This window comes from Fistularia commersonii, chromosome 1, assembly GCF_037954325.1.
Source record: "Fistularia commersonii isolate RoL2024-O1a breed Wild chromosome 1, RoL_Fcom_v1.0, whole genome shotgun sequence".
In the NCBI taxonomy this organism is placed as follows: Eukaryota; Metazoa; Chordata; class Actinopteri; order Syngnathiformes; family Fistulariidae; genus Fistularia; species Fistularia commersonii.
This window is the reverse complement of record NC_141284.1, coordinates 12,947,047-13,005,449: the sequence shown is the minus strand read 5'-3', so window position 1 is coordinate 13,005,449 and position 58,403 is coordinate 12,947,047. Positions and strand designations below refer to the sequence as shown.

The 58,403-nt window shown below is 41.3% G+C and overlaps 1 protein-coding gene and 1 long non-coding RNA gene across 2 annotated transcripts; one reads left to right on the top strand and one right to left on the bottom strand.

Annotated features, from left to right (window-relative positions):
* Positions 1-26,546: 26,546 nt before the first annotated feature.
* On the top strand, positions 26,547-35,625 carry LOC147237416 (uncharacterized). Its single transcript, XR_015106384.1, has 3 exons — positions 26,547-26,684; positions 35,381-35,425; positions 35,527-35,625. It is a non-coding gene; the product is annotated as an uncharacterized LOC147237416 (long non-coding RNA).
* A 5,343-nt stretch (positions 35,626-40,968) lies between these two features.
* Positions 40,969-52,393, bottom strand: bmf1 (BCL2 modifying factor 1). The gene is made up of 4 exons (XM_086148822.1): positions 52,109-52,393; positions 50,126-50,329; positions 49,353-49,543; positions 40,969-45,468 (listed from the first exon to the last, which is right to left on the bottom strand). Exons 2-4 carry the CDS (start codon positions 50,295-50,297, stop codon positions 45,352-45,354), a joined length of 480 nt encoding a protein of 159 aa, XP_086004948.1. The 5' UTR covers positions 50,298-50,329; positions 52,109-52,393; the 3' UTR covers positions 40,969-45,351.
* Positions 52,394-58,403: the final 6,010 nt, after the last annotated feature.

Below are 58,403 nucleotides of genomic sequence, written 5' to 3'. Positions count from 1 at the left end.
ATTTGTGAAATATATGTTCTATTCATCGAGAGAACGAAGTTAAATTGCCAAATCTCCAAAATTCTAGATAAAATCTCTTTCAAGGAAAAATTAGGACAGAGACAAAAGCTTTAAATAGATGGTGGTGATTATTGCTGGATCTGTTCAGAGGTCAAAAAAGTCTCAAAAACACACAAAACATTAGCTATGCAGACTCATGAATTAATCTGGATGTCCTGCATGGATGTTTTTTTCTAACTAATAAGCCCCATGAGGTATTTTAACAAAACATAAATTTCAATCACACACAAATTCCAGCAACTGGTGGAACAAATTTATATAACATACTAAACAATAACATAACGTGCCAAAAGCAAAAAAGTTCCAGGTTCAAATTTTGTGTCCAACTGAGGCCTTTCTGTGCAGAGTTATATGTACTGTGTACCAGCATTAGTATTCTTCAGCTTCTTTCTACGGTCAAGAAAATATGCAATAACTTAATTGAAGACTGAGTTGTTTGGTGATGAAAAGTGATTTGTTGTATGTCTAGATATGTCACTCTGCGATTAACAAGCCACTAGTCTGGTGTGAACCCTCAGTGTCAGCCCCAATTCTTGCCCCAGTGTCAGCCTGGACTGGCTCCAGCCCCCAATGAAACCTGTTTCCAGGACAAGCGGTCTAGATAATGAATGGATTTTGGTTTTAAAGTGTTGACGCAACATGCCAGTCGGTCGGGGTCAGGATTCTGTTCTTATTTGGGTTTTGCTTAGCAAACCATATACATCTCTTATTGGCTCCAGCAAAGATATGAACATAACATATGAAAAAATGAATCAACATTAAGAAAATCTTAGTCTTGCTATTTCTTTATGAATAAAATAATGATATTTGATTCTCTCTGTGTAGGGAATTTTGTCTGTAACTTTGTTGGCCCTGTAATATTATCCCAAACTATTGAGATATTGAAATTAAAATGAATAACAGTCCTAACCGTTGAGTTTGTGTGCTGTTATTACACTCTGTATGAATTGGATGGATGGTCCCCATGAAAGCTGCTTGAGGTTTCACTGAGTTTGACTAGGCCGTAGCAGCCTCTTCTGCTGTGTAGTGGTAAAATACAAGAATACAATTTCATGTTATATTTCTGGATCGGAAAGAGATGGAAACAGGAGGTGAGAAGACTTTATGGTCCACTGTCTATTTTTTCTTAGGCTGATCAATAGGAACCATAAGAAATTGTGCATATAGAAAATTAAAGTTAAAATTATATCTAGAGAAATTAGAAATCCTAGTATTACTTAACCAGGGATCTGTACCTTAATGTGGGGGTGTAGTAATTCATTTTGAGGAGCAAATTTAATACCTTGAAAAATGAGGAAGGACACTGAACGTACAGCATGAAAGGACAATGGATTGTACCAGCGCGTTTCCAAATATTGTCCACAACATGGCACAGAACACTTGGCAAAGGTCTAACAGACACTCTTTGAAGCTGTAGTTGAATTAAAACAATCCATTGAATGCCGCTTACCGTGTTGAATGCTACATTAAACATGCTAGGCACTGCTTACCATGACTATATCTCTTGACTTTATCTCTTGAAATAGGCATATTTATAGATGTGTCTGTGTGGACACTTGGCACAGTAATGCTATAGGCCACAATTCAGAACATCCCCTGGCCAACCTAAAAATAAACAGCTGTCTCATCATTAATGAACCAGTGTTCCACATTGCCCCTTCAAAGCAGTGGTACAGATTTTTTTTTTTTGACTTTTGCATTCCACTTTGATTTACAGTGGTTGGTATTCCAGACACGCAGTTGTATAATGCCGTCGGATTTTTGGTCTCGTTTAGTGAAATTCCTTACCCAACAACTTGTCTGACCACTGTCACATGACAGGGTAAACCTTATCCATATGGCCTGGTGAAAGTCCTCCCTACTATCAGTAGTCCCTGTTGAACTTTCTAATGACTGGCTGCATGTGAGTTACAGCAGAGGCCTCACTACTGGTGCCAGCTGTGAACAGTAGTTCCACATTACCAGTATTTTCATGTGACCAAGCTACACCGCAAGGGGGACACACACACACAACACACAACTCAAAAAGTTGCATACAAAATCACACGTGCAGCAGACACACCACATGACCATCTGAAGAGGAACCATTGTTCAGCATCACAGGACCTCTTAACACAGACGCACACAATTCTCCTTCTGCTTTGCCCTTCGTGTAACCAGAGCAGTTGTGTTAATATTCTGTGGGCTACATACTTCCACTTACTATAAGCACACAATCTCTCTGTGTTTATTTCAGTAAATCGTTCCTCTGTGTTCATTAGTGTTTGAAACATTGCAGGAATCAGTGTTATGTCATATTCATGAATATAGGGACCTGAAGAACACAAACACCCTTAGCCAGTCCCAGCATTGAGTGTGTTGAAGCTTCATAGAATTGTCAGACTGTGGCAGGCAGTGACAGTGGCAAGCCATTAGCCAGCAGAGCTAAAGAGGGTTAGGTCAAACCCCTGACCCTCCGGTCTGAAGTTTGAGGAGGACTTGGGGATCAGAGTTCAAAAGGTTGGGGAGTGGGGGTGAAGACGTTTGACCAGTTCTAACCTCTGGTCTCTGTTCTGTGGAGACCAGTCACAAGACAAACATGTTCAACTATGATTTATGAGCTGATGGACTTCTGACTTTTAGTCTGCACACGATGTGATATGTTTATCCTTGGATGATTCTTTTTATCTGGCTTGAAATTTATGACTTTAACCTTTTATCCTTATCCTTATACTAAAACCTCAGCATTCAAAGCTACACTGAAGAAGAGAACGATTTTAAAACTGACTGACAGCTCTGGGTGATTTACATCAGATTGCTTTTTGAAATGATGAAGCAAGGACTGGACAATAACTGGCCAGGGAAGGTAAAAGTGCATTTACAGTGCAAAATTCTGAAACTATTAAAGTATTTATCTATTTTACTTCCCCCCTTATGGTTTGTTAGGAAAACATTTCAGTACTAAAATTGTTCCAGAATCTGCCTTTTGTAAAACATTTTGGTTTGTAATTATTTACAAAAAACAACCCCCCACAAAAATCCATTACATTATTAAACTCCTTTTTTTTTCCACATCATTTAATGTTTTGTAACTCATCTTACAATCATTCCAAACAAATTCCAATGTCTTTTTGAATTAGGCAACTCTACTAGATCCCTCTCCGCTGCATGTGCATAAAAAATGCTCATAAATAAGTCAGCATAATTTATAAAAGGGACATTTATAATAAATTGACTGCAATGGCCCTGTATTTTTATTGATTATTATACACGTTGGTTTATGTTCCACTTATTACTGATAAGTCTGCAAAATTTCATAAATTCTTGTGAGCATACAGAAAAAAGTAAAATGTAATGTTTCACCTTTTGACTAAAAAAGACTTCAGAAAATGTTCTAGCATTGAAAATAGCTTCACTTCACTTTGCTGGTCACTTAATTACACAACATTCATACTTCAAATAGTAAAACTACAAAAGAAAATAAAAGAAAGAGTGAGAGATAGTACAGAAAGTCAAAGACAGCCAAACCTCTGTCTATGCCATACCCCTATGAAATAAATGTCAATTTGGTCAATATTATGACTTTTTTTGACAGAACATAATGTGGTTGTTGCAGAAAAACACAAACAGGCACAGCTGCATGACTCCTGTGTAAACCCACAGACGCTCAAGGGATATGCACCTGTGACAAAGTGACATTATAATCTCTCTTTCTTAGCCTGACCCGAGAACCACATCCCCTCCCCCTCACATGTACCAAAAAACCAATCCTTGACACTCTATCAGCACCATTGTCCCTCACTTTATTTTGATAGGGGTGTCATATACATCTGTGCACCCATAATGAGGGCAGACATTCAGTATGATACATGATGCATCCTGAACAAAAAGCAATACATTTCGGTATGTTTACTTGAAAATGTATACAATCATGCCTCTTGCAGTTAGCAATCTTTGAGGACATCACAACTGTTCCTGTTTTCACTGAGGTGCACAGCCATGTGTCACAATACAGCCTTGTTCCCTATGAAAACAAGCAAGTGCCACACTGTCACTTCCCTTCTTGCTCTATGAACCCCTGCTGGCATCCTGTATCAATGATAAGCAACCCCCTGATACCTCCCAGTCCCTCTCAGAACAAAAGAACCACAGGAAGAGGTCAGGCACTTGCCACATAAGCCTGCCAAGAAATTGTAGTGCTCCATATGTTTCAGGTTGATGCTAACTCAAAACAAATTCCCATGCCGCATGATCCTCTCTTTGACAATTAGAAGTTCAACTCAACTCAGACTGGATTTGTTTAGTTTGGTCTTTATAATGATGGTATATCTACACACTCTTAAATAATATAAGCCAAATATCACTATATTCTAGCTGATATCCAGAACATGCTTATCTTATTGCTTGCTGCGACCACAATACCTTTCCTGAACAACTGTGGTACCTAAAGTCAAAGGCAAATGTGAAGCACCAGAGAGGGCAATTGTTCACTGCTGCTATTAAGAGGAATATGTTGTGATAAATTTGTTGCGTTTATGATGAGGCTAACCTCAAGGGTGAGAGAGGACAATCTTGATGCTTGCCATGTGCCAGCCAAGCCCTAAGTATCCACTGAGGTCCAGAAAAATGGCATGTCTCAAAGAAGAAACTTGTCCACAGTGGCATTGCTGCTGTGGTCATGCAATTAATTATTTAATTCTCTCCAAAACAATCAGATGATCATTGATCTCATTTATTGAAATTTGCTGCCATGAGATTCCCCTCATTCATACTAGAAGCGATAAAATGAACCAGAGAAAAAGTTTAAGCACTGAACACTGTTGCGTTTAATCTCCTGGCTCCCCCATCCAACGTCCTGCCGATAGAATGGGGTTGGGGTGGTACCATATTTTAAAAACCATCTTCTGGCACAACAACATGCTGTGTGAACACTGACTTCAGAGAACAACACTGACAACTGGGTCTGCAGTCTATATGAATTCAACTTGAGCCCAAAATGGGGACGTATCAAAAATCTCCAGTGTGAACCAAGGCCTGCTTAATAGGACGCAGTGCAAACAAGGTGTTTGTTGCTTTATGAACCTATCAGCAAGATTCAAGATTCAAAGTTTCAAAACGTATTGTCACAGGCACAGCATAGAGATGTGTTTCCCTGTACATTAAAATTCCTGCTTCGCTGTCCGCAGTGAACGTAGATATGTATTGACAAGAAATAATGATAGTGTAAACATTATTTTAAATATGAACAGTGTTGGTAGTGCAGATGAGATATTTAAGCGCACCTTGGTGTGCAACTCACAAAGTGTAAATGCAATGATGAGTGCACTTTAAACGGGCAGTAATTACTTCTGAAGATGAGTGCAGCACTGACTGTGCTGCATGTAAAGTGCAGTCAGCTCTCCTGTGGACTCTGCAGTGGTAGATGCAGTGGGGTTCTGGTAATCCTCTCTGCAGTCATTACTGCTCACTGTAGGCATTTGCGGTTCAGAGCAGTGCTGCCCAACCACACAGTGATGCAGCTGTTCAGGATGCTCTCAACAATGCAGTTGCTGAGGATCTTAGGCAACATGCCAAACATCCTCAGCCTCCTCAAGAAGCACACCCACTATTGAGCCCTCTTAATCTGAATCCTTGCTTATGTGGACACCCAGGTATTTGAAGCTGGTCAGCCTCAAGACCTAAGAGGAGCAGTGGCTGATGAGGTCTCCTGTTCTTCCTCTTGTCCACCATCATCTCCTTGGTTTTGTCCGTGTTGAGGGTGAGGGTGTTGTCCTCACACCACGACAGCAGACTGGCCACTGGCCACCTCCATCCTGTAGGCCATTCCGTCTGCCAGTGATGCGTCCTATCACTGCATTGCTGCTGCGTACTTCAGAATTATCAAGATATTAGATCAAGAAGCTGGAGGATTTCAGGTACTTAGGGTCAACAGTCCAGAGCAACGGAGAGTGTGGAGAAGAGGTGAAGAGACGGGTCCAAGCAGGTTGGAATGGGTGGAGAAAAGTGTCAGGGGTACTATGTGATAGAAGACTATCAGCCAGAATAAAAGGAAAGGTGTACAAGACAGTGGTGAGACCAGCGATGATGTATGGACTAGAAACTGTTACAATGACCAAAAGACAGCAGGCAGAACTAGAGGTTGCAGAGATGAAGATGTTGAGGTTCTCTTTGGGAGTGACCAGGATGGATAGGATCAGGAATGAGTCCATCAGAGGGACAGCACATGTTCGATGTTTTGGAGAGAACGTCAGAGAAGCCAGACTGAGATGGTTTGGTCATGTACAGAGGAGGAATGGAGAATATATTGGTAGACGGATGCTGGAATTGGAGCTGCCAGGCAAGAGGTCTCGAGCAAGACCGAAGAGAAGATTTATGGATGAAGTGAGAGAGGATATGAAGGTAGTTGGTGTGAGATAGGAGGATACAGAGAACAGGGTTAGATGGAGAAAGTTGACTCGCTGTGGCGACCCCTGAAGGGAAAAGCCGAAAGAAGAAGAAGAAGAAGACTTCAGAATTATGTTGTCCTTGTGGGAAGCGTGTTCTTGTAGCAGGTGGGGACGGTGTTCTGGCTGAGGCAGAGCTGGAATATGGCAGTGAGAAGATAAGGCAGCTCATTGGCACAAGCTCTGATGGTCTGCCACTGTATATTGTCCAGTTCAGCTACCTTGTAGGGGTTGATCCTTTTCAGCATTCGCTGTACCTGGTCTGATGATACTGTTGGGAGAGAGGAGGAATGAGAAGGCGGGGCGGTGGTCCCATTGTGTGTGTGGCTCACCTCTGTGTGAGTGTCTCTCGAAGCGGGTGTAGAAAATGTTGAGGTCGTCTGGCAGGCTGTCTGTGGAGATATTGATGCTGGTGGTGGACTTGTAGTCCATGATGTGCTGCAGGCCGTGCCACATCCGTCCAGGATCAGCAGTGGAATAGAAACCACACAGCTTCTATCTGTCCCGCCTCTTGACTGTTCTGATGACTTTTTTCAGTCTGCACTCAGCAGCTTTGTACTTCATCTCATTGCCAGCGGGCACGCAGCACGTGGTGTACCTGACTGACTCATATGGTGGGCACGATGTTGTCAGTGCTGATATTGATGCACCCAGCCACATACTCAGTGTACTATTGTACGCTGACAAAAGAGTCCTCCTGTGTGGCTGCGATCTTGAACACATCCCAGCTGATGGAAGCAAAACAGTCCTGCAGGATGCCCTCTGAGTCCAGGGTCCAGAGTTGGATTTTTCTGGTTACAACGTTGGTCTGAAGCCTAAGGAGAATTTGCTTCTCTTCAGTCCATGCTCTGAAACAGAATGTGTTCCAAAATGTACAAGTACCGAGTACTTTCTAAAGTAAGAGTAAGACACATGCTGGATCTGAAATCTGTGGTGTCCGATCAGCAGAGAAATGGCTCAGTGGAGGAGGAGAGGGTATTACATTTTGTCATCTTTGCAACTTCAAGGTTGACGTTTGGAAAAAAAAGCAGTCTATGATGCACATGTGTGACACTCAAAATTACACCTTGACAGTTGCTAAGATAGTCGGATCTTCTTAGTTGCCAGTACACAAAGGTTTAACAGCAAGTGTATCAGAGTGACACTTGTATCTATCTAGCCAATTCGTCTGTGCTTAGATAAGTAAATCCAGGATCATTGAGTCAAAATGGGTCTCCATTGGGTCAAAATGTTATTTCATCCAAGGGTTTAACCTAAAAGGCTCCAGAAGCATCTATGCATGCTTGCTCCCACCACCTTGTGGTCAGCCTCGGGGGAAGGAAAGATGGTGGTACGTGTGCTGTGCCCTCGCGATATTGGACATCACAACGAGTGAACTAGGCTGGCTACAATGAGGGTGAGGAGCAAGAAGCAGCCAATCAGGCACTCCCTGTTCTCACACTGGGCACTCCCTGTGTCCCTACCAGTGTTTGGTTCCCATCACATTGCTTTTGACAGCCAAGCTCCATTAACAAGCCTGTCATTGCCAACGCACTTGTTTATTAAGCATTAAATATGGCATTTAGGGGAGACTGCCATCCAGAACCAGCACCTAGCCTGGGCACATAGAATCTATGTGTACCCCTGGTTGAATTGCTCGCTGAGCCCTGGTAGACACAGGGTGAATAATTTTGCTTGTCCGCCCAGTGTGAGTGGACATTTGCCTCAAAGGAAGGGCTCAATAAAGTGCTGCATCAGCACAATCACTGTTGAGCACGTGCAAATACTAGGGCTGAGGGCCCAACAAGTTACTGTCTCTAACTGACTGTCGAAACATCAATTTTGGCTTGCCAACATCATGTATCATTGGACTTGTCTGACTAAACAAGTGGGAGATGAAGTGGACATGTTCATGGCCATCCTCCACGTGGAGGTATGAAGCTATGTCTATTGGCTCTTCAAGTGTAGCTGTAAAAACTAGGATGTGGAGCAGCGGGTTCAGCGACTGTTGATGTCTTTATTGCCGGGGATGGGAACTGTACCCAAACAGACATGGTCCTCCATGAGATTCACAGAGGTCGGGGGGCCCATTCGCGTGTTGTGGCCTACATCTGGTCAAACGACTGGCTGCTCAGCAAAAGGTCAAGGAATTGCAATGGGCCAGAGTCATTGAACCCTCACAGATTCCATGGGCTGCCTCTGCATTTCTGATCTGCAAGAAGGACAACACCTGGTGGGTTTGATGGGGCCTTGGACTATGTTACAGGCTATATTGTTCACTTCCCTCAATCTCTACAGTGGCCACTGGCAGGTCCAACTGTCACCAGAGGTTTGCCCCAAGATGCCTTTCTCAAAGGTAATTCCATTTGGACTGCGCAAAACATCTGCCACTTTTGAACACTTTGTGGACAGGGTTCTCACCAGCATCCATGCTGCAGACTTCAAAGGTGCCACCCAAGAACAAGAATGCCCCCAGGCCATTCTTGGAGCAGGGCTATATCTCAACCAAAGATAATTCAATTTCTGCACCAGAGGATCTTCGTTCTGGGTCATGTGAACAGTACATATGGAGTGTCCACCAACCCGGAAAAGGCAAGGATAAGGCAAGGTTGTACTTTTACTGGTCCAGCATTGTCAGCCAGATCAGCATCCTGATCTAGATGATGATGATGAAAATCATCAGACGGCCAACAAGAGATCCTACCGCTGCAGGTCCCTCCCCAGTTGTGGGACCATGTGCTGAATCTGATCCATGACTTAGTAGAGGCTGGGCACTTCAGTGTAACCTAATAATCATTTAGGGTAGCTTCACAGTCCTGGATGTCACCAAGAAGTGGAGATTTCCATCCAGTGCTGGAATGCTCCCCCCTCATTAGTACCAGGTGGAGGCAGTGATGGAGTAGGGATGGACATCCTGGGCCAATTCCCTGTCAGAAGTCCAGAGAACCCTAATATCTTTGTGGCAAATGCCTACCTCATAACATGGCCCAAGGTGTATGTGGTCCCTTACCAGAGTGTGCCAAGGGCTGCAGGGAAGCTGTGGGAGGAGATATTTTGCCTTTTCGCAGTCTCAGAAGTGTCCCACTGTGACCAGGGGTGGAACTGTAAGTCCAATGTCTTCCTGGGGTTCAAAAAGACCAGAACTACTCCACTGCACCCTCAAAGCAATGTTCTGTTAGAGCAGTCCAATATCCTCAGACAACTGTCAACAAGTCTGGGAATGCCACCTTCCCCTGGTCCTGTGCAACCTATGATGCAGGAGTCTAAAAAGTGTAAACCTACTTCACAGATGTTTGGGGATGACCTGTGCAACCCCATGGAAGTTGGTGGCCCAATTGGAACCAGAGGAAAAAGAGAACTAAGTATCACAGCCCCTGTGAGCAACTTAGGGAGGCCCATGAACTGGCCAGGTGGTCTCTGGTTGAGCTTGGGATGTGGCATAAACTAGTTAATGACACCCTGTGTCGGGGGGAGAACTTTGCCCCAGGTGACTAAGGAGTGGGTCTATAATACGTTTAGACAAAAATGCCCTCCAAAGCTCCTTAGACAGCGGATGGCTGGATGGGACCTTGTATGGTGTTGAGAAATGTGAGGTAGTCTATATGATGATATGATAATATGTGCCAAAGGAACCAGTTTGGCCACTGCTTGGCACTCTACCAACCATAAGCCTCACCTTCCGAGCAGAGAGTGATGTGCCACTGGTACCATCACCACAGTTCCCGTCAGCGAGTTGGGCCCTAAGGTACAGAGCATGAAGAAGATACCCTATCCCCTTGGTACAGCTAATCCTATTTGGTGGGGTCCCAGATGGCCTCAAGGATGACCTCTGATTGGCTAAATCATAGTTCAAAGTCAAAGTCAAAGTAAGCTTTATTGTCAATTTCTCCACATGTAGTGGACATGCAGAGGAATCGATATGATGTTTCCCGCAATCCCACGGGAAGTATAAAATGCACGCAGTGCATGCAGAGGTATAAAGTGCAAGCAGATCAAGTAAAGTTGTCCTGTGTTTGGTGTGCTCAAAGAGATATAGAGAAAAGAGTTACATGGTAGTAATATTAGATGGTTAGATTGTGAAGCCTCAAGCTGGCACAGGCCAGTGCCTCCCTGAGCCGGTCCAACACCTGGATAAATGCAGAGGGTTGCATACGCAAGGGCGTAAAACTTGTGCCAAAACCAAACCAACCAATGACCATCTTTGGTGCCAAAATTGAAAATTGGGCACATGTGGGTCGAAGAAGGAGAGGAGGAAGGGGTGTTCTGAAGCAGAGAGAGAAGACGGAAGATAGGAGTCTGGTAGTAGGGGCTTTGAATATTGGGACGATGACAGGAAATGGCAGAGAGGTGGTCGACATGATGCAGAGAAGGAGGGTGGAATATACTGCGCGTCCAGGAGACAAGGTGGAAAGGTGATAAGGCTAGAAGCTTAGGAGCAGGTTGTAAGTTGAACTATCATGGTACTGACAAGAAGAGAAATGGAGTAGGAGTAACCTTGAAGGAGGAGTTTGTGAGGTATGTTCTGGAGGTGAAAAGAATGCCAGATAGACTTATGAGCCTGAAACTGGAAATTGAAGCTGTGATGCTCAATGTTGTTTGTGGCTATGCCGCACAGGTGGGATGTGAGTTTGAGGTGAAGGAGAAGTTCTGGAATGAGCTAGATGAAGTGATGCAGAATATCTCCAGAGATGAGAGTGGCAATTGCTGCAGACTTCAATGGGCATGTTAGTGAAGGCAGTAGAGGGGATGAAGAAGTGATGGGCCGATTTGGTATACAGGATATGAATACAGAGGGACAGATGGTGGTAGATTTTGCAAAAAGGATGGAAATGGCTGTAGTGAATATTTTTTTCCAGAAAAGGCAGAAACATAGGATACCTTATAAGAGCGGAGGTAGGCGCATGCAGGTAGACTACATCTTGTAAAGATGAGGTACTCTGAAAGAGATCAGTGACTGCAAAGTAGTTGCTGGTGAGAGCATAGCCAGACAGCATAGGATGGTGGTTTGTAGGATGACAAGGTGACAAGGAAGATCAAGAGGACAAAGGCAGAGCAGAGGACAAAGTGGTGGAAGCTGAAAAGGGAGGAGCATTGTGTGGTTTTCAGGGAGGAGTTGAGGAAGGCTCTGGGAGGTCAGGGAGGGCTTTCAAATGATTGGACAACTACAGCTATCAGGGAATATCAGTATTTGGTGTGTCATCTGGAAGGACAGTAGCTAAGGAGACTTGGTGGTGGAATGAGGAAGTGCAGGAGTATATGTAGAGAAAGCGGTTTGCAAAGAAGAATTAGGACACTGAGCAGAGCAACGGAGAATGTGGAAAAGAGGTGAAGAGAAGCCATACTAGATGGTTTGGTCATGTACAAAGGAGGGATAGTGAATAAATTGGTAGATGGAAGCTGGAATTTGAGAGTTGCCAGGCAAGAGGTCTCGACCAAGACCAAAGACAATATTTGTGTACATAGTGAGAAAAGATGTGAAGTTAGTTGGAGTGAGAGAGAGAATACAGAGAATAGGGTTAGATGGAGAAGGTTGATTCGCTGTGGCGAATATATATATATATATATATATATATATATATGTATATATGTATATATATTTATGCTTTTTCCTCTGACTTTAGTGAATCTTGATTAGTCTTGGAAGAGTCTTGCTGAGTCACATAGAAGACAGTGAAAAAGAGATGAAAGGGAAACTTTGCATTAGAGTTCCTGCTTTAGAACATCAAACAGAAAGTGTTTTTCCCAGCAGTCAGTGGGGCTCTGGGGGGACAGAGTGGTAATTTCCTGGCAGAGAAGGGCTGGACATGTGGTAACGGCCTTGCAAGCATCAAAACCCGATGACCAGACCTCAACATCTCTGACTCTACACATACTTCTGTCTGCAATGTTTTTCTTGTTTTATCAGTGCCAATTCCATTTCTCTTTTTTTTTTTCACTTCTTGCTGATAAATATGGATTTATCTTTTAGATTACATTAGATTTTACATTATTTAAAGTATTTTCCAAGGCAAATTTTTGCACAATCAGTACGGAATAGGTTTGAATACATAATATATTTACTGTGTCTAATGGGCTAATTCATGGCTAATTGGAGAGGAAGATGAGTTGATTTCAAGAGAAAAGAGATTTGTACTGTTAACAAAATACTTTCTGCAGTTGGCTAACAGGCATATTGGAAACAAATATAGGTCTCTGTCTTTCTCATTGTTGATGAGTTAGTTCAAGGATGATGGCTGAATTGAGACTTTATCAGGATACTGCTTGATATGATTCTTAAACATGGATTGATAAATCAGCTAGCTTTTGTTTTGGGTTTCTTGAATTGTCATGTTAGATGGAAAAGGTTGAGTTAGATGGAGACGGTTGATTTGCTGTGGTGACCCCTGAAAGGAAAAGCCAAAAGAAGAAGAAGAATTGTCATATTTTGTATATTTCAAATTAGAGTTTTGAAGTGTAATTGCAGTTTCTGTATAGGCCAATTTAAAAACAAGTACTAACCACGATGATTGTATTTAAAATACAAACTACTGATGGTGCCAAAATTTGGCAATTTGATCTGTCAAGTGTGACAGCCGAATGACAAGCCTCAAAGCAACCATAAATAGACATCCCAAAACCTTCACTGTTCCACAAAATGCACTGTGAAATTACATGAAAAGTCAGTTTTTACTTACCCAAGGGTAGATTTGACAGAAATGTTCAAAAGAATGATAAACCATTTAGAGAACAATATTATTGCTACATTGCTCTGTTATTTCTTCAAAAAATAGAATATTGTCATTGCTTTGTGCAAGTGTAAGATAAGAAAAATACATATTTGTCATATTATTTGCATTTTGATTTACAGCATTCAGTCACAAGGAAATCTAATAAAATGATACACGGTGTGCAAAAAATATAGGGAACACTTAAGCAACACAATCTAATTCAAAGTGTTACATATACTGTATGGTGAATGATACTTAAGGTATAGCTGTACATACAATTACCCATAGTACTTCCTAATTTACTTCTTTGTTGTGACATTTTGTCACTGTCAAAAAATAATGAGGGGAAGTGACAAGTTGGGTTGCTGACTCTTGGCCTATTTCCTGAATTTCTCTCCATATTAGTCCTCTGAAGAAAAACTGATAATGACAAATGTCCAGTAATATTTCTTATTTAACCAAACCAGTCTGTGCCTTTTTCTCTTTGGTAGATTGAGATAGAGAGAGATTATCATAACAGTGATAATAGGAACTAATATAACTGTAAATAACATTATTTTTACATACTAAGTACAGTCACACAATGACGCACTACCAACTGCACTTTCATTTTGTTAATTGTTGTTGATAGGTGTTAAAACACCAATAACCTTGAGGCTTTGGTTTATGTTTGCAACCATACTCACCTGTGCATTAGCCACTTACAACCAATTGTGTTTATGGACTTGCATTTTCCTTAAGATTAAATACAATTTTTGAACAGGAGATTGAACACACTGGCATATTACTCTGACCAGATTGAGTATTGAGCAGTGTTTACAAATTGCAGTCATATTATAGGATGATGACAGTAGACAGCTTTGTTCAGCTGTCAGAACAATTGAAGGCCACTGGAACTGCTAATCTGGAACACTCTGTTCAAAGATAAGTGGAAAAGAAGAGGCTCCTGTGTCCCTTTCAGTGATTTTTCTATGCTGGCACTTCCACTGGTGTTTATGTGTAAAGCAGGAGTTGGCATGTGCACACCAAGTAGCTGCTGACATCATGACCAGACCAAGGATATAATTTGGAAATCGGGCTTGGAGGATGGCAGCTTTTGGTTTGACTTGCCTCAAGAAACAGCTAGTCCTGTTCTTTGGAGAAATGGGGTTTGACTGGTGGGGGCGCTCAATTTACTCTGAGCTTGGACTCTGCAGACTCTGCAAATGCTGTAGCTGTGGGAGCAGCTGGGTTTGTCAACAGATTAATGCATCAACCTAGGTGACAGGTCGACACCCACCTCCTGTCAGCTTTCCCAATGTTGAGGAAAGTCTAGCATATCTTTCTCCCTTCTCTTTGCCTACTGTGTCATTTCTCCAGGATAGCTCTTCAACAGCCACCCCCCACCCCCACCCCAGCCTAAACCACCAAATTCGGCCAGGTGGCAATATTGTTGTGGTCTGGCTTTGGTGCCGACTGTTTTAGGTTGTGGGAAGAATTTTCCACTGGTACATTTAAAGTGTACTTTTGCTGCTGTTCCCAGATCAGAGCCATGCGTGTCAGCTGCCCTGCTAATGCTGTCCAGATGGGGTGAAGAGAGGAGGGAGGAAGGGAAGAGGTAAGCATAGGGCTAAAGCAACAACCACAGTGAGACATTTTCATTTTGAAATAAAAACAGTCTTTGTATACATGAGAGTTTCAAAGCAATTTCAGAAAATCCATCTATTCTAAAGGGGTTGTCATTTAATTTCTCTGGAACAGTAACTCTATTGATGAAATGATCCAATCAGGCAGCACGTCTCCCAGTCTTTATCTAAAATCAGAACCTATTTATGTTTGATGCTGCCACTGGACATGGCAATTCTCTGCTTGGCTGATAGTTGTCTCCTTTACATATATGCAATAATTGCATTTCATGTGGAATGTACCTTCACAGGTGCAGATAGAAGAAAATACATGATTGTCAATGTGGATTATCACCCATGTTGAATGAACTGCTGGCAATCAAGGGTAATGGGATGTAATTTGTTTTTGTGTCAAAATGATGGGAGTTGATGGGAAAACATTATATGACTTCTAAGACACAATTAGGATACTAGCTTTGGTTTTCACAAGTTTCTATTAGCTCCGATCCAGTACTGTCAAAGGTGGATTCCAAGTTAGGTAAAGTTGCTAGATTTTTCACACCAAACATACAGTAGTTTTTTTACACCAAACATAATTTGCTGTCTGAAAAGGTCTTGTACACCACTGTGAGACGTTTGTCTGATAGATTTGATGTTGATGGGTCTTGATCATACCGAATTTCTGAAATTGGCTGGAATTAATAAATTTTGTTTTTTTTATAAAGATATACCTCCAGATCATAGCTAATATATAGTTTGCTTGCTGTTAAGAAGAAATGGCAGCTGATATCCACACTGGCGTCATTTGTTTTCAAAGTTTGGATTTGGATGAAAAGTCGTATCATCAATGGGAATAATTTGCCTGACTTTAAAACCAGAACAGAGAAGTTAGCATTTTATATCACCTGGTAGCATAATGTTCCTTTCTGTGTGGAACCCTCATCTTTCCCCAGTGCCTGCCCTGTTGTCTCAGGTGCTCTCCAACTTCCTACAATTGACCAAAACGTGCAGTGGGTAAAAAGAAGAATCTAAGTCGTTCATTGTTGTGAATGCGAGAGCGTATGTTTAGTGTCTTTATTGTGGTGTAAAGATCACCTGCTGACTACTTGAGGTTAAATCCCACCTACTGCACAATGCCGACTGGGAATGTCTTCAGACCCATTTGCAACCCTTTGAGCAGCATAAACATCATACACATGAAATATTTGAATGAATAGGCTACATGTCTAAAGAGATAAAAGAAGGATTTTTACAAAATACAAAAAAACATGGGATGTGTAAGAAAATTGTGCAATACACGGCCTCCATCTCCTGGTTGTGGTGATCCACCTGACCGACAGAATCATGATTTGCAGCCCTGCTGATTTGAAGAATCTGGCTTCCAGTTAAAGCAGTCAGGCGAGGTCACCATAGTCAGTTCAATGTCTTTGACATCAGCACAACTTTAAAATGAAACATATTGGCAGTCAGAACAGATGTGTGGAGGGCTGCAGATCATGGGTCAATTATTCCCCTTGAAGATGTGTTTGCATCCCAGCCAAGGACAACATAAAAGAATGACAGCTACAATACAGCTAGATACAGTTTGGTTAGGTGCGCTACATTCATCTTGATCCTTTGACTTTCAAGCCTTGCCATCAGCAATTAAAATTCCTCTAAGTATTCACAGCCTCCTTTCATAGTCCATTCAAGCAATGTACAGACAGTCTCTATGGTGCAAAGGGCATTTACAAAAAAAAAAAAGATGTTAAGTTACATGATACGCATATACTCTGAGTGTTTTTAACACTGTCTCAAAGTCTAACAATCACCTCATTATGAATAGACAATGATCTCATAAAATCAAGAACAAATTAACGTTTTTTTCTTGACAAAATATTTAGGTTGCTTTTTATTCAAGACAGAATTTCTTAATGAAATTGTATAATTAGTTCAATGACAAATGCAACATCTCAGAGTTGCAGACCTGTGCAGGTTTGTTTGTTTGATGTTGGAAATATTATGCATTCATGCAATACTGCAAGCTTCCACTTAATGTCAAATGCATGTCATATCAAATGCGGTCTCAAGACAGCTTTGATTGACACATCGTGTATAAAGTCAGCAATGATACAGAATCAAATATCACTGCCAGTCAAATTAGAGGCCAGAGATGCATAACAACAACACTGTAATCTCTCCATGTCTTTCGCACACATACACACACTGCAGCCTCATGAGCCTTATGGCTGCCGTGCGGATGGTGTTCTTTGTTCTGAGTATTCTGACAGTGAGTGGAGGTCTCAGGAGGGACATGCTGAAGTTGAAAGCTCAACAAGCTCTCTGAAGTGGCTGGCTTTTATGTTTCACATTGTGCTGTAGCTGCTGGAGAGGCAGCACAAGTCCAAAAGACAAAACTCTTTTTTTTTTTTTCAAAAATACTGTTTGCCAGTGACCACATGCTTGCTGCATCTATTCCTAACTTAATTAAAGGTAGATGTTGAAAAATGTTGAAATTTGATTTCTTTTTCACACTGATATGCATGCCTACGGCAGCAGCTGTTATCCCATGCTGCCTGTCAGAGTAACAACTTATTAAAGTGTGGATTCATGCCTCAGGCTGCCTCTTCCTGCTCAGGTTGGAGTACATGTCAGGACACGAGTCTAGAAAGCCAGGGCTCACTATGCTGGAATAAAATTTAATTACTCGTATGTGTATGTGTATGTGTATGTGTATGTGTATGTGTATGTGTATGTGTATGTGTATGTGTATGTGTATGTGTATGTGTATGTGTATGTGTGTTTGTGGCCATTACGGAGCCTATTCATTTGCCCCTCGGAATGACTTTAGATATTTAATGATATTAATACATATTTTGATACATCTGCTCAGAATGTTAATTGTGATCAGACTGTTATCTGCTTTATTTAGACAAACAAAACTTTATTTATTATTACATTTATTTTCAAAGTTCCGTAGAAAATCATACACTAAATCCCTAGAAAAAAGCCCTTTGTTCGTGAGGGTTAAGTGGAATATTATATTATTAGGAATGCGGTTACATGATCAATTGCTGCCCCTTTGTCCTACGATTGTATTATTGTCATGGGCATGTTTGTAATCTGCAATCACATCTCTGTCTTGTGCCAAGAGCACTTACCCTTTCCGAAACAACATGCTCCTGACACCCCATTACTTTATACTTCATTCCCTGTTCCCTTGAAGCTCTTGGTCCTGGGGAAGGCAAAGCACGTTAACTTTATGAGATTCTCTTGATATTTCCCTAATACTGTCTGGTGGAATTGGTTTCGAGCTCTCCGTAGGCTTGTAAAAATGTGGAGCGGAAAGCCAGGAAATACTGCTTTTACAAATAGCTCATTAAGTTTAAAAACAATTGGCTGGACTATACTGAGATTTGCCTGGATGACAGCGTCATCTCCTAGGACTATTCAAATGGCTGGAGGGCACTGGAGGGATGCCAGCAGAGGAGAAAGCAGACCAGACAGGGGAAGACTTATGCATTGTATATGAGGCAGCAGTGGCCTGGAGGCTACATAAACAGAAGATCAGGTGTCACAGCTTTACTTCATAGCCATTGCCACGAAAGGCACATTGTCACTTTGGTGTCGAAGGTTTGAGTCGCACATTTGGGAAGATTAACAAAGTGCAAATTCAAAATCAGGAGTTTCAGTGTCTGAACGCAACCATAGTCTTTACAGTCTAGGCTATAAAAGAGACTTGAAAAAATCTGTTGGAAGGCGTTGTCTTGCACATCTGTGGTTTCTCAACACTGCTGAAACTGATGAGCAACGCTCATGGCATACATCTGTACTATGTCTGGTTACTTTTCCTTTTTTTTTCTAGATTGCTTTTATTTTTACAATACAACATTTCAATTTTCACTTTACTTGCTTTATTCAACAGCCTCTCCCTTCATATTTTGCCTCTTTTTTTTCTTAACTTTATCTTCGTTGACTGTTTAATACTTGACTTGTGTTTTAAATTATTATCATATTTTTTTCCCTTTCTTATCTTGTTTTCTGTTTTTAAATTCATCCTGCGGTTTCCTCAGCTCCTTTTTGAGGAGTGGAGTCTCAGCTCCAGAATCATGGCTTTCTGTACATGGTTTGGGGCATAAATGAAAAATTATATACAAGCTAATTATATCAGCGTTTGTCATCCAAGTCTTGAACTGTCACTACACTTTTAGGGGGCAAAATGGTAAGATATTTAAATGCATTTTAAACTTCTTATTAAATGTCATCTGCCATCTTTGAATTTAGCAAAGATAGACATCACCACTGCTAATTAAAAAATACTCAGTGTGATCAATGGTATAAAAAAAATTACAATTTACATTTCAAAATATCAGGGTTTGCAATTTCAGTGTTCCTTTAACTCTACCAATGACTTACTAAGCGCCCTCCCCTTCATAACACAAGTTCCCAGTGTTCAAATGTAAATAAAAATCTGATGATGAGACGGTCAGTCATGTTTTCAAGCTTTACAGACATAAAGTAGGTGCCACTATTAGATGATGCCTTCTTGTGAGATTCACTAATATTTCAAAATGGTACTTTTAAAATGAAGCTGTATAAATCACCCTTTGAAGCTGATCATATTTCATCAGAGAGCGTGGTATTTTAAAGTTATATTGAATATTCTTTATACTTCATTTTAAATTTGAATACGTAAAATATCATGCCGATCAAGCTTTAATGTTGCTTGGTTGGTTGGCAATTGAGCCAGACCTTTGTCTTAAACTAAGTGATTCATCATCATATATAATTATATTTGGAGGAATGAAAATGTGGCTTGGCCAAATAAATAAAAGAAAGATTACAATGTTGAAACCCTTTATGAGTCATTCTTTTGATGCAGAGTTGTTATCTAAAATAAATCTTGTTGTTTGAATAAAGTCAAAGACTCTCTGTGGCATTATATTAACAGCACAATGTAAAGAGGCCCATTCCAGATAAGACGTTCTTTATGGATGGCGCTTCCCTGGGCCTGGAGACCTCAGGGCCAGCCAGGAGATATTAGATGACTGGGCGCTGGAGCCTGGAGGCTTCAACCCAGCTGTTCACACAAAATGTCCACACAAAACATTCAGCTAAGAGGGCACGCAGGGGCAATAAAGTTGGGTCAGGTGCAAGTTACATGCCAGCACTGCTGTGTGTGAGTATACGCACATGTGAGTATTTGTATACGTGAATACATGTTTACATTCATGATCGTGCAGTAGTACTTTTTCTGTCATGTCTTTTTTACATTGGCCTTGTCGAGCTTTTTGTGAAGACAATTTTACTCCGCAAGCCGAGGATTACATGTGTTTTGATTCATTTCAAAATCTGGCGAATTAATATCTGTTTGTAAATACTGTGTTTTTGTGTGCATAATATTTAAAGGAGTGAGCGGACCACAGAACAGATGTGCTGCATTACAGTCATGAGGGAGACATAACAAACATTTGCCAAGAGTCACAACATCGCCATCAATCTGTCACTGAACTGGCTCTAGAAAAAAAGTATGCCAATAGATTAAAAAACATATTTAAATTAAGGTTCTGTATAAAATTCATTTTTTATAAAGAAAATATTTATAGAATCAGGAGTTTTTATATGGGCATACATGAAAACTCCAGGTCCTATGGTATAAAGAGCTAGTAAGTGTGATAAGAATGACGTGAGTGACAAATTATGAGAAAGTTTCATTATAACTGTGCTTCCTCCACAGCTCATTCAGAGCAGAGGAGGGAGGGCTTGGCAGGATATCCTGACCAGACACAGCACTGAGGAATATGCCAACATGGGCTTCTGAATGTACTGCTTGAAGAAAAATCCTGCTGTAGTGGCCGTCACCATACCAAACAAGAAATAAGAAGACAGAAGTAAATTGGCAAAGCATGTCAGGAAGGGACGATTTCAAGTGTGCCAGAGGGAGCTAGTTGAATTGGTGTGCGGTTCCTTTAAGGAGTGGCGTGGATGACACCCTGTGAGGGGCCAAGACTGGGGCTTTGTTTAAAAACTGCTCTCTCCAAACTGCTGCAAGATGCTGACATCAGCAGAAGCCAGGGGTCAGGTGGGGTTGAGGCTGCCACTCTGCTGCTGCGAAATAAAGCCAGTCAGGACAGACGCAGCAGGCTTTGGGTATAAAACTTAGGGAGAAGAAAATTAGACCGGGAAATAAGTGTGAATAAATGGTCAGTGTGAGTGAATGTTTTCTGCCGAAAGTCTGGCAAACAAAAAATTCAAACTACAGCCGTCAGATCAGAAATCAGATTAGTGTGATAATCAGAAGACTTCACAATTCTGTCTAACTACAGATAAACTAAAAGACTGTTTCAATCATTACTGTGTTTTAATGACAATATGGGATTAATATAATTGTATAAAGTCATCTACCTTACTAGCACTGGAGAGAGCTTGATCAGCCTGTATGAAGGGGACAACAATTTTGAAGTTGAAAAGTTCAGAAACAGTGGAGTTTGGTGAAAAGCTGTGTTGTTCCACATCTGTCCCTGCACAGGAGTTAATTTAAAACTTAATTGTATTTTTTAAAGACGTATAAGAACATGACTTAATAAACCATTTAACGTAAACATTGTGTTTATACAAATATATTGAATCTGTGCTTGAAAAAGAAGATTGTTAATAAGTGCTAAAATCAAGGCAACTTAACATGTACATGTACAATCTAAAAATAACTTATAGTGAGAGCTGTTGAATGGTCTTCTTGACTTGTTGGACTGTGGTGATGAAACATGATTAAAGTGTATGATGAAGTGTGAGTCATTTTAAGTCTACAAAACAAAGGGTAACACTTGCATCCAAGAGAACTGAGATCTGCTAGGTAAAATTTCATATTACACAAGCATTGATCAGTGTTAAGGTCACAATCAGATTTTTCCTAACATTTATTTTAGTAAATCCTACAAATCACACAATGAAAATAAAACACAGGTAAACATCCTGAATTGATAACATTTATTACATACAAAGTGTGTAAGTACTACCCTGTAACCATACAATTACACTTATGAAGTACCATATTTGCAATAGATTCCTGTTCACCACATCCACTAAGATTTTATCTCTCAACCCCTGTTACTGAATCAGGTCTTCATGTTTGGATAGTCTTCTAGTATCTAAATAATGGTTGCTAAAGGACACATAAGTATCAGCGTGGGTGACTGTCATATGGTTACAGCTGTACATCAACAGTGAGTTTTACTGTTGCATTCAATGTGACTCAGCTAAACAGAAATGAGCTGCACAATATGAATTCTCATAGATGCCTGAAAAGGATGCTGAAGGGGGTCTCTGGGAAGCTGAGGATCACCAAGAAGAATATAATAATAACAAAGAGGAAGACATCTGGGAAATGGGGATGAGAGGGACAGCGCAGCAGGCACAAACAAAGTCTGATACATATAAACATACAAGATCACACACGCACACACACATACACGTAAAAACAATGACACACACGCACACACACACAGACATACACAGACACACACACACACACACACACACACACATATACACACACACATACACACACATGCAGTGATTCATAGGCAGACAGAGCTGGTCTCCAGCAGGGATCTTTCCTCACCAGTCAGCCTGAGGGAAAACCAGACAGAATATTTAAGACAGGCCACTCTAATCCCTTTAGTTAGACTGAGAGCTCTCTCTCTCTCTTGATATATATATATCTCTCCCAATCTCACACACATACACATGCACATATGCGCACACTCCTTGTCAAAGTATTTTTGCGTAGCTATTCAGGGGGGAGAAGCAAATTGCAAAATTTGTGCTCTTGTATACATCTTTTTTTTTTCAGTGCACATTGTTGCTGTTCTCTCTATTTTCCACAAATTAATGTCTAAGCAGTTCTACAATCAAGGTATAAGTGGGACCGACATGTGTGCGTGCATGTGTATGATTTTATGCAAATCCAATGTTTTGCATAATGTTTTGTATCATTAAAAAGATACAAAGTACTTAATATCAAGGACATAATTTCCTGAGCGTTTGGTTGGTGAAGAAAAAAGGCAGTAGCTATGAGACTTGCTTCTGTGGTGCTTTGGATATTCAACAGTTTGTGCTGTGCTTGTGTTTGTGCATGCGACAGAACAAAAGGTCATGAGGCTGAGTTTGTGGTGCCACATGAGTCCCCCTGATGTTTTGATTCAACAAGCTAGACATTTCTCAGAACGTTCATATCCACCTACACAACACACAAGAGATACACATTTTCACTCTGCTTTGCTGCTCTCTCTCTCTCTCTCTCTCTCTCTCTCTCCCTTTCTCTCTTTCTCTAGTTGACCAGAGAGCTGTTATTATTGGCGGAGGGCCTGCTCCTAACTCCCAGTAGAAACCAGATAATTGTTTTTGCTGCCTGGGGTCCAGACCATACATGTCCAGATCCTGTTACTGGAACTATGGATATTTCCAGAGAGGAAGAGTGATGGAACTGCATCCTGAGATTGACATAATTTTAAATAGATCAACTTTTTTATATATCTTTAGCTACATGATGTAGATGTTGTTTCTGTCTTTTGCCTATGAATGAAAGACATATAAAGCTGATGGACTACTTTGGATCAAAATCAGATATTATTCTAATTGACAGAGTTATCTCTACACATATTATTTGTTTTGAACCTATGAATCACTTGAATGAACTAAGTACCTAAGTATATATATATATATATAGACTTCTTTTGGTTTATTGTTAGAACTTAATTGCCAGTGTCAAAGTTGAACCTGCAATGAATGAGAAGAATGGTATGATTTCCCTACCAACTGAATAAGTTAGTCTGTTGATATAAACTGAATGAGTTGATGTAGAAGCAGGCGGAATTTGTGCGGAAATTGTTTTGTCAGCTGCCGTTTTCCTGCTCAGAGCTGCGCTGTCAATCTCCTGTATATAGAGAAGGCACAAGTTGGCTTTGACTTCACAAAACACACTGGTTTACTATTGTACAATTACTTTTAAAGCTTGTCATATTCTCCACCCTTTCCCTAGCAATATGTTTGATTTCAACCATGTATAAAGAATATTTCAGAATAATGCTTTTGCCACTTTTACATTACATACACTGCTGACAAGCAAATAACAAGCTAACAATTATTAAACTTTGTTAAATACGTACAAACACACCTGTCTGCGTCTTTGTACGTGCGTGTGTGTATTTTTAGCTGACAGCCCGCGCAGCTGTTTGCCATTACTCATATCAGTGTGCACTCCCTCCTTCCCTCCTTGACCCAGTGTTATTCTTTCTTTGCCACTGAAGCAACAGTCACTATATGAAGGAGCATGTCAAACCTTAGTTGCATGCTTTTTCCTGTGTTTAAAAGCAACTATTTTCAAATGCAAGTCCAAGCTTAATTCACACCTATCTCTCTGAGTGTAGAATGTGTTGTCATACAATAGAGGTCAGAGAGACGTGAAAATGATCCCCAGTTAGCAAGCCATTATTGCTCTATTTTATCAGTATCTATACCCGCTACATCAAAACGATAATAAAATAGCTCAACATATCTTAGTTTGTATAAAATTGCAAAACAAAAAAGTTTTCACCCATCATAGTCACAGTGCTATCTTGGTGGTGACGTCACAAGGTTGACCCGGACTCTGTCCCATTCTTTTACCATACAGTGCAAAACATGTCATCTGCGCAACCCTTCCCATTTGCACCCAAGAGAGACGCGAATGAGGAGGATAAGGATGAAGACAGAATGAGTCAAAATGAGTTTAATAACGGATAAGAACAAAGACACGTGGCACTAGTCTGCAAAAGTCACTGGTGTGTGTGCAGAAACTCCGTTGCTATGCTAACAGAGAGAGTGTCTGTTGTCAGGAGCTCCACGCTTTGTCTTCGGCTGTTCATCGTATACTTATAGACTGCTGTGTTAACTGACTGGATGACTCGTTGTCAGCTTCCTCCTTGATTGTGCTGGTGCTCGGTCTTTCGTCATCGGATGCTACTTCGGCAGTAGCAGGTTGTTGACATTCTCACAGGAGAACATCCAGTGTCTCCTGGCTGGGATGTTTCATCGAACGGGCTTCACTCGTGTCCCGCGGACCTTTTTGTATCCTTGTGAAAGAAAACTGTAGGCACGGCATTTGGCTTTAGTGTACGTTTAAAACTAGAAGCCCCCGTGAGCTCTTTCAACAGCTTAGCTTGGCTAAATGCATCAAATGCATCTGGACAAAAGTGGTGAGAACACAGCCGTGGATCCTCAGGAAGTTGCGTGCATCCACAAGCAATTTCCCACTCCTTTCTGCTCTTCTTGTCCCTTGGAAAGCTATGTAGACTAGCATCAGTCCCTTTGTTTCTTTTGGACTAGAAATTGTACCTAAAAGCAGCACTCAGGATTAATGTAAATACCGTACTGTACCAAGCAATAGTTAACTCAAGCGAAAAGCCAAATTTAACGTGCATGCATCATCAACCCTGTGACGTGCAGTGAGGTTCATGGCTGGTGAGGCACTGACATCATCAGTCAGATTTACAAACATATGAACCCTAAAGAGTAGCTTATTCACCATTTTATTGGCAGCAGTTGATGTGTTTTGTTTAAAATATCATATCAGCATTCTTTACATATACAAACTGTCGCATAGAAAAAAAGCACATGTAAAAAAACGTTATCTCCTACCTTTACTTATAAATGAAGTCCATGCACCGCTCCTTCTGAAAAATCGATAACTTGCTTGTAGAAGTCTTCCATTTCTTTCTTCAGTTTTAAAAGTCTCTCTGTCTCTATGGAGATCACTGCGAGTGAACACAGTTGTCCTTAATCGGTCCTGTTCCGACTACGTTTTGAGTCTTTTCGGTACTGAGAATGACTGCTCCACCGATGCTGTCGTTGCCGGAACGGTGACCAACGGCCGGAGCAACTTCGCCTCAGGAACAGGGCCTCACCTGTCATCATGTAAAGGAAAAATGCAAAATGAAAAAATAAATTAGATGGTTATATTTATTCAGTGATTTGTACTATAAAGTTAATTTCCACTTAACTTCAGCATTTCTAGTTTTTATTTCAAAATCCCTGAAAAAAAAATCAAATTTACCGTTCAAATATGAAAAAGAGACGTGTGGTGACGCGGCAACCAGCTGAGCCCTCTATGGATTGCGCAATGATTATGCTAACTGCTGGCATGCTATGCACTGACACCGTATTGCTGTCTCTGCGGATGTCACTATTAAAAAAACTCTTCATTATATGAACTAAATTTCCATAGTTTAGCTGATGTGTATAATGTTTTTGGTCAACAACTGTAATGTGTTTCTCGCAGTGATGGGCCGTCAGGGCCTGCAAGACCTTCTCTGCTGGCCTAAAAAAATATCTGAATCACAAATGTTAATCGTATTTTGTCCATGAATACATGAATACTACTTAAATAATTCCAAATGGTCTGTTCGCTTCCTGTCATAGCTTTTCTCTTGGTTGTGCCACTCCCCGACATGCATTTTCATATTAAAGCATTTAACCAATCACATTTCAGCCATAATCTGTTGCCAGACAGGGTTAAAGTCAAAGGAGTCTGCCTAGGGGGCTGCACAATCGGTTCTGCAAGCTATTTACGCTAAAAATAAATGTTAATGACACTGTTGCTTCAACCAATCAGATTTTGAGTTGGCGACATCAAAGCCTTCTGGCAGGCTTCAGCAACGTCAGCGTATTCACACCCTCCGATTGCATAGTCAGAGAGTGGACAAGTGTATTAGCGAGGAGAAGCGTACTAGCGAGCTGCGAACAGAAATATAGTTGTGTTTGTTCAATATAGTTTTTTTTCATCCCACAATGGCTGCAGGAGGAGAAGAAACAGATTTAGTTTAGTTTAGTTGTTAAAGCGATTTTCTTTTTTTTGTAGATTTTCTTTTCATTTTATTCAAATGATCAGAATTTTGGTGAGTAAAATACTGCTATTTTCCTAAATAATACTGCAAGTTTATAAGGTTATTATTGGTGTTTTTTATGTTTGCTAGAAAGGCATTTATTATGGCTACTGTCTATGTTTGTGGCTCCCGCCACGGGACCAAACTTTTGTTGGGTTCAGATTTCATTCAGGGAAAAACGTCATAATGGTCAGGAACTGATCAAGCAAGAATGGTTTATTGAAAGTCAGGAAATATACTTACGAGATATCCCGGGCCAGAGATATCCTGGGCCAGAATGAATGTCACTCTGAGAGGATCATTCACCCTCTCTGGATACCCGAATGTGCAGGTGAGGAGGTTCTGGCCCCGAGCCAAGGAGGCGCAGTCATCTTATACCATCTCCTCAACGGCCGGCTTTATTTCTTAATAAGGACTTGTTTTACACACTCTTGGAATTGTGGCACTTGGGGTGCCGGGCCGTGCCCCGGACAAAGCCACGGGGTGCGCGATCAATTACGCGCGAGGAATGCTGATATGATATTTTAAACAAAACATGTCAACTGCTGCCAATAAAATGGTGAATAAGCTACTCTGTAGGGTTTATATGTTTGTAAATCTGACTGTGATGACATCGGTGCCTCACCAGCCATGAACCTCACCGCACGTCACTGCTCCGACCAGTATCTACTTTTTGACTCATACCACCCCCTTGAGCACAAACTAGAGGTAATCAGAACTCCAGGAACTCCGTAACCAAAACCACTGGGCCAAGAACATCCCACCAACCGCTGAAGGAAGCAAGACAGAGATACAATACGTCAGGAAAGCCTTGAGATCCTGCGGCTACCCTAATTGGGCCTTCAACAAATCAGAAACCATGAGGCGCAGGCAGGAGGAAGACAACAACTAACGAAAGAACATCGTCATACCCTAGGTTGCTGGTGTTTTAGAGAAACTCAGAAGGATGTTCAACACACATCATATACTGGTACATTTAAAATCTTACAACACCCTGAGGCACAAGGTAGAGAATGTGGTGTATGTTGTCAATTGCACGTCTTCTTCTTCTTCCTCTTATGGCTTTTCCATTTAGGGGTCGCCACAGCAAATCAAAGCTTCTCCATCTACCCCTATTCTCTGTATCCTCCTCTCTCACACCAACTACCTTCATATCCTCTCTCACTACGTCCATAAATCTTGTCTTTGGTCTTCCTCGAGACCTCTTGCCTCGCAGCTCTAATTCCAGCATCCGTCTACAAATATATTCTCTATCCCTCGTTTGTACATGGCCAAACCATCTCAGTCTGGCTTCTCTGACCTTCTCTCCAAAACATCTAACATGTGCTGTTCCTCTGATAGACTCATTCCTGATCCTATCCATCCCGGTCACTCCCAAAGAGAGCCTCAAAATCTTCCTCTCTGCAATCTCTAGTTCTGCCTCCTATCTTTTCGCCATTGTAACAGTTTCAAGGCCACACAGCATCGCTGGTCTCCCCACTGTCTTGTACACTTTGAGGATTGTAATGATGTCTTCTTTTGAGAGACCAAACAACGTCTGCACAAACAGATGGCCCAACACAGGAGAGCCACCACTTCAGGACAGGACTCTGTGGTCCACCTACACCTGCAGGACAAGGGCCATTTGTTTGAAGACATCAACGTCCATATTCTGGCCAGAGAAGACGGATGGTTTGAGAGAGGTGTCAAAGAAGCCATCTTTGTCGAAACAGAAAACAACATCTCTGAACACAGGGGTGGGCCTCAGACACAACTGTTCACAAACGTACAACACCGTACCGGGATCGATACCAAGATGGATTTGCACACACGGACCAGGCCCATCTGCACCCTCAAAACAACTTGGAGGGGCCCACCACCTGAACCAGCCCCCAGTAACTCCACATGTTCTCATGTCCTCAGTTCATGTGATACAACACGTTCACTCTTTTGTTTCTCTTTACCTTTTCACATTCCAATCCAGGTTATCCCACTAAGTTGCTCTAGTGTTCCAATGAATGACACCCCATTAGCCTAGCAACCCCCCTTACACCTAATTTCTGCAGATCAACTCTTCCACCTAAACTACAAGCCACCATAATCTAGACTCGCCCAGAAACCTGGCAGTTATATTCGGAAACGCCCCACATGTCATCAGAACTGATGAAGCCTCTCGGATGAGGGGTGAAACATCTTCAAGTGAAGAAATTCTAGTCCGGTTACCAAGACAAGAAGATTTCAACAAGAATTCACCATGACCCGGAGGACTGAGAACCTCCACAGACACATATTTAAGCTTATTAGTCCTCTCAGGCGTGGTTCCCCTTTAAGCAGGACCTGTGACTAAATTATTTATCCATGTTGTCTGTGACTGCTGCTGAGCTAACTGTTCCTTGTGTGTACTTATTCCTCAACAACATGCATATTATTACACATACAGAACAAACAAAACCCATCATCTTTTTTCCTCCTTTCTGAATTTGACACACTGTTCAGTGTGAAACTTTACTTTTGATTGTGAAAACAAGTTAAAGGAGTTTCAGAGTCACTTAATTGACCCATTTTTCTGGAGATCAAGTAAAGGTCACTCCTTCCCAATAGACAGAAATGAGCCTTTTAACCTTAATTAAGATAGTATTAATGACTTCCCTCAGGGCCCGGACATAAACATTCAGTTAGTGTTTTACAGAGCGTAATTATCCTGGTGACGTGATTACCTCAGACTGAAGACTACGCTAACTTCCTCCAACGGTAATGCTGGCCAGAAAGACATCAGCTCATTTAGTTTCACTACGCAAATCAGGGTCGAATGAACCAGAGGATAACATGGGAAGAGAGAAAAGCAGGTAGAGGGGAAGGCAGTATATTAGAGAAATTCAGCTAGTATACACTGTGACTAAATACACCGACATGAAGAAAAGGCTCGGGGCAGTCTAAGTAAGCAATCATCCTGTCAGTTTGAGTTTAGAATTGCATGGAGAGATTTGATTAACTAAAAAAGTGTGTCTAATTTGCTTACTTTTTATGGGGGACTCAGATAATCATGTACACCTACCGGATGTTAATACGCACAATTTTTATTTCCTACTTATTTTTGAATAATGGCCACAAGTGAATTTAAAAACAATACACATTGGCAGGGTAAGCTTGTTAGAAACATTGAAATGGTTAGGGGGCGCGTGATGATATGAGACACAAAAAACAGCACGACAAACAGAAATGTGATACTTTCATTATTTGCCACAAACTTCTCGTTGAGGTACAGGTTTATTTAAACGGTTCGAGGCACAGACAAATAATCAAGTGTGAGTTTGACGTGGGCTTTCACAAGTTAACAGACACAAATTGAGCATTTGATTTAACTCCAGGACACCAAGGGATTTAGGCCAATTTACTGGCCAACCAGTATTTTGGTGTTTATAGCACCTCAGCTGTTGGTATAGATAGTTGGAAGTGGACTGAAAGGGGTCTGTTTTAAGCTGTGCAGATGAAGTGCCATTCCCTGCAGAGGATATCCAAGCATGATTCACCCAGAGTCACTGAAGGTCAAATCATTAACTCTTTATTGATAATGAGTTTAGCCCTCGGGCATCAACACTTTGACAAACAAAGCTGCCACTCCCCAACTCTAGATAAACAGGCTTACAGCTATGGATCAAGCATGTGTTCGATGAAAACAAATGATGGTGGTTGTGCAAGTGACATGAATAAAAATAATGCATTGACATCCTTTCACACAAATATTAAGGTGACAATGATCACACAACCTTAAGATAATGCACAGAAACTGCTGAATATCACATCAACTCAAACTGAAACCTCCCTGTTGTTTGGATGTGTCTGGAGCCATTCATGCTGTTGCCAGACGGTGCTGGGACTACATTTTAAAGGTTGAAGATCTTCATATTCTTCTAGCAGTCCGAATGTAAAAGGTTTGGATTCGTGAAACTAATAAATATTTAGAAACATATCCCCAGCTGAAATCACTGGAATGCCAACAAAAGAACATACAGAAGAAATATGTCAGAGGATATTTGATGTTGTGAGCTGCAATATGTAAAGCAAGTAGGGTCTGTGTCATTGCGATCAAGATATTTCTGAAGAGGCGCAAATCAAGCTATGTCTTAGTTTGCCATTTAGATATGATTGAAAACATGAGATTTTGGACTGTGAGAACAACTTCAGAGAATATATTAAATGACCTAAACAGCAAACATTATAAAAATGATAATTATTATTATTATCGTTGTTGTTGGTTTTATTGTTACAAGTAGTGATGGTGTGGTCGTAGTAGTAATTTATAATAACAAAAACAACATCAACAACAACAACAACAACAAAAATAACAATAATAATAATAACTTAAATAATAGTAATTATTATTATCATCATGATCATCATCATCATATATTTGTTCAATTTTTTTACATTTAATTATTTTTGCAGTTTGGTCAGAATTTTGAATGGGTTAATATCCTGTAGTGATCAAAATTAAATCAATTTCCCTGTTACATACTTAACAGTATTATCATTGTTGCATATTGCATATTTTAAATTAGTCACCCCACTCACTCCCATATGTAAACAAGGCCACTTGCAAGAAAAGCTGATCTCTGTGTGTCAAGATGCGAGTGAGCAAACCAGGCAGATGACCTTGGGGTCACTGAGGGTGGAGGAGGGGCTGTAGGCACTGAGGCTATTTCTGTCTTGCTCCCTGCTTGTGATTTCTAATGTTCTAATCTAGCGGTGCGTGAGAGTAGAGGATTGCCAAACTCCCTTCCCCCTGCCTGGTGCTCCCCCGGGGAAAGCTATGTCCTTTGTTGGGCTGGAGTTGGTAAGATGATATCCAGACTCCATGCTCAACCTCATGAAATCAACCTGCATGAGGGGCAGTTGTTTCGCAATGGAAGATTCTCGTAACAACACAGAAAACCATGGTTCTTGTTCTTTAGTTTTTTAATGTTTTTGTAATTCACAGTAACTGCTGTAAAGCTGAAAAGGCACATAAGCAAAGGGAGACAGATTTTAGGTGGAGTAAGACTGATTACTCTCCTTTGCTGTGTGAGTTCAAGGGTTCAAGATTGTGTCTGGCTAGTTTGTTTTGAGTTGCTCACCACTTGACGCCGCTCTGTCAACCAATGCTAGTTTGGGTGACCGATATAAAAATGATATGTAGATCATAAAACCTCAGCAACATGGGATGGTTCAGCCTGAGTTCATAGAGGCTGCTTGAGCAGCAAAGACTGATGTTCAATACAGACTGGGATTCAAGGCTTTCTGAAAGGCTTTTATAAATGTAAACAATATGCAATAGTTGTTCTTGACATCAGTGATTTTTTTGATCCAGAAGAGACAACTTTTCCTTGACTGAATCAGCAGATCTACCGGTCAGTAAATTATTTGCTGTCTGCACTCCTCATCTAAACATCCGAAAGCAAAGACAAACCAAGAGTCCCGGTGGACCAATAATGATTAAATAGCTCTCATGTGACCATGACAAGTCCCATGTTGCTCTATTCTATGTTTGTTTTCCCTGCCATTGTAATTACCCTCCCCCCTCCAAAAACTACACAGCAGTAAACAAACCCAACAAACCCCGGGACTCTGACTCAGATCCATAAAAACACAACACAAGAGAATAGAAGAGCAGGGTGGAAGGGGTTATGGGATAGGCGCTTATAGGGACAAACATTGTAAAGCACTGAGCCTTCTGTGGCTGCGTCTGCTTCTACATTGTCTTGTAAGTGAGTGTGCGTGGGCTTGCGTGCATACATCTTTTTGTGTGTGTGTGTGTGTGTGTGTGTGTGTGTGTGTGTGTGTGTGTGTGTGTGTGTGTGTGTGTGTTTGTATTGAACACCACCTTAACCCCCATCCTCTGGCTCTCTATCTGGCCTCCGGCCAACAACAGTCACAGTCTAATTACCGAAATCTGTATGCCAACTGAGGGCATTGTAGGAGTCAGTATTGTTTGGGGGCCCAGGAGAGCAGTCACCATTCATCCATGGGTGCACTCTATTTATTGACTTGGAGCAGCCTTTACATGATTTTTTTTTAAGAGTGAACAACAGGTTTGAATGAAGCTTCTGAAATCTGCCTGCTAAGTGATACAGTGTGACAGTACCGGCCCAAATGACCCTTTGTCAGAGCCAGACCATACCCAAGTTGCCATAGCGTCAACCGGAGCCAAGAGTATTTACTAAAAATAAATTCCCCTGCTAGTAACCAGATTAAGGCAGTGCTCCCACGTTACATCCCAGCAGGGAGGGACTGGATACAGCTTAGATTGCTTGGCCCCGACTTTATCACACCATGACAGGATTTATTCAGCCTAATGTTGTTAATCTGTTTGATTTCAGCATAAATCCATTAGGGGACATGCTGAAGGTAAGATAATGACAGGGGGAGATGATAGAAAACTCTCTCCGTTTTCAAGTAAGAGCCAACTTTAGTGCATCTATCAGACAGTATGTGATTTTGTCCCATGCAGACAACTGTCATTGGTCAGGGTGTGCCAAAAACAATGGCTACTGTTATCACCACGCTTGAAGACAAGGAGTTATTTACATCTGCGTTATCTTCTTCCAGCTACATAAATGCTCTCTCCTTTCCCCAGGAAACCTTGAAAACAGCATCAGCAGGTATTCACTTCAGCAAAACAAACTGGGTTTATATAAACATTTGCAAACTAAATAGAGGGTAGATTGTGGTTTGTCAGCCTCTCTGCCCTGCAATTCTGACAAGCTGGCTGCTCCATGCATGTCAAAACCATATTATCAACTATGGTATAATGCTCAATAAGATGTAATAACATGGTATGCTGGCGGCTTTCAGAGTGGTCAGGGTAAAGTTGTTGGACCATGTTTGCATTTGCCTGGTGTGGTGCATTTCAGCAGCCACACTCTGTCTGCTATAACCACAAAGCTCACCACCGTCTTGCCAGGGCGTCGGACCCAGTCTGACGGCAGAGATCAACCTAGCCACACCTTACTGTACCACAACACAGCATTCAGCCACAGTAACACAAAACCATGACACCACTCGCAAGTCTGTTGTCTCCGTTTGCACCGTTGGGGCGAAGTGACACGCGGTGTAAGCTGCGAAAGCACACTTTCACATGGTTGGTTGGGTTTCACTTCAGTTTTACTGTTGCTGAAATTAAAACAAAATCTTTGAAATGAAGATTCTTAAGAGAGACATACTTTTAGATGAGGGTCACTGCAGGGGGTTTGCAATGTCAATGCAAATAAACATATTTAATATGTGAAGAGTCATAGCTTTGCATGGTATGCTAAATGAGACTGCAAGGGATTAACATCATTTATTGTGCTCATGATAGTACTTGTTGTTGATCCATAGCACAATAAAAATTATTAAAAAAGATATAGAGGCCAATTTATATTGTCATTGCTTAATGCATATTATACCTGTGTAACTATTTTGTGCAACAAATGTGACACGCAACTGCACTTATGATCATGGATTGTTTTCCAGCCCTCATTTGTCCCTGTCTGCATTTGAAATTAATCCGCTTGTCATCAAAACGAATTATTTATGAGCAAATATGTTCACTGGAATGTTTTGTCTTGTACAGCCATCCCCTTATGCAGTTCTGCTGGGACCACCTGTCAAAACCACCACTTTTTGATGGAACCATTTCACGAAAACAACAGATACAAAAAGTTGGCTGTTTTGTTCAAAGCATGAATATCATTAGAGCCTCTCGATATTGTGATAATCCCTGCACAAACTATCCACCGTCCCATTTCCCCAGTGTTATTAATGGGATTTTGTGTATCCATTGTTTTGTTTATCCAGAACAGGGTTTTCATGTCATCCCATGGTAGGATGGAGGTGACTACAGGTTAATGACGAGCAGCCAGAAAGAAGTCGATTGAAGTCTGTCTGGATCGCTCAGCATCAGTCCCTGGTGGATTCTGTTTCTACATGTCTCAAGCTATCTCTTTGAGAAATATGGGTTCAGGAGTTTACTATGAGTCCTGTGGGCAAACACATAAGCCAATAGCACAGCAGGGATAGCGACAGTGGTTTAAGGTGGTCGGCAGCGAGATGGTAGTGTATAAGAAGATGAGCTCGGTTGGTTGCCTGTTGTCCGGATTACTTTTTCTGAGGGAATAAGGACAGGAGTATAAGGGAGACAGTGATAGAAATAGAAAAGTAAATTCTTTTAAAAAGCCTTTTGGACTCGTCGTGCAAAAACATTTGAATCCAAATAATAAATTCAAGTTTGCCTTAATTAAAAGTGTTTTGGGGCTGGCCCAGGAGAGGAGAGGAGTCAACGCATGATTTTGTTCATTGCCATCCAAATCTAGTTTCACCAGTCAGCCTTGTAGCCTGTGCAATTGTATGTGATGAGCTGGCTTTTGGCCAAACCTGGAGTAAAGCAGTACTGTCAGCCAGCAACGATTGCCAACGAGAGAGGGAGTACTATGGGCAGCGGGTGTTTGGGAGGGGGGCACAAAGTTGAAAGGTTTTGTCCTTGTGTTTGTGTATGTGATAGACATACAGATAGCGGACAAGAGGAGAAAAACAAGGGCCGATAAGTCGGAGAAGCCAGAGAGTACCAGAGAGTGGGGGGATGGGAAGCAAGAGAGAGAACAAAAAGTCTGAAAGAAAAGGGGAGAAAGGGAGGGATGACCTGGTGCTCTGTTGTGAAACTTGAGCTCCGACAAACTGCTCTGAGTTTAACACTCTGCACAATGTTTTTGCAGTTGTTGCTGTTTGGAGGAGGACCATTGCATGAGCCAACACACACAGTGAGTATACTCATCCACACGCAAATTGTCCCAGAGCCCCACCCCTGGTGTGCTGGTTGTTTTTCTTTCTCAGCTTCATCCCTCTCTCTGCTGTTATCAAGGTGAGGCGTGCTAATAAGACGGCCTGACTGCCTGACGTCTTTGGCACCCTGCCAAACAGGTTGAAGAAGAAGAAAAAGCGAAAAGAAAAAAAACACACTTGCTGACCTGGCCCAGATCTACAGCTTGGGGGCTTTATACTTTTATACGCTGCTCGCTTGAAAAGACAGTGTGTATAGAAAGTGAGCATGAAGTGAGCTACACTCCCATTAATGCACAACTCAGGTCGTGCCAGCACAGAGGGCTTCTCATGTGTCCTCAGGAAACCAGAATGACTGCTTATTTTTATCGAAGCTACAGGAACCCTTTTTCTGCCAATTAGTTCCTAACAATGACCCCACTTGTTTATGTACTGTCAATTGAGTGACATCCCCCATCATAATTAGGCTGGGCTTGTGTGTTTTGCAGCTACATGCCAAGTGCATGGATTTTCACGTGTGGAGATACAGCTGCCCACTGTGTAAGGGCTTACAGGGTGTATCTTTTAATTGGGCCCAAATGGTAGTATACAAGTATGGTGATTTTGACAAGTGATAAAGTTGGAAAATTAAGTGGGAAGAACAATAGCCAGCAGGAGACAGAAGATAAGTTCAGCAGGTTCATGAGCTCCACTCCAAGGATTTAAATCCCTCCCCTTGACCACAGGATACTGCTAGTGTTTGTGAGTCAGAGATTTCTGTTCTGTGTGTGTATGTGTGTGTGTGTCACAGCTGTGAGGCCGCAAGTGACTGCTGCTCAACAAAGCACGGAGCTCCGCTGGGTTGCTCTTGGTAAACAAAGGGAACTCACAGAGAGAGCGAGCTCAAGAGTGATTGCCCAACCTTACAGAGAAAGTACAGAGGCAGCCAAACACAGATCAGGCATAAAAACAGCTAGTTTTCATTTTGCCAGAAAAAAAAAGCATCAACTTTTCTGTTGCAATTAGAACAGAAAACTAAATCAGGACTCATTATTTCAGACACCGGTGTGATAAGGATGCAGCCCCAAACAGGCTGGCGGAGGATGGGTGGGTTTTGTTTGGGGAGTTGGCCGGCTGAGGTCAGCGGTATTAATTTACAGGACCAGGGTGATGGCGATGGTCTCAAAGAATTCTTCCAATACTCATGGCATCCCCTCTATTCCCCTAAGCAGCTACATACAGCATTGCTGACCTCACTGCTTATTTGACTGCCTGCCTGAGCACCAGATGTGTGCAAAGTTGGACTGGAAAGTGATCAAACAAATCTATAGCTGACACAGTGATATTACTTTGCCTTGACAAAGACAAGTGGGATGGTGTGATTTGTAAAATCCTTTTGAATCAAATATGTTCACTGTTCATACCACCTTTTGCTGAATGCTGTCAAATAAGCACCTTATAAGAAGGCAATAAAGTTTTCATTTGACAGACATTGGTCTTCCACAGTAATTAAATACCATTTTAAACAAGGTGGACATGCACGTGCATACGTTTCTGTGTCTGTACCTGTGTTTATATGAAAGGAGTAAAGAATTACATTTCTGTGATGTGCCTGAAAGGATTGTCAGCAATAAATAATAGAAGAGATCAGTTTCACAAATTTTGTACATTTTGCTGTTTCAGAATTTAATGATAGTGAAATTCATTTGTGCTGTATGCACAACTCAAGCAAATACAAACCTATAAAATCGCTTTGGCGAGAAGAGGCCACCCATCTTCTCCCTCCTCCTCTCACTCCTTCAAATATCAAAACACCAATTTTGTTTAGACTGGTGACAAGGCAATCTTTGTCAGAAAATTCCGCTTTTGAACCTATGATCAAAATTTGCATTTCAGACCCATGACAATGAGAAAACAAAAGCTTGGCCCTCTCAGTAGGATATGCTGTAAGTCAAGATCCCAATAAGTATTCAAACTGAAAGAGAACCAGAGTAGGAGGATTGGCGATGTGAGATACAAAGCGATTTAAAATGAAACTATGATATAATTATCATATTTACTACCATTTTAATTACAACTTAACTCAAATCATAGATATTTTGAGTCTGACTGTCAAACAAGTGTGACTCAATATACTGCTATAAACATCTTTTTCAGAACAACCACCAGCAAGTTGAAGTTGAGCAGGTTCACAATCTTTACTCAAGGCCAGTAATATAAATGAGAATTGCCTTTCCTCAACTACTACATAATTATGTGTAATAATCATTCTAGCTCAATGAAACTTGTGGGTCAAGAATTGTTAATTAAGTAATTGACAGTGTGTTGGCGGGAGGTGCTACTCAAAGTTTTCTCTATGTGGGGGTGGGGATCTCCAGCTGCTGGGGCAGAGCAGGTGCGCAGTTGCCTGTCAACAAAAAATTGCTGTTATTTTCTCGCATGCAGATACTTTGTTCACAGTGCTTTATTATAGCTTAGTGTCTGGGACAAACGAAAGGTGTGGCAGGATTTATTGCATGCTAACTCAAACAGAAACTCCTCTCAAGTGAAACAGAGAGCCAGGCTAGATGGAGTTAACGGTCCAGGCTGCTATGTTTTGATTGACTTTGCAGACATAAACAAGAGTCGTACTTGTGCATGACCCCTGAGACTGACCCTAAAGATAGAGCTTCTCTATTGGGTGTCTCTTTCAGGAGGAGGCCAGGCCAATGGAACAGAGGAGCCATTGTTTGGGCCAGGGAAAGCCACTTCTCTCCTTTCTTAAGTGCTGAGCCAAGAGGATGGGACCGAAGGAGCCACGAAGCAAGTGACCAATGAGACATGGGACATCCATGGCACACTACATTTAAGAGTTGGGGTTAGGGTTAGGGTGATTTTTGTCAGCCATGTGCAAAGTCTAGAGAGTGGGTACAGACATAACACTGAAATCTAAAATCATAAGCTCTTAATATATTTTAAAAGCGGCATAAACAGCATGGTTGATTAGCTCCTATAATGTCTGAAATGCCCAAGACAGAGGATTAGCGGGGACACTGAACAGTTGTCTGCACTAGCCCAACTGTGACTGGGGTTGGGAGCTGTTGTTCTGTTTCAACCACATCCTCTGACACACACTGTGGGTTTGTGTTTGTGTTTCTGACGAAGGATGCAGACACAGGTGTTTTTTCCGAAAGTAGCCAAACAGGTGAGTCAGGTATCAGTGAGGTATGAAACTGTACCTGACATATACGACAACAGAAGTGCCACGTGTCAGGCCTGAAGGGGAAGGATCTAAGAATACTGTCTGCTCCACAACAATCCACAACATGATTTTAGATTATGAATCATCTAAAGTGTCTTCTTCTTTTTCTTTTGGCTTTTCCCTTCAGGGGTCGCCGCAGCGAATCAACTTTCTCCATCTAACTCTATTCTGTGTATCCTCCTCTCTCATACCAACTACCTTCATAGCCTCTCTCACTACTTCCATAAATATTGTCTTTGGTCTTCCTCAAGACCTCTTGCCCGTTAGCTCCAATTCCAGCATCCGTCTACCAATATATTCTCTATTCCTCCTTTGTACATGACCGAACCATCTCAGTTCCGCTTCTCTGACCTTCCAACCTGCTTGGAGACGTCTCATCACCTCTTTTCCACACTCTCCGTTGCTCTGGACAGTTGACCCCAAGTACCTGAAATCCTCCAGCTTCGTGATCTCCACTCCCTGTAGCCTCACCGTTCCAACCGAGTTCCTAACAAGGCGAAAAAGTGTGGGAACCCCTTGTATATATATATATATATATATATATATATATATATGGGGGTCAGTGCATGTATTTACACAAACCTCCTGATTGGATTAAGAGGAACAATTGATCCAGATTTGCCTCCAGATTAAACAATTTGATGACCGCTTCAGTAGCTAACAGGGTAATCCAGATGCTAGCATGCGTCAGGTCTGTAGATCGTGGAGAAGCCGGAACTTCATTCCTCTCAATCCATCTCATTCTAAAGTGTATGTATGCTTATTTTAGAGGGATTAAAAAAAGAATAGAAAACATTCAACTGAATGCAAAGCATGCCGCAAAAGTATGTAAAATACACTTCTGTTTACCACAGTAAAAGAAAACTTAAATGTTTATAAGTGTCAGGAATAATCAGTTACCGTCATGACTTGAGGGCATCAATAGTGATGTGTAACAAATCTGAATGCTCAGAAAAAGCAAAATTAAGTGAAGATTAACCGGTGTGGAATATATACTCACTTGTCATAAACATTGGGTTATGCAATTGCCATGGAACACTCACTTTGTGTATGCCTGTATGTGTGTGTTTATTTGTTTTCAAATGGCGACAACACTGTACTTGTATTTTGTCTGAAGGACTCAGTGTGGACAACATCTCAATATTTGAGGGTTTAGATGTTGTTTTATGATTAGAGCCATGGTTATGGTTGGATCCCTGACACACTAGGCGAATGGTCAACAATCAAATTATCAGAAAGTGCTGGTGGCACTAATATTTTTGCCGTTTTAACCACATTGTGGTGACAGCTCTTGCCAATTGCTCTTCTAGCCAGTTTGGCATGTTATGTCATTATATGACAGACTAGAGACATAAATCACTGTGTCTGGCCTGGTTCAGCTAACTGGTGTATGTTGGGAGCAGCTAAGGAGAGATGATATCAAGTTTCATCAAGGATCAAGTTTCGTCAAGTCTTGCATGAACAAAACGTTATCATTTTTCAATTTTTGCTAATGTTATTGTCCCTGGAAACAATAGCATTGCAATTGATCTCCTTTACAAGTTAGTCATCCAATTGAGCAAGTGTTATGAAACTAATAGTTTTTTGGCACCGGTATATGACACTTCTTCATGTTTTCTACAGTCACTTACTGGTTGGGTATTCTTTCCTCGTGCAGGTGTGTAACATACATGTCGGGTGAAATTCTTGCATTACGTCTTATGCATCAATGAGAGAACAGAGGATGAAAGTCAAATCAGGTATCCATAAAGGAAAATAATGTGTGTGTGTGTGTGTGTGTGTGTGTGTGTGTGTGTGTGTGTGTGTGTGTGTGTGTGTGTGTGTGTGTGTGAGTGAGTTGCAGACAGCTGTCATTAGATAGTTCTGGTCTTTGGTGCTCCCACCAAATAACTAACTTCACAATGGGAAAGATGAATTGACCACAGTCTACCAGACGCTTGAGTAGCTTCAGAGGTCCGGCTCCCCTCACACGCTTGCTTATTCTATTCACTTTTCTAAAGCAGCCCCTTAGAATAATTACCTGATAAAATGGGAGCTCTATTTTTTTCAGTTTGTGGACTGCATCCTTACAGTGTATTTTCACTGTAGTATTACAAGTTCTGTAACAATTTGTTTGTATCTATTGTTTGTACCTAAATGTACCTTTTTCTCAAGGATTCTTTGTCGGATGGGTTCTTTACTTGATTAGGAAATTTGAAGACTTTTTCTGTTCCCACTGCATCAGCATTTCTGCTTTATGTGGCAACATAAAGGGGGGTTGGCATTTTCAATATTGCGATAGACACAAAAGATAGCTCGGATGGACATACTCAATAAAATTTTATTGAAAAAAAGTACCAATAAACAACCAGAAATTCAGAAAAAAGATTTGCAGAGCAAAGCTCTATATATACAGCATATTGCACTACGTAAGAAATTGTCTTTACTTCCATTTTATATAAACAACCAAAATATATATATGAACACATAAATGAGTGCACAGTAGAGTCTCGAAAACACACAGTCAATGTTTACAAAAATGCTACATTTTCGCTGGGTCTCATTTCTTGGTATACAGAGAGTGTGTGACAATCAAGACTTCATTTGAAACTGAGCAGTTAAAGGCATATTCCAGGGTTTTAGAAATACAAGTAGACTTTATCTGTTCTGTAAAGAAGGGCAAACATTTTATAGCTACATGCTGATGAGGAAAAATTAAACTCAACAAATTATTTTGGTTTTCTTGTTGTCTATAAACCACAATGACATGTGCAAGGAATGTTGAAAGTTATTTTTTAATAAAAATGCCCTTGATATCATGGAGTCAAAAGGATTTTATTTGTTTTAGAAAATTACTTTATAAGCATCAAATGTCCTTATAAAACAGACCCTTTTTTAAGAAAATACATTTTAAAAAAGATAAGAAAGACCATGAAGAAATGTTGTTGTTAAAAAAAATCTAGATCAAATCCTTCCTTAAAACTTCAAATTTATATAAAGTGGACTACAAAATTCAAGACACTGACGGTTTCCATAGAATAAATGTCCCACTCAAGGGATATACTGAACTGACCAGTAATGTGGTAAGTCCAGCATGGGAACGTCATTCTAGCAAAATTCTACAGGGCACCATGGTGGATTGTTTCCCTTTCCAATAAATCTAACACGCCTCCAGACCCTACTTGGTCGTTGCACACATTTACAGCGAGCGCAGGGCAAGATAAGCCAAGAAGAACAATACAGAAAATATACTTTACATCAACACAGAATAGATAAGGGACCCATGGGATCTACAGACACAAAGTACTTTCCAGTGCATGTTGATTTCAACACAAGGATAAAGATCGAGGAATCAAGCACATAAACTGACACCCTGTGACTTGAAAATATAACCAAGGCAGTGCTTTACGAGTTGTATTTCTGAAGCCCTTCTTATTAATGCTTTGTTAGTTATGAGAGAGATATCACATCTGGTTATATGGATAAACTTCTGAACTGTGACTGAAGCTCCTGCCCCTTCACTACTAGTGAGCATCAACACAAAACTAAGAACAAATTGGGTGAAAATGTTAAAATTGGATGAGCCCTTCCTTAATTTTATTTTTAAATGAAAAGAAATCACATAGTCTAAGTGATATTCTTATTCTATTAGTAGTTGTGGTTAGAAAAATATGAAAAGTCAAACCCTCAATTTGGGGTCAAATCCAGCTTCAACCTGGATTCTCAAAAGTCAAAAGATTTTCTGTTAAACAATGACAGTGCATAGTGTTTCATTACACTGTGCGATATGTCCAGTCCATGCCACACTAAAGTGGGATCAATGTAAACCACACATCCTCATGACAAACTAAAGTACAAGTTTGTCATGTCCTCGAAGAAATAAGAGATAAAATCATAGATTCGGGGTCGAGTATCACATGGGGCTATGAACAGGTTTAGAACAGGTCAAACCAAGATAACAAGGTGTAATTACACACACAAGTGAATTCAGTAGAAATGGGACAATGTACAAAAAAAATAAATAAGAAGGAAAGAAAATAAATTACAAGGGTAATGAATTGATGAACAAAAGCCATGTAATGAAGGAGCAGCAGAAAGAGGAAGTCGAGAGCCAGTGGTGAGACGGGGAGCTACAGGGAATGGCTCAGCGTTCAGGATCCGCAGGAAACTATGACCGCAACCACATTCAGTGCACCTTACACACCTGCAACTACATGCTCAGTAGGTCCCTATCACCACCACAGTTGCCGAGTCAGCCTCAGACCCCTGACAGTCAAACTGTACCTTAACGTGTGTGCTGAGTTATTGGCCGAAATAAAAAAAAAAAAAAACAGGAAACTTGAGAATACTTCAGGAGATTTTACCATAAATAAATGGTTGACAACACTGCTCTTCCTCTCGGCACGTAACAGATTCTCAAGGTCACCAGTAGCTCACTAAGTCTGTCCCTGAGACATCTTGGAAATGAGAGGAAACCCAAATTTGTGTCAAGAGATAAACTTGACACATTGTAAAAAAAAGTAATTACAGACCCCTGATATGTATTGCTTCTTAGGTCTGAAAGTCGCCATGGGATAAGCAGTGGAAAATATAGCAAACAGCAAGTTCAACAGTGTATTTAACCACGTTCGTATTTCAATAGTAATAACAGTCTTTTTTTTTTCCCCATCTTTGTCAGTGGTGATTTTATGAATTAAATTGTCCCAAGTATTAATGTGAGCATGACACTGAATAGAAAAAATAATGGTGTAAGACTACATAAAAGTAACCTGAGAGGAGATTCTGTTTCACAGACTTATTATGCAGTATTGTTTGGTGTTCATAACACAACACTTGGAGAATAAGAATCAAGAAACATTTCAATTGAGCCATAAGGTTCTAGTATGATTTTTTTGTGGCCTGAAACATTTGAGCCCATTTCCAATCAAGACTTCAGACCATATCAGCAAGGTCTCAATATCATTGATTATTTATCTTGGAGGTGTGAATGGAAACCATCTGAAATGGTGTGATACAAATAAAAATTGCAACTGAAAACCTTCATTTAAGACAGAGGTTAACTTGGTAAGAACTCTTGAAGGATGTAATCTAGTGCAAAAACAGTGGATCCACAGCTCCACTTCAAGGGCATGGAGGTCTGAGAATTATCACATGAAAAGAATACAACTATAACGCACAAATACTTTTAAGAAGAGGCTTAACCTAGGAACAAATGTCAGATGAATATCTGGTGTTCCCAGCAAATGTCCAAATACTCGTGTAATGACTACTTGGCTCTGTGTAATGTACTTGACTAATGTTTAGTGCACAGAAGCTACACCTTCAAAGAATATCCTGTACAACAACAGTCAGTGCACCATATCTTTCAACTCATTTTGTGTTATGTTCAGACATCTCTTCCACCCAATGGGAGGCAGGATAAAATTATATGAATTCTAAGTGGTACACAGCAAATCTAGACTAAGAAATCTCCTCAATGGAGTTGTGTTTTCCCAGGGTTTCAGTACAGTTTGCTTCTGGGTGGTCATGTAATTTCATGATTGCTATATTTCAAATATATCATTTGGGGGGCGGCACAGCAGGGGTTAGCCTGGTCATCCTCGGAATCAAACATTCTTGGTTTGAATCCCACCCTCCTCTGGGCCTGTTGATGTGTTGTTGAGCAAGACACTGAAGCCCTAACCCTCCTTTGGTGCTACTAAGTGGCTCAGTGGTTCATCCATGATGGGTTAAATTCAGAAAAATTATTTCCTGCAGGGGATTTAAAAAGTATGATAACAAAAATGGATTACTCTTTTAATTTCTGTAGGTTGTTTTCAGAGAAAATAATTCAGATTGTTCATCCCAGCTAACAGTCTATATGATGTTTCTACGCACAGGTTAGCTGTGAGTCACTAGGTGCCAGGTGCAGCAAATAACATTTTCTCTGCTCTGGTCTTTACTTCTACCCTGATACTCCGTTGGATAAACAACGCCCTAATTGTCTGACAATATCATTCAAAACATTGCAGTGTTATACAGGGTATTTAGGTTGCTTGTTCTGGCACATAGACTTTCTTATACAGAAACCTTTAACCATATATTTCAAATGGTAATTAAGGTTTACTTTCAAACCTAATACCATATTAAAGCAAATGAGTGACTAAAAAAAGGGAAGAGCAATGAAAATGACAAAAGGAAGAAAGGATAAATTACCCATTGAGATGAGGTGCAAAATGCTTTGTTCTGAGACATTGCCTCTTTGGATATTATTAAATCAAATTGACCGGTTACCTGGGAAACTTCAGAAAAGAAACCCTCAAGTAACGTTTCCTTTCATGTCCTAACAATTTTGTCTTGCCCTTATGATTCTGTCAATACTCATTCTGGCAGAGGATATTGAATAAGGCATTCCCAGGGTCCGTGGAGGTCATTAAAAAATGATACATTGTGAAGTGCAAAAAAGACTGATGTACTATACAAAACTTCAAAACCAACCAAATACCAAAATAAGAGCACTGTCCTGTAGAGGAAACTCTGAGTATCATGGCATCTTCTTGGAGAGAAAGAAACAAACAAAAAAAAATCTTGTAAAAAAGTTGGTTGTCTCCGTCCTGCGGTGACCTTTCTCCCCCACTCTCCCAACAGACCCGTGTTAGATTTGACAGTGCCATCAGGAGTCCAGTTTCTCATGGAGATGATTAAAACAGACACGAGGGAACCACCCTCTCACCTCCGTCTAGCTCCATCCTGGCCAGCAATCCTGCCCCTGCCAAACAAAAGGCTGAGCAAAGCTGTGGCCAGACGCCACCACAGTAGCCCCTGGTTCCTTTGGTTTTGATGATACTGCAACAACGGAAAAGAAAACATTGTTAGAGCGACATAAATCCATGCAGGCAGCAACCTCAGTGAAATTAAATCACAAAGTACAGTGCTATAATGGGTAAGGAGTTGGGCCATATTTTGTATTGGCTAGCGTCTCTGCCTGCTAACAGTGTACACAGGCGAAAGGGTCAACCGGAAAGAGGGGAGGACAAAATCAGACACTGAAGATCAGTGATAATTTCACCGTGGTTGACATAATCCCTAGCAATACTGATGGAGAGTCTTCCCCCCGCGGGAGATCTCTCTCCATCCAGGCTTCCAACAGCCATGCCAGGTCATTAACACATTCATCATACATTCACATTTGTCCTAATCTTTCTGGAAAAGAATGGCAGCAGCAAACCAGGAGGACCCTCTCAGATTGGCATGCCAATTGGATTGTGCGTGATTAATGGGGTAATGCTATCTCTGCTATTGAAAAGCCTGGCTCAGATAATCGCAGCAAATGGGATTAGAGACTTCTTGATGAGAAGCAGGGAGCCTCTGGAATCTACATCCCTGCATGGGAAAGGCACAATAGCTGCTCTCTGTATACTGACAGCACCTATCGGACAAAAGGCAGGTACCGCCAACCAGGCATGATAAAGCTATAGCTATTTCCAGACCATTAGAGTTTTAAAAAAAGACTAGGGATTAGATTTTCAACAAAGCTGTGACAAGAGTCAAAATATCCAAATCCATTGGTAAGATATGCCAGTGCATATCTTATTTATGCGGTCAAACTGACGTTCAACCACTGACCTTGTTTGCGGGCAAGAACTGGAATTGCAATAAGGTCCTAAGACTCTTTATCAGTTAATGTTAATTGCAGGGGGTGCTAAAAAATTTTATTCAAAATAAGAACAGAGGTTGAACAAAATCCCACACCGTGAAGAATCTTGATAAAAAACATTTCTGCTGTGTGACATTTCTAAATCTTGCCCTTCGGGTATTTTCTGGATTTAGTGACAGTATGATGACTGCATGTATAAACATAAGGAACAGGGATAAGCAGCGCAGAGTGGGTGACCTCAAGGTGATACAACTAAGACTGCATAACAACAATAATCTCAAACTTCAGTAAATTTCTTGTTTTACAAAAACATTAAATTACGATGTATTTGCTGCTCTGTGTGTGCTGTATGTCAGTACATGACTATGGGCCAAAGTGGTAAACAGAGGGATTTATTACATTACAAAGCTTGTGTTTACTACAAGCAAGATGAAAAGCAATGAATCGTCATGAACAGAAACAGAAAGATTTCTGTGACCTTTTGCTATCTTCTCTGTTGAGCTGAGATGATGACAGGGGTGAACAGAGAAGACCACAGTGAGAAAAAGAGGTGTGCACACACTTGGTGTACAACAATCATAAGTCACACCACCAACTGTCAAAATGAAACTTTGGCTCTAAATTTAGCAAGGAATGGGGCAACGGGATCTGGCCAGATGCTAGGCAGATGCCTGGTGTCCTCACTTTAACACAACTCTGATGTGCTTTATCAGTGTCCCATGGGGGCTGCCTGTCAAGCCAGCTGGTCAGAGGCTCTCCCTTATCTTAAACAAACCGGCCAGTAAGAAAATCTGGAGTGACATCAGGGGAGGGGAGAGAGGAAAAAAATATATAGCCTTAGATAATAGTAAAGTCTATATGAATACTTTGAGTGTCAGCAGACACTTTGAATGTTTAGCCACATTGGTATACTGTTATTTCCAATGTGTGCCATCTGTCCCCGACTCTATTAGTGCTGAAAGGAGAGTGGCATGCCGTCAGTGGATAAGTGAAAAGATAAAGCCACATGCATTGCTTGTGCGCAGACACACCGAGACGCGATACCTAACCTTGCCTTCAACACCTCCAACCAAAAGCAGCAGGAGTCGTCACCCTTAAAAGCATAGGGGTGAAACCCAACTCTGCTCCCTGCCCTATGCAGGACAGGGCTGTCATGCAGCCTTGTGACATTATATGTCACATTAATGTGCCATTATTGCTGGTTCTCAAATAGCAGGCCAGGAATGTCAGGAATCTTCTGGGGACCCCAGTGTCCCCTCAAGCCCTCTTAGACAGAGGAGCAATTTATCTGTCACCATACTCTAGCACTTCATAGCCACCTAATCCTTGCTTTTGCCAGGGGACACAAGTTTGCATGGAGAATAGTCATAGCCACAGTGCTCCTAAATCCATCAAGTCGGTGGTGGTAAAAGCACTTGGAGGGCTCAGGCAGCAGTGTATGCATTGATCATCACTGACAGGTGCAGACAGGAATGAATACTGAGAAACATTTAACAATATTATTGAGTGAGAGATTTAGTACTGATGACAAAGTGAAAATTGAGACAGTATACAACAAAAAAGCAAAGCAATGGTGCATTTGCATATGGGCACATATAAATGTATGTGCAGAGCAGGTTTGAGCTTTAAGAATCACACACAAAGTGTTGTTGCACAGCTCCACGTACCAGTTGCTGAAGTTGTTGATATTGACTCGCAATCCCATTTGTACCTGTGTCCTGTTAGTTATACCTATGACAGACTCTGTCTGACTGTAGTCTCTGATGTTGACTCAACCAGCAAGGGAACCACAAACCATTTCCTGCTCCTCTGAACCATCTCTGCCTTCAATGTGCATCAGTAGATGCAGCTGCATGGTACTGCGACCCTCTTTACTGCCATTCTGATTATCTACAAGTGTCTGACTGCAACAACACATGAGTCATGCTGAGCCAAAGGCATAAATAACTCTAGCCTTACACCAAGTTATAATCAAAAACTGGCACGCACCTTCGAAAATTTGGTTTGATTAACAAAATACAAGAATAAATATTTGAGTGGAACAGACATGGTCCAATTTCCCAAGAGGGAGGTTTTAAGACTGTGGCCACGCCCCACTCAGGGAAAGGGCTGCCTCCCTCGAACCATAGCTGGTCCCCTAGGGCTCACTGGTTGAGCTTCGGGTTACAACATGTTTACATTTACAGAGTCCCACTACTTCTGCTTTTCCTTGGACATTTTATTACGTGTACATGTGTGTTCAAGTGCGCATGAGTGGATGAAGATGTGTAACCACTTGTGCAAGAAGGGACTCTGCCGCCTGCAGAACAATCCCTGGGAGATTTTTCTCTTGTCGCCGGGAAACTATATAACGAGTCTCAGTATTGACAATTGTGTAAAAGTGATATTAATCTGTACAGCAACTCTGTGAACACATTGCCGTGGGATGTTTCATGCAAGGTATCCTCCCTGCCACTTGCCTCAACAGCACACTGAGTAGACAGGAGAAAAGAGAGAAATAAACAGGAAGAGGAGGTAGGGGGAGGGCCAAGGTTTGGTGAAGTGGGGGATGGGCTATCCTGGTTCAGTAAAGTCTTTGGCCTCATGGGGTGGGGGTAAGGGATGTGTGACGCTGGGCTTGAGTTCAGCATCTGCGCTGCTTTTCCAAGGGAAATATGGTGCAAGCACAATAAAAAAAATAACACACCTTTAACCATTTGCCCAAACAAATGTTAATACGTCACCAGTGAAACCAAACACAATTTCAAAAGTATGAATGCAATGACAGGGTTCTCCAGTTTTCTGCTCTTACTTTCAACAGAGCTCCCAAATGAACACAATAATATGCTCTTACAGTAAAAAGGACTCTGGTTTGATGGCAGCAACATTGAACCCATTTCTGCAACAGAGCATTGACATTTAACTAGAGTAAAAGCCATCAGTCATCTCAAAAATAAAGTAATTTCATATACCTAACAAAATATAAATAGATTTAAAACTGTTATGGAAATATTTATACCACAGCCAGACTGCCATCAAACCAGAGGAAAAGGTGCCTGTCTTGAATTGAGGAAGGTGGCTCTTTCTCCCTCACCATTTGTAATTGATCCCGGTGAAACTGGTCTCCTATCAGCTGGAGCTTCTGGCCAATGCATGCCTCCATGCTGCGCGCCCCCGGCTGCTGCTGGGGCAGCTGTTCCATTTCGCTTCGCTCCTCTTGGTTTGTTTCCTGATCCCCAACGAACTCAAAGTGTGCCGGGAAGTGCAATCGAAAACCTGCGTTGCCTGTTGAGTGTCAAGGCCAGTTCTTCGTTATTTTTAAACAACAAAAGCGTTCAGGTCTGTTTCGGTTACTTAACAAGTACACAGAGCGGCATAGTGCTGGTGGAGAATAGTTGGATATAAATTGCTTGGCATCAAGGTTCACAGCTTCTGTGTTTACAATTTACACAATTGCTCTTAGTGAGTTTACAGTGCCAAAAGTCAAACATCAGTGATATGAAACCCATGAGGTCAGTTGCAGTAGTTTATTGAGCTCCTCTGCAATGATTGCTTTTATATGGCACTGTTCTGACTTTGCTGATAATCAGTTCTCTGGGCTGTCGCGGCTTACGCAGGTGAGCACTCCTGTCATGTCCATTCACTCACAATGCCAGACTGGCGCCTTTTGAATAGCAAAGCAGCTGGGTACACTCCATACACGCCATAAAAGCTGCTGTGATCACGACTATCAGGCGCCAGGAGTGAGATCAGCGCAGCAACATTGTTGCCTATTTCTCACAGTGGGCCTCATATTATGTTGCTTCCATTTTATAACACTGTCTGTCACACGCAAATGTTCTCTTTTCAGTATGTCATCAGCCTCACCGTAGAAGGGTGGTCTTGGATCCTCTGCAGTACCACAGGACAGCATGCCATGAGTTGGTACCAGGACAGGGCCAGTTGTTTGTGTAGCCCAGTCCTCACACTTTATTTCCCTGAATGTTGTGTGCCAGCAGTGGGGATCTGGCTCAAACACATCCTCCTCTTCATCGTCCATACGGAGGCACTGTAAGATGAGCACCTCCAAAACTGAAATCGACAGGGACAGATCATCATTCTCATAGAATATGACAGGTTTATCCAGCAGGAAGCAAACAAATCAAGATTCCTTCACTCTTCAAGATTATGTTAAATTTTGACACGCCTACTCCAATCCTGATCAAATAATCTCAGACATTGCTATTAGAAGCTGTGTTCTTGTGTTCTTGGATTCTTGGAAATCATTTATTAAAAAAAACAAAAAATACTCTTGTTTATACAATGCATTCCCCCACATTGTTAAAACCAATGAACCATTTGAGAATAAGCCTTCAACAGTGCCTTCATTGTGGTTAAGAGCTCTTTACATATTTAGAAACCCTACCATTCATCTGAGAGACAAAACCATACGATTCCCTATGGTTTAAAGGTTTGGTTAAACTACATTTAAATGAATGGGAATTTGGCCACTAAAGGCTCATTGTCAGGTATGATGCTCTTGTCTGTGATGAGCAGTTGGATGGACGTAAGCCTGCCCTAGAATCTACTCACCAACTTTTTTACCACAGCAAAGCAAGAATCAGTGGTCAGTGCAATTATAAGTACCATATTAAAAAACATTTCAAAACAAGTAAATGTCATAAAAAGGTCTTCGTGTGTATAAGTATAATATTGAAAAACATCTCAAAACAAGTAAAGTATTTTTGCTGCTCAGTGAATTCTATCTAACAGAGCACATGGGAATCTGTCCATTCCGAGTGATGCATTGCCCTCTACCCTGAACGACTGAGGAGTTCAAAGTTATCATAATATAGCTGAAATTTAGGCTGCCTCATCAGCTAATCACCAGATCAACACTGGGTTGTAGTGAAGGGTTGGACAACTCTCACGCATCCAAATTAGGGCCCATAAAAAAATGTTAATGACAGTGTTTGAGGGGAAAAAAAAAACAACCTAAACCTCTGCTCTGGTCTGTCCTGTCAGCTCGCCAGCCCCATGACAGGGAGTTTTCGATTCTTCATCCCACAAAGGCAGACCGGCTCGTCCCTAACGTGCACAGACCTCACGATACCCGGCATGCCCTTGCAATAAACCCCCCGGGTGGAATGTAAAAAAAAAAAACAGGCTTTATTCGGATAAACATGGATCAGGATTATCGAGGAGCTGAAGGGAGGACTGAAAGGACAGAAAAAAATAAGAGAAAATAAGCTTTTATCAGGTTATCCCCGGGCTGCTCCCTGAAGTGCCAGACGGTGGCTCCCCCTGCCGCGCACGGTCACGACCGAAGAGAAAGGCGGCGCAAGCGAAGGGGGAAGGGGGAAGGGGAGGGGAGGAGTCGTGGCTTTCCATCAGTCTCGCATCACTCGGACGAACTCAGTCGGAGTAACAATGTTCGTAAGACATTAAAAAAACAAAAAACAAAACAAAAAAAAAAAAAACAGCAGCACAAAACAGTCGGCGACACATGAAAATCCAGATGCTCAACAATTCATCTTCAACAATAATTATTCTACAACTCTCGGACAACGCATCCCAAAATACTATTCAAACAACAACTTAAAAGCGGCTTCGGATAAAATTGCACGGAACAGGAGAGACGTCCTGTTGAGAGGGTGCGGGGAGACGCTCGAGTCCATTCATCGCCGGAGCCCGGTCTCCGACGGACTAAAAACATTATTTTAAGTGAATATAACTGCTATATAACCGTAGAAACCAGCGTCGAAGCGGGCGTTGATGTTGTGTAGACGACAACAGAGCTGAGTTAAATGCTACAAAAATGATTGCAGTCTGTTGTATTTTGAGGATTAGAGTTCACAGTTGTTAGCTTACCGCAGGTATGGGCTTCCTGGTTGCGGTTGTTTCTGACGCAGAGTTAATAAGAAAAAAAAAGAGAGCGGGAAGAATCGGTCAATATCCCACCGGTTCAACAGAGTTCGTGCCGTATCTGCGCTGCGGCTTCTTCCATTCTGAGGGGAGGAAAGCGCTACAAGCCGACTTGGTTTCTTAGACGTCAGCCCCGAGGTGGTGACTCCGCCGCCGGGGCGTGGCGCTCAGCATTGGTAAATAAACCTCCTTAAAGACTCTCGACTGTTCGCTGGTCGCTTGTGCTGCGTCAGAACGGTCGCCGTGCGCGTCCCTTTAAATGTCAGTCAAAGCTTGTCGCCGTGTCCAATAGCCGAGTTTGTTTTTGTCCCGCCTCCATCTGCGCGTATTCAGACACGTGGATGGGAATTTCCCGGGTAGCGTGAGGCCATTTCCACGCCCCCTCTTTGCATGTGTGTGTGTGTGTGTGTGTGTGTGTGTGTGTGTGCGTGTGTGTGTGTGTGTGTGTGTGTGTGTGTGTGTGCGTGTGTGTGCGTGTGTGTGTGTGTGTGTGTGTGCGTGTACGTGTGCGTGTGCGCGTGTGTGTGTGTGTGTGTGTTGCGGTAACAAACTGGCACTGTGCTGATCTAGTGCACGTAAAAAGGCGTAACTTGGTCAGTGGCAAACATCTTTACCCGAGATTACTTAATTAGACTCTCCTCCTGCTACTTTCGGTAGATTCTTCAAAAAACTGTCATCCTCTGGCATGTAGAAACACGTTGAGAACATGTCATACATAAAACAGTATGTCCTGCTGCAGGTGTCAGTTTTCTATTTAAATAAAGACAGATAGATAGCTAAAAATAATAGATTCCTTATCTATTACATGAAGAATGGAAGATGGTTTCAAGTAGCAGATGATCAAAATCAAAAATGCAGGCTTCATACATAATTCACTGATAAGTACATTTATAATTTTGTTTTGCAGGTCTTTGTATTGCTATCTAATGTTGCTTTGACAGCAACTATATATTTTTAAGTTTACCAACTGTGAGGCAAGAAGTGGCATAGCATTTGGAGGGTGTGTGTGTTGCAGATCAGCCCCCTCCCCTCAAGGCAATCACTGATCAATAAACCCTGCTGGACAGCTGCTGAGACTGACCCCGCATTCTCTCACAGATCATCACCCTATCCCCACCTCTCCTTCTCTTTTCCTGTCATTTGGCTCTGGTGTCAAACTACCGAGATGTGTGAGAAGTCATGGACCCGATTCCTCTGACCTAAGAGGTGGAAATGCTAATATTGAAAACTTGATCAATTCTCAAGTCAAGATCCTCTTTTTCAAAGGTCACAACTGCACCCAAGTGCTCACAATATTCCAAGACACTGCAATGCACATTTCTTAAAGAAAAGAAGTCAGATATCAGAAGTCAGAATTCAGTGCCTCCCTGAATGTCTAAAATAAAATACCCACGATAAACCCAAACATATAGTATTGATTTTGACATGTATAATGACATGCTTTAATTTACACAGAAAACATGATCTGTGCCTTTCTGTAAATGCCCCCACTGTGTTGATGACAGAAACATCTCCAGAAAGAACACTTTCACATTGCATCTGGACAAAGCACTCACTGTACTGAGAATAAATACAAATGGGAAATGCTGTCGGTATGTTTGCATTACTATACTTCTTGAATTATGTTGGCACCGTGGATTACTAAAATGCTCAAATAGAGATGCTTGACAGTGCTAGGAGAGAGGAAGCAGACATCAGTTTATGTTACATCAGAGAGATGTTGATGTGAGGCATCGCTTGCACACCCACTCACACTAGTATATACTATACACAAACAGACATGGGTGAACAATCACATGCCCTACTTCCTCTTTAGCCTCACAATAACGGTCTCACTCCATCTCATTCTGTATGTAAGATAAGATAAGATAAGATAAGATAAGATAAGATAAGATAAGATAAGATAAGATAAGATAAGATAAGATAAGATAAGATAAGATAAGATAAGATAAGATAAGATAAGATAAGATACGATGAGATCCCCAGAGGGAAAATTCCTTTGTCACAGCAACAGTTATGTCAAAAAATTGAAAAGTAAAATAAACATGAATATAAATATGAGTAGAGACAGAAGACAGAAGATAGCAAGACATTCATGAATAAATACACTGCACACAACAACAACAACAGCAACAACATCAGGGATGATAATGGACAACATAAAGGAACAGTAAGGGTGAAAATTACACAACCAAAACTGAAAGACGATATAAATAGAGTGACAAAAGCAATGACATGAATGAAATAATTAAACAAAAATAGGCAGGTTGTGTGCGGGCTGTGACCAACAAGGATGAGAAAGCCAGCAGAGTTGGGTTATGGTATGTGAATGGGTGAGGTAGTGACTGATAGTGATATTGTGGAAGGAGATATACAGCACATGTACACATACATAAAAAAGAAAACACACACACAAGCTGTTCCCAAACAAAACAGTCCTAGCATGTGAATCCTGCCTGTAAACTGAAAATGGGGGCTTTCATTTGCTCTAGCTGGTCATGTTCCATGGCAACCGCATCCTGATAGCTTGCCAGTTATGTGAGACAAGAGAGGCACTCTGACCCAACGGCAGAGATCATACATGAAGAGAGACCCAATAACAAAAAGGAAATAGCCACCTTTGTATTCCTGTCCACTCATCAGCCCCTCCTTGTTCTAAATTGTTGGGCAAATGAGTTGACTGGCCTTTAGTGTTTAAGACACACCAAAGCTATTTATGAATTGTCCTAATGCAATTTTTTAAACTGCGTTCAAAACATCATCTTAGAAAAATTACAAACACCCTACCAGAGGTTTGGATATGATGGAGGAATCTGTTATTCTTTTTTTGTAAAATATTTCTCAAAAGTTGATATCAACACTGTTTTACACTCTTTCTTTCTTTCTTTCTTTCTTTCTCTCTTTCTTGGTTGGGATGGGATGGGTGGGTTGGAGGAGGGGTATTTTGCTGCTGCAGCTCACAGTATACTCACTACTATGACAAATTTGCAGCTGAAAGTAAAACAAACACACTATTTACCCAAATTCTGTTTCTTGGAGTGGGGTTTGGTTTAACAAATTTGAAGCACACTTTTGAAATCTTCCAAAACTGGCTGTGGGTGCATTTCCATCAACTGGTTCATTATTCCTTCCTGCAGATCATATCAGACATGTGAATAAAACGTTCATCCTCTCAGAACATATTTTGAAAAGGATGTATCCATCCCCAACTAAAGGCATGACTTCTTTTTTTCTGTGAAAGCCAATTCCACCTCAAGCAAATACAAGAACGATTTTGTAACTGTGAGAGGATGTATTTATGTTTTTCCCATTTCCATTGAGTCTTTCCAGAGTGATTATACCAAATCAAATAGATAGGCATCTGTTCCAGTGTACTGTTGATGTTTTCCCCATTCAGCGTTTTTGACAAAAACAAAAATCTAAATCCTCTTCTTCACTGCAGTCAACATACATTATGTAAAATCTTCCCAAATTAATCCAGAAATTTAAAATCCACAGGCAACAAATGGACTATTTAACACTTTTGATCATGCCACCTCACTCCCACTATGACCTTATGAAACGTCACTGTGCAGCTCATAGATTAGTCACATATATTTCATTGTTCTGTCCTCCCAGTATTTGAAGGTCCTCTTATGTAGGATGAGGGTAATATGAGACTTGAAACTTCCCTGGAATCTTAATTTGGCCTATATATTTTAACCCTCGGGATGACCGTTTGATCTTCTCTGCATGCAACTCCTGCTGCAGCAGCTGATGTGCATTGAAATTCAACAGTTCACACATTGCAGTTGATGCTTTCATGTTAAGCCAGAATAATCAACATATTTTTCAAGGGTTTCTCTTGATATTTTGTTTATCACTACCTTGTGGGTAGAACTCTGTGCTTCACTGAATGAGAATGACCTGTATGTCAAACTCTAAGGCAATTCCTTCAACAATATTGTCGCAACCCTCAAATAGAAGCTATAAATTGTCAATCTGTCACCCTCCGGCCCTTCTCTGATCACCGGATTGCACGTTTGTCATATAGGATGCTGCCTGGTAATTGGAGGAGAGAGGTGTGGGGGAACATGTTGATGTGGATGGGAGCGGGACCACGATTTGGACCAAATCACGATTGGAGTCGAGTACGGTTGTATCAAGAGAAGTGTTGGGAATAATGCAACGACAATTAGAGTGAGAGCCTCGTTGCAGTTGTCTTCACTGAAGTGTTACGATGTAATGTGCATAGCTGTATGTGGTAAGCATACATAAGAAGTTGTAATTCATTTTTTCTTTGACAAAGGCAGACTGTTTATCATTTTCTGCACATTGAAGGCAAGGATCATCAAGGCAGTTGTATCCCAACAGCTTTGGACATGACTCTGTAGCCCTCTGAAGTGTGGCAGCAAACCAGTACCCAAAGCCACCCAGACAAGAGGCGAAGGATAAAGACTTGGAAAACAATTGTCATGGATGGGTCAGTCTCAAACCAGGAATATGATAATCCAAAGACCCTCCAAAAACCCTGTACACCCCTTCTAGTGTACACAAAGGGCTTTTCTCTCCCATTAAATATATCTCACTGTTCTTTGAAATGCTGATATTATTTTCAACAGGATTTCATCACACTTTTAACATCAAGTCTCCCCAGATAATGCTAATGTAGTGCAAATAAATATCTAAAAAGTACACACTTTTTAATCATTGATTGATTTCAGATGTTTTATTTGCTTCTTAATTAAGTGTGGTTGGCTAAAAGGCTGCATGCAACATAAATTTCCACCTTTTAAAGGCCTTCATACTGTGGAAAAGCACCATTAATGGTATCCATCATCACCTACTAATTACGCTGCATGTGGACCAGAATGGCTCAGGTTACAGCTTTGGGCTGCAGCCACCAAACACTTAGCATTCATATTTAATCACACTTCATTATTCGTCAACAATGTAGGAGAAAGACAGACACCTTACCTGATATGGCAGACATGACATGCTCACACAGACATGGTCAACATACAGAGAGAAGACTCACACGGACACAGACACACAGAGACACACAGAGACACAGGCAGACACATGCACACAGAATGTCACTTGTGAAGACAAACGGCAACAACATATACACGACCCCTGTCAATCTGTGTTTGGCAAAAGGTCTCAGATGCCGCGCTTGAAGTACCTAACCCCTTTGATGCAAGGTTGAGTCCTGTTTCTTTGCTTTCTCAGCAATTTGGCCCTTTCAAGTGTGATCCTTTTTTTTCTGCCTTTTCTGGTTCAAAAAACAGCAAACGCAAACAGTGGCTAATCCTTTATCCTCACAATAACTCCTGCTTTGTTCCCGTGTTACCAGCTTAGTGTCATCATGATGTCATCCTCTTCAGGTGTAAGCAGTCTGATGTTGGACATCAAATATGACTTAGGTCTATCCAGGCCACTTGTCCTTGTTATTTTCGTGCAGGTGAAATGGAATCCACTGACTCATGCTGTTTGCTTGTCAGGCGCAAGAGGCAGTTTCATGACAATTAATCAGTGTCAGGTTGGTGTTTTGATTTGGCAGTGAATGTTTGTCTGCATGGGTGTTCATCTGATTCTTTATTTGCCTTTATCTTTGCACAAGTAAAACTTTGCTGGAGCTGACAGAGGAAGAAGTTAATCGAGTACCATAATACACTTACTATACATGTATTTCCGTGTGTTTTACCTGCTCTCTTTCAGCAAATGATTTCCCCAAAGGAAAATTTCAGCATTTGTTTGTGTAGTGAAATAGAATAATTTGCTTTGCTTTATGAGTTTTTTGGCTGCAAATGTGGTTCAGAAGCCGGCAGATCATCCATCCATTCATCTTCTGCCCCTTATCCTGCATTTGGGGTTGCAGGGGATGCTTGAGCCTATCCCAGCTGTCATCAGGCGAGAGGTGGGGCATACCCTGGACTGCTCGTCAGTCAATCACCGGCAGACGGACAGACAGCCATTCACTCAAAGCAGTTTTCCCAATTTTTTCCAACTTGCTGCATGTTTTTGGACTGTGGGAGGAAACTGGAGAAGCCGCAGACACTGGAAGAACATGCAAACTCCACACCGAGAGCCACCTTCTGACACTTTGTCGAAATGAAACCAGTCCTTTGTGCTGTGAGGCCTAAGTGTTTACCACTGCACTACCAAACCACATGGGATGATTCTGCATTCATGTTTTTTATGAGTGAAATATTACATTTCGTAAACAAGAGTATATGATCGATACAGTGATAAAATTGTT

What these genes read in the sequence shown, in the direction of transcription:
- bmf1 (XM_086148822.1), bottom strand. Translation starts at nt 50,297, where the DNA reads ATGGACGATGAAGAGGAGGATGTGTTTGAGCCAGATCCCCACTGCTGG. An exon ending in TCCAAGACCACCCTTCTACG is followed by an intron (nt 49,544 to 50,125) that starts GTGAGGCTGATG and finishes GACACTCAACAG; the next exon opens with GCAACGCAGGTTTTCGATTG. An exon ending in ACCGGGATCAATTACAAATG is followed by an intron (nt 45,469 to 49,352) that starts GTGAGGGAGAAA and finishes CCGTTGTTGCAG; the next exon opens with TATCATCAAAACCAAAGGAA.